Source organism: Eucalyptus grandis, chromosome 1, assembly GCF_016545825.1.
Source record: "Eucalyptus grandis isolate ANBG69807.140 chromosome 1, ASM1654582v1, whole genome shotgun sequence".
NCBI lineage: Eukaryota > Viridiplantae > Streptophyta > Magnoliopsida > Myrtales > Myrtaceae > Eucalyptus > Eucalyptus grandis.
Window position 1 is genome coordinate 8,214,221 of NC_052612.1, and position 71,241 is coordinate 8,285,461.

A 71,241-nucleotide genomic window follows, 5' to 3' on the forward strand; every position below is an offset into this window, starting at 1 on the left:
TTCCCAAACAAGACAAAGGAATCGCAAATCGGAGTAAAAGACTTTTAAATTTGATTGTTTGTAAGATCTCTAAAGTCGATGTGACCATGTGGGGCCGTCCACATCCACTTTATTATACTTTTGAACGATATAGCGACCTGACAAATTGGGTTTGTTGTTTGCTAGTGTAGAGGAATGTCCCCACTGCCACGTTGCTCTCCCCGTACATAACAATGGCCCTAGACTATAACTTCAGCACAACTAGTCCCGATCATTTTCGCAAATTCCATTGGGACAGAGAATCATGGGACTGTACAACTACGGGGCCAAGATCAATTCCTCTATCCCCGCCACCAAGGCGTTCGAGGCCATCGTCAGCGCTGACGACCTCTTCCCCAAGGTCTTCCGGCCAGTCCTCAAGTGCTGAGGTCGTCGAGCATTTTACTTCCAGTGAAGGTTAGCAACACAACTCAGTTTACCGTAAATGTCGCAATGTCTTGAGCCAATGGGATTGCAACACGGTGGCGGGACAGTAAATTGGCAACTCCTCCAAATGTGATGTCATCGTTTGTGTCTTTTATGGGCAACCGAGACAGGACAGTGAAACATAAGGTCGAGGCCTCAGACAGGGAGAACTTCAGCCACTGCTACTTAGGGATGAGCATCAATCTAGGGTTAATCTGGACTGACCCTAAACTAGCCCAACCCTGCTGGTCCTAGTCCAATTCCTAGAAAGATTGAGTCAGTCCTTAGTCTTGAAATCCAGGATCAGTAATGTGCGAGTTGGTACTCGATCCTGAGGGTTTAGTGTCAGTTCAACCAAAACTATTTCTAACTGTATATTATATTTAATATATTATTTATAACACTTTTGCATATATTGTTACGAATTTTATTAATAGTAGAGGTATACAAAAGAACGGGAATCGCTCGAACCGCCGGAACCAAATCGGAGTGGAACCGGTTGTTCCCATAGGAGTCGGTTGATTCCTAGTTCTAATTTAGTGGAACCGTTGAGTACTAGTCCAATTCCCGATTCTAGGTGTAGAACCGCCCACTCGCCATCCGAACTAGAATATATATTTTTTTTAAAAAGAAATTTCATTTCAATTACTTAATTATTTTATAGTTTTTCGACCAAATATATATGTACATCTATGTATATTTATAATTATTGGACATTATTAACTAATTTTGTCTCTTTGATATGTAATAGGACTAATTCCCTAATCTCTTTTTTATTATTATAATAATCTATTTACTTGATTTCTCAATAAATAAATAAAAATAAACAAATGTAAAGGAAAGAGAGAACCGATTGAAAATGTCATAAGAACCAATGGCTCATTTTAAGAGTATAAGTAGGCTTCTTCTTAATCATTCTCATGTTTAAATTAAGTTGACGTTGAAAAAAGATTAATCAAACGATCAATGTTTTAACTTTTATAGGGATTAGGACTTTTAACATGGAGTCTAATTCTTCACATGTTTCCGATGTCGGGAAACCTTGAGAAGACCACACCACCTTCAAAAAAATTAAGTTTTTAGTTAACAAGTATTGTCTACTTGTTTTGCCTTATAATTGTCAATCATTAATCAAATTTAATGACTTGCAATTTAACTCAAATATAAGGCCGAACGAGCATTGTAATGATTGGGCACCGGTTCCATGGACCCATTTGGGAATTGGATTGGACCGGTGATCCAATTCCTGAGTGAATCCATCAAACCAATGAGCGGGTGTTAGTTCTAATTTTTCAAAACTAGTCCTTAGTGGGCGGATCCTAATTCTAAAGTAGGATCCGCCTACCCAGATCATGCTCATCCTTAATTAATAGATGATTACAAGAACTTCTCATTTTGTTCCATATCATGAGCGGTCTTAATTGTTTTTATGATTTTTTGCTTTTAGCAAATGTGAAATTTCTATTGTTACCTTGGTATTTATAGTTTAGTTGCATAAAGTAGTATTGTCAATGGATATGTAATTTGAAATAGTGGGTTTGTCTTTTCAGATTACAAAAATCGAAACAAAAAATTATTAGTTGATTTTGGAACTAGACCGAACCTATTAGGCTAGTCCAGTCCTCAGTCTTAGGCTTAATAGGGTCAATCATCGATCTAAAAAATTGAGAAACAATATGTACATATTATCACCCAGAGTTAGGGGTGACTGGACTCAACTCGGACCATGCTTACCCCTATTGCTACTCGATTGCCAAGGGCGACGCGCTAGGCATCACCTTCGAGAAGATGAGCTACAAGGTGAAGATCACCGTGTTGCTTGAGGGAGGTTCGGTGTGCAAGAGCATGAGCATGAGCATGTACTTCACCAAGAACGACGCGGACATGACGGAGGAGAAGATCACGGAAGCTCTTTAGCACAAGGACTGAAAGATCGATATTTCCCACTCGGTACCGCTGAGCTGGACTCCACGCTCCGGCCTCGGAGATTTTCTCGTGGGTTCACGCCTCTTCTGGTTTTTGGGGGTTGGGGTTGGGGGGTGTCAAGAAGGTTCTGCGCCGTACGTTTCGGGGCGGGGGCGTAGGGACCGTCGGATCTTCTTCCCCGGGAGTTGCGAGATCGCAACGGCTGCAACGTGGGAGCCGGAATGCATCGCCGTCCGCGGCGGGGCCCACCCGGCACGTGAAGGGGCGCCGGCGAAGCTACAATCTCCATTCAAAGGCTTTCCACTTAATGTATCACGAAAACGACTTTAACCTCTTTTTTTTTCTTTCTTTTTTGTGTTGCTTCGACTTGTCTGGTCAGACCAGTGGATGTGTTCTGTCTCCTTTTTTCTGAACCGATACACGTGAGTTGCATTTTATAATGACAAGTGATATTCACTATGGATTTTTTAATTGGATACGTTGTGGTCCCCATCTTTCTTTTCTTTTCTTTTCTTTTTTTTGGTATATGTTGTGTTATTCACGACCAAGCCACTGATTCACCAAAGTAGTGAATCTCCTTTTGTAATCTCCATCGAGTAAAGACCTAGAGGACATTTGATCGACTCGACTGTTCTTTTAGCATCTTACATGCATCGGATGCCCATGGATGATTGATCAACGGTAGCTCTGGGCGACACTCTCTTTGGCATTTTTTGATATTTTCATGAAAAGTCATCGTCAATATATATCAATAGTGAAGTCTAAATTATTACAGAATTATCTGTGCTTGAGAATGTCTTGACTGACTGATATATTTTTTAATCCTACTATAGGTAAAGAGGAGGAACAAAAAAGTGGTGGAAGACCGAGCAAATTTTTTAAGATACACAACAACAACAACAAGAGCAAAACAGAATAAGCTAGCAAGTAGAGATTTGGCCGGTTAGCAAGTTTGGATCTTTATTTGAAAAAAATTGGTCAATACGGATTTAATAGGTCAATTTGGGTATGATCATATTCGGTTCGACTCAAAGCCCACTTAATCCACTCATTTGATGAGTTTATATTTGTAATAGAGTTAGTTCTCAAATGATGCAAGTTAATACGGCTGATATATAGAAGGAAAATTACACAAATAGTCCATAAATTTAGTCCAATACGCAATATCGTCAGTGGACTTTATAAATTCAATGTAGAACCTAAATTATTGGTAAATGTTTAATTTAGTCCTTAAATTATACGAAAATGGTCAATGTCATACTTTCGTTAATTCAAATTAACGAGAACCGCTAACGTGGAACCAATTCGGTAAGTTTGAAAAGTTACACACGGATCACCTAAGTAAGATATTCATCTCTAATTATAATATAATATCTCTATCATCAAATAACAAAAGACTATATTAGATATTTACTAATAGTTCAAGGACTATATCGCAAAAATTAAAAGTTCAAGAACTTATTATCATTTTCTTACGTTCACATGCGGTGTTCTCGTCTTGGCTTCTAGATCTTGAGGTCACGATTGCTGTGGGCACTGGTTATCACGAAGCTGTTGACCGTTTCCCTATGGAACTAGTCAAATCTTTACGCTGAGAAAAAAAAAAAACAACTCCCCGGCGAATTTTCAAAGCTTAAACGCATTTAGTGGCTAAGTACCACTGATGCGACTCTTATTCTCCATCCCATCCCTTATGTCTCATGTGATATGCAAATCTTGGAACTAAAGAATCTTACTTATTGCTTCTAAATATTTTTTTAAAAAAAATTGAGATTAACACAATTTGAATTTTATTTAAGGAGAAAACACTTAAAACTCTTCTAACATAAAAATGATGATGGAAGGATTTGTTTTTATTATTTTCATTACTATTTAAATTGGTAAGAAAATCAATAGAGCGTGTTTTTGCTTACTGATGTGAAAATGACCTGGTCTACGGGTGAAGCTTCTTTGAGTTCAATAATTTTGACTTAAAGAAAATACTGAAGTCGAGGAGGTTTGAGTTTAATCAACTTATTGAATTTTTTTTACTTGTTTTGAAAGCATACATTTGAGAACTAGAAACACATAGACAATATTACAATTTAGTTTCAATCTAAGATCACATCAAAATTTCAGTTTTAGTTAAGTATGAGCTTAGATCGAAATTCACATTTTCTTAACTTGGAATTGACAAAATTAAACGATTGATTTAAAATTGTGCCCGAATAGTAGATTATCTTCATTCGATTGGACAAGACTCAACCCTACTTTAAATACTTTATGAATGATTGATTTCAAATTAAGGTTACGCGCGGCCCCTGCTCGGTGGAGCACGCGCGCTCCTCGCATTGGTGGGGGCCGAAAAGGACAAAATCCCGAAGCGTATCTGATCGATCGTTTCACATTGGGTCGTGGCGAGCAGCCCCACGCCCCACTCCCCACGCACGCCATCCACCGGATCCTCGCCACGTGGATCCGATCCGACGGCCTCCACCGATTCTGCATCCGTCCGGAACCCTTTGGCTGCCCATTCTCCGAGTCGGCGTTGTCTAACTGTGATCACGCCTTCTCACTTCTCAGTTCTTCACAGCCGATTCTATTCGAATAGAGAGAATCATGGGAAAGTACAGCTGCAGCGCGGCGATCAATTCCTCCACCCCCGCGGGCATGCTGTTCGACGCCTTTGTCAGTGCCAGTGGCATCATCTCCGGAGTCTTCCCGCCGGTCCTTAAGAGCACCGAGGTTGTCGAGCATTTCACCTGCGGCGAGGGTAAGTAAGACGACTTGGTTTACCATCAATATAGCAACGTCTTGAGCCAATGGTTATGCAGGCAACCGGGACAAGACCGTGAAGCAAAAGGTCGAGGCCCGGGACAATAAGAAGTTCATCTACTGCTACTCGATCATGGAGGGGGACGCGCTGGGCACCATCCTTGAAGAGATCAGCTTGGATGTAAAGATCACTGCATCGCCCAAGGGAGGCTCGGTGTGCAAGATCACAAGCAAGCACTCCGCCAACAACGGCGTGGCCATCACCGAAGAGAAGATCTTGGCCGTGAAGGAGAAGGCAATCGCGGCATTCCAGGTCATTGAGGATTATCGGGTTAATTCAAAAAAAAAGCACAAACTTTAGGTTGATGGACAAATCTGGCCCGAACTTTTTTTTGTCTCATAAAAAGCACAACTTTAAGTCAAGTGACCTGAGCTTTCTCCCATGCTCCGGACCGGTTTCTTGGCGTTGGCATCCGTCCAGGATCTTTTCGGTAGGATCTGGAACCACTTCAGGACCAAAAGAAGCGTAGTGCCCTGGGCTTCGCTTATTTGGAACAACGTCATCACTCCCAGGTTCAAATTCAATCTCTGGTTGATTGCTAGAAATCGTTTGCCTACCCTGCCTACCCAGGAACTTCTCATTTCCTATGGTGAAATTGATTATACCACATGTGCCTTTTGCAATGATGTTCCTGACTCTATAGATCACTTGTTTTTTGATTGCCAAATATCGGCTTCCATTGCTTATTTTTGGGCTTCGATGCAACCTTCCTTGGCGCCCAAGGCCGTGGAAGGAGAATCTCCAATGGGCTACCTCCTTCCTAAAGGGCAATGATTTCTTTCACAACTTAGCTCGTTACTCTTTTGCTGCCATGTGCTACTTAATTTGGAAGAAGAGGAATGTTATCATATTCCGCGACAAAGTGGTGGTTCTTGCTGCAATGAAAAATCATGGTCAATGACAAAGCTCTCACCTTCTCTGATGTCCCGAATACCCCTAGAAATAGAAGGCTTGAGAGAAACGGGGCTTCACCCTTCTATTTTCATTGATTGTGAGGAGAATGCGTAGATCGGATGAAGACCAAGCCGTGCGATCTTTCTCCTTCCCTCCTTGGGTGTCGGCCCTCGGCCTTCTCCTTAGGCGGCTGAGGTTTTGTTTAGCGTTTTCTTCTCGCTTGTGACTTGTTGGTCTTTGCTTCTTGCTTGTGCTTGTCTCTTTTTCTTCTTTGTAATCTTTTTTGTTTCGGCTCCCTAACACTCTCTGTGCGTAGCGCCCTAAGAGTGTATGCTTTGGAGCCGGTCCTGTATTCTTGTCCTAAGCTATAATACCTTTTACCTTTACCAAAAAAAAAAGCTTTAGGTCAAGTGACAAATCTGGCCCGAACTTTTTTTTGTCACATAAAAACATAAACTTTAGGTCGAAACTTTAGGTCGAGTGACAATTTTTGGCCCATTTTTTTTTGTTTCAAAAAATCACCAACTTTCACTTAAATCCTAAATCGGCCCCCTTAACTTAAATTCATTGATTGTTTTTATCAATAAATCCATGTGCACTTACTGGCTAACACCGTTAATTGTCTTTTTGTTTGAGCTACGACTTGAAGAATAACGTAAAACTATGTCATCTCACAAGTAAAAAAATCTACGATTGAATTTCTCTAAATTATACTTTATCATTTTGTCGCATGAATTTGTAGATCACCGCCTTTGTTAAGAGAAACCACAAATGAGATCCATCAATCTCATAGCTAGAACATTTTCTCCTGAAATAAGGTTAACTTCAAATAGAAAGTTAATGGTAGGGATTAGATTTTGGATATGAGCAAAAGTTTGTAATTTTTTATGAGAAAAAAAAAATTGGGGCCGAATTGTAACTTAACCTAAAGTTGGTGCTTTTTACGAGACAAAAAAAATTTCATGGAGATTTGTCCATCGACCTAAAAGTTTATCTTTTTAATGAGAGAAAAAAAAAGTTTTACAGATTTGTCCATCAACCTAAAGTTGATGCTTTTTTATGGAATTAGCCCGATGATTATCTGGTAGCAAACCCTCGTGGCTAGCAGAGTCACTTTGTGGTTTTATTATCAGGAATTTATATGGGGTATTTTTATTTTATTGGCTCTGGATATTATAAGCTGGGAACGGCAATCTGGGTTAAAACAAGCCCTCGGGTAATGATGCCCAGTACACGAGTCTTTACCACTAGCCCGGTATATGTCACTATGGACTAAAGTTTCATTAGATGTCGAATTTCGATTGTGTCGGCCGGCCTTTGTCTCTCGATTTCGTCTGTTTGTCTTCTTTCCCTATCTCTGAATGTGGCCTTGTTTTGCGTTCCCCGCTTCTCCCCCCAGATCTCTATCTCAGCTTCTTGGCTAATCCTTTGGCCCCTTTTTGAACTTTTACTTTGTTGGGGTTTTGTTACTCGGGTCATGGAATCTTCCTGTGATCTTCAAGTGGACGTCAATGGCGAGGAGACTTTCATGGTGAACAAGGTGATTCTTCTGCAACCGAGCTGTGTCTTTTGGTTCCGTAATTTTAGTTTTGCAGTTCCAAAGTTTCGTTCTTTGATGGGTTTGTAGTTTTCGATGGGCTTTGCTTTTGGCAGCTTTTGTAATTTCCTTCTTCATCCCGAAAATTTTTCTCAACCAAGACTCATCCTTTCAATGGAAATTGCAATTTTCGACGGAACCGTCCGCCATTAAAATCTGCAAGTTGCAGCTATGTTGGCAGAATTTGGGTCATTTGAACAAAACCTCTCTTTCTTGCATCTATTCTTTACTAATTCAATCAATCAAACCACCAGGAGGAGGAGGAATTTTTGTTAAAAGGTCTCGAGTTTGAACTCACGAACAAAATCTGTCCGTAGATGAAGTGAAAGAAACCCGATTGATAAGAGAAAAGCTCAACAGCTGAATTTTATTATTTATATTTATTTAGGGCTTAAGGTTTTATAGGGATTTATAGATGATTGAATGAAATTCCAAAATGAATAGACCTCCATCTTGATTTTCAGAGCAGCCTCTGTGGAGCAGACGTATGAGACATTTCAGACTATTCGCATCTTTTCTTTTCATAGGACTTCGGCTTCACGGAACTAATAAAGCCTAATTACCGAACTACACCTCGCATCTTTCTGCTGAAATTATTTAGTACAACATCGACAAGAATCAGGACTTCTCTACTCATCGATGGAACTTCCATACCCACGAGTAGCACCCAAATCACCCAATTTGAAAAATTGTGCATTAGTCGCATCGAGTAAAACCGATGATAAAAACTCTTCCCTTCCCGAGGCCTTTGCCGATCTTTAAAGATGCTACTTTCATGAACAAATCGAAATGCCACAGGACAGAATCCCAGTGGATCGCGACAGTATGCATCTAAGGGCTTGAGATTATCTACCATATGACAATACCATGTAAGAAATCAGTGAAGCTCAAGCCAGAATTTGCTGAGGAAATGCTCCTGGATAGAAGTCAAGTCAGTATATGAAAGGGAAATTGAATATTGTTTGGTATCGCTCTAGGAATGTGCCGCTTTGATTCATATTATATTATCATGTAGATGTTTTTATTTTTGCATCAGGTCCATGATGATTGGAATAGAAAAAGAAAATACTATTTCTGAACAAGTTCCATGACTTGACTTTATTCGTTACATCTTGTCCTCTCTAAAGCCCTGACCAGGACCAGTGGGCAAAAGAATCCCATCTCAAGAGCTGTTTAAATTCATGTTTTCCCCAGAATGCACTAAAAATTTCTCAGAGTGGCTTTACCAGCAGACCATGGGAAATTAAAATGTGCCCAGATGCACGACTCGGAATGCCCAGTAATTTTGCAGCAAGTATTGTAGGTGCACCATGATGATTCTTCAATAAAGAGTCCTCAATAGATAAAAGGGACTTTTGCAGCAATCGAATTGCGTAGTTCCTCAATGTTCTGTCCAAACCAGAAATAACAAACGGCGGTCTCTGTAAGAGCCAAAACATACAGGCCTTCGAGATCTTCTTCTCCGTTATCAATGCATCTGCTGTCAAGATAGACTGCAGGATGCTCCATGGACAGCGTACAGCTTGCTGAGTGCGTTTTGCTACCATCAACTTACCAAACAACAATATATCTTTCGCCACCAGCACAGGAAGAACATACTTCCCATCATTACTGAAGATCATAGAGCCAACAGCTCCCTCCAATTCAGAGAATTCAATGGACTTTAAATTAAGAGGAGCATAGGGGATGCATAAAACAGAAAATACAAGACTGATCAGAAAACTAAGACTCACAGGATGGCCAGAAAACTTCTGTATCTTTTTGTGATCTGGGCAACCATATATCATTACTTGTGCAGTTGCAGAAGCTAGCACACTTCCATCTGCATAACACCAAGATAGAAGTCAATATTAAAAGCTACAACCCAGCACACTCTCCAAATCATACAATCATGGAAGACTCGCCTAGTATTTTACACTTTCCTATATAACTTCAGATTAATTATTCATTTCGTTCTCAATAGATTCACCCTGGTTTCTATTTTTCTCCTTTAATTTCAAATGCTCAGACTAATTTCCGTCTACATGCATTTAGAGAAAAGCCATGTCAACTCTTAAGCTATGCATGCATCATGCCTTTAGCTACTGTTACTTCCTTCAACCTCTCGTCCATCAAGTGACTGTAGGCTCGTGGAGTCTCAGAAAATGCCTTTGTCTACAATGTTACACCTGCTCACCATGTTCAGAACATATTCTTGCCACACACCACTTCTTTCATATAATCTTTTAAAGATAATTGGACAGGTGACTACCTTGTCATTCATGTAAAATCCATTATAACCAATAACTAAACCAATATATATCAACATAATCTCCTACTCACATTAGAAATATATTTTCCTTCTCACGTCCAGCAGCAAAATCCTAATGTTCCAAATTCTCATTTCACTAGCATATATCAAGTAAGCACACATCAGAAATAAAAGCTTGTGCCTAGTCATTTAATCAATTCTAGCCCAAAATTTGTATTGCATCAGCACGATCCACGAACTTAATTAAGTACTTCAAATGCGGCCTCACCTCACTCAGTATAGGTTACCAATGTTTCATTGATTAATGCCCTGATTCATAGATAGTTTAACCAAGTTTGGGAGATATCAAGTACAACTCTGAAATGGAAAACCTGAGCCACACGGCCTCACCAAGTTTCTTAAATCAGTTGGCTTAATCTTGACATTAAATAGCTCCCAAGTTTCTACCCTATTTAAAAAACAAACCACCCAGTCTAGCTTGATGTAAAGCTCATGCATCTATAGCCATGTGATTGCTTCAAAACTTTGGTATGGTCATAACACATAGCTTTTCTCGAAAAACAGTAATGCAGACTTAGGGAAACAAGGTTTGAAGCGCTTGCTTAAGTACATGCGACGTGCGACATGCGACAATCTTACATAATTTAAATGCTTGACCAGAATCGATAGAATAACCAAAGTAAATGTTCCTACTTTCATTTACCCTTACACTGCAGAACCTGCATAAAGCACCAAACAGCTGTAAAGAAAGAGGTCTAGAGAAGGACAAATTAAACATAACAGATGAAACGGTGATGGCAAATATAGTCTTTGTTGGAGTTCTAAACCATTTTAAAGAATTTCCTGCCATGGGATCAATTTCACACATCATCCCATCAGCACCACCAGTGTCAGCACGTGACCCATTTTCAGAAAAGGAGATGGCAGTGACACTTGCACATGAGAAGTAGAATATAGGAAACTTGCTAGAGTGTTAGTGCCAACAGAACTTAATGATCATCCCCTCTACCACTTCAAAACACAATAGAAAAAGAGTGCAGCTAAACCTCAGGAAGAAAAATGAACCATTCATCATCACTCCCAAAAGTTGCAATCATGATAATCCTAAATTCCTCATTTCTGTTCATGATAAGACATCCTCTTCATGTTTTCTCACTCTGTGAGAGACTCCAGAAATGTCTCAATCTTGATATAAGAAACTCAAATTCCTTAAAAACTACTAAGCCCATAGCATTCGACAAGTTATTGAATAAATTTGCCAAAAAAAGGAAGTTTTCGACTACTTGAAAATCACAAGAAAAAGCTTTTCGGTTGTAAATCCTGGAGCAAGCAATGCCAATCCTTTTTCAAACATTCTCATTCTATACCCCAAATAATGGGTAGATATATCCACCACATTAGTGACCAAAATGACAATCCCAATTCAGCATAAAACTGAGCACTCCATTGGCAAGATAATATCTAATCTAAAATACAGTTTTTGGATTTATGCTACTCTACTAATAATGTCGAAAGAATGCAGTCGGCAAAGAAGCAACAGACAGCAATAAATTAAGATTAGAAAACTTTTAGAAACAACTTTACTAGAAAACCACGACATAAGGTTCATTCACGGCCAACAACAAGCAAGAGATTCCAAGATACTTGGCAGGTAACTCACCTAGGGTGACAGTCACTAATTCTCCATCTCAATTCACCAGGTGCTCATTGAGTGCTAGGACATCACCCCGCCTCCTCTTAAAACTATCAAAGAGTCCTCATGCTTTCTTTTCCTCTGCAATCACCACAGTCGCAGGCCGAATTAGTTACTTCAAATTATAGCGAAAGCCCACCACCCACAACAGATATCAAGAGGCAAAACTGTCCCTCAACTTCCATTAGAAATCACAAACTAACCCTTTTCCCCAAATCCAACCACTTCATGCAGGTGTAATCCACCAAAAGGTTACCCCTGTCCGGCTTAATAAACATGTCCGTCAGATCATTTGCCGCAATGTCCACAAACTCCGTCTGAATCTGCCCTTTCAAAGTGTCCCAAATCTAAAAAACAAAAAATCCAAAGCAACAAAACAAAAAAAAGGTCCCATTTAATTAACCGAAGCTACTGTTGCTTACTGAGACACAATGGGCGAGTAATAAGGCAAAGCGGCATTCATCAGAACAGAGAATAATCACTAAATTCGCGCCCAGTTCCAGAATCAGACACCGTAAAAGCCAATACTTTCTTATCAAATCTGAAGAAAACTTACCACAAAACGAAAGAATCGGGAAGCACGCGAGTTAACCTTAATCCGGCCACCGCCGGAGCTGATGGCGAAGAATTCTGACGAGGGGCTGAATGCCGTCAAGAGGTCTCTGATGTTCAGCGAGCTCATGCTGTCAAACAGAGTGGAGATCGAAGGATGGTTCAGGACATGGATGACTCAAAGCAACAAAAGCACATTACTTCAACAACAGGTGCTTTTGGCAAAAGTAGTTAAAATTCCTTCATAGATCCTATGATCCAAGGATCCACAAACTCATAGATGACATATCAGGAAAGAAAACCGGAAAAGGGGCTAGATATAAAGTTAGCATTTTGATCCAGAGTTCCTTGCATCCTCCAATGTCATAATCCTACCAACAAAAGAGGTATGATTAAAAAGGTTATCATTTCCAATTAATTCTTTTGGCATTTGTCCATGAATTTCGACACTATGTGTTACTAAAACTTTCCAACTTCACATTAAACAAATCCTTTTTCCAAAGTGGTGCTCACAATTATGTTGACCTCAGCAGTAAAATCATTTGAACTTTATGCTTCCATTTATCATGTTCATCACTAACAATAGCAGGACCACACATCTCTCTATCCATCCCTGCAATTTATGGATGCCAGAAACATTTGGTTCCTTTCAAAATAGGCATAATTTGATCCATTATGCATACACAAATGAAATTGCTAAGGAACCATTGAGTTAAAAGAAAATATTGTAATCTTCTTGATCAAGAGAATGTCATGGAACTTCATCTTCAACTGCTACTAAGGGGAGGTAGCCAGTAGACTATTTTATTAATCAACATGCATGCTACTTTTCAACCAAAGCACCAGAAGTAAACATAGGAAACTTGCTAGAGTGTTAATGCCAACAGAACATTAATGATCATCGCCTCTACCACTTCAAAACACAATGGAAAAAGGGTGCAGCTAAACATCATGAAGAAAAATGAACCATTCACCATCACTCCTAAATTCCTCATTTCTGTTCATGATAAGACATCCTCTTCATGGTTTCTCACTCTGTGAGAGACTTCAGAAATGTCTCAATCTAAAGAAACTCAAATTCCTTAAAAACCATTAAGGCCATACCATTCCAGAAGTTATCGATTTTCCCTAAAAAGGGAAGTTTTCGACTACTTAAAAGTCACAAAAAAAGACTTTTCGGCTGTAAATCCTGGAGCAGGCAATGCCAATCCTTTTTCAAACGTTCTCATTCTATACCCCCGACAATGGGCAGATATATCCAATATTCACCGCATTAGTGACAGCATAAAACTGAGCACTCCATTGGCAAGATGATATCTAATTTAATGTACAGTTGTTGGATTTACGCTACTCTACCAACAATGTCAAAAGAATGTTAGTCAGCAGAGAAGCAGCAAACCGCAAAAAATTAAGATTAGAAAATCTTTTAGAAACAACTATCCTAGAAAACCATGACATGACGGTCTTTCACAGCCAACAACAAGCAAGAGATTCCATAATACTTGGCAGGTAACTCACCCCGGGTGACAGTCGCTAATTCTCCATCTCAATTCACCAGGTGCTCATCGAGTGCTAGGACATCACCCCCGCCTCCTCTTAAAACTATAAAAGAGCCCTCAAAGTCACAGGCCAGATTAGTTACCTCAAATTATAGCAAAAGCGCACCACCCACAACAGATATCAAGAGGCAAAATTGTCCCTCAACTTCCATAAGAAATCACAAGCCAACCTTTTTCCCGCAAATCCAAACACTTCATGCAGGTGTAATCAACCGAAAGGTGACCCCTGTCCGGCTTCATAAACGCGTCGGTTGGATCATTTGCCGCAATGTACACAAACTCCGTCTGAATCTGCCCTTTCAAAGTGTCCCAAATCTAAAAAACAAAGAATTTTTTTCACAAGAGGTCCCATTTAATTAAGCGAAGCAACCGCTGCTTACTGAGACGCATTGGGCGAGTAATAAGGCAAAGCAGCATACGTCGGAACAGAGAATAATCGCTAATTCGCGTCCGATTCCAGAATCAGACACCGTAAAAGCCAATACTTTCTTATCGAATCCGAAAAAAACTTGCCACAAAACGAAAGAATCGGGAAGCACGCGGGGTTAACCTTAATCCGGCCATCGCCGGAGCTGATTGCGAAGAACTCCGACGAGGGGCTGAACGCCGACAAGAGGTCTCTGATGTTCGGCGAGCCCATGCCGTCGAAAAGCGTGGAGATCGAAACCGACCGGACCCGTTGCCAGCCCTAATATGGACCTATCTGTGACCTGAATTGACAAACTTCATCAGAAGAACGCCAGGATTCAACAGCCACAGCCTCAACCATCGAATAACCCATGCTTAGTTCTCACCATCTTCCTCTTTACCGTATAATATATGGGTCGAAAACGGGTCATACGTTTTGACCCATTTTCGACCCATTTTTAAAACCCCCTTCGACCTTCACCTTCGTCAGTGACTCAGTGACCCATTTTCGACCCACCTCCGCCGCACGCCTCGGAGCCGCCTCCGCCACTCGCCGCCGCGGCTCGCCTCCGAGTCGCCTCCGCCGCCCGCCTCTGAGGCTCGCCTCCGCCGCTCCCTCGAAGGTCGACGAGCTTCGTCACCCACCGCTCGTCTCGGGGATGTTGGAATTAAGCGGCATTGGGTTCGCGTCGATGTTGGTATCCTGAATCGTTGCTCATCAAGAAGATGTAGCGACCGATCATCGAGACGAAACGAGGCGTTTTCAGCTGTATGCGTAGCTGGTTTTTTTTATCATCATGACTCAGCATGATTTTATCATCATGGCTCAGCAAGCGTGCATTAATTTTTTTTTTGGCTATTCTAACGCAGGCAGTAATTGCGGATGGTAATCCGGTAGTTCCCAACTTCCCATAGGCAGATGTTATTTGGTTTCTGAAAGTCTGTTTCCAGTTGCGGTGCCCCTTGAGGCGTCTCCTGTGGTTGCCCTTTGGGTCTTGTGGGATGATTTTGTATTGCTGTTGCCATTGTTGATATTGATATCACTGATTGGCAAGCTATTTCAAAATTCAAAGGTTAGTCATCGGTACCATAAAGCCACAATCTATGTTAGTTTTGTTACAGAGTCAATTCTTGCAGATGAACTTGTCCATGAACAAATAGAGCTTTGACTAATATCTACTGTCATTTAAAGGTGGAATTTCCTAAATTAGCAGTGATAATTTCAGAGTAGTTCTGGTTATTTTTTAAGATCAACATTCTAAATATCATTGCTATAGTCAGGAGACTTGTGATTGGACAGTGGCGAAGTTCGTTGTTTATCTCTTGAAATAATAAATCGGTAGTGGTTGTTGCTTGTGGAAGAATTTCTCCAAGTAGTTATCCATAATCTTCTTTGGCTTATCTGAAATGGAGCCATTATTAGACATATGCTACTAATTTGTAAAGAAGAAACATCATCTCATATGTATTCTACCAAATCAGTATATGTTTTTGACAGTCGACAGATTTTTTGGCATATTTGCCACCTGAGAAAGAGGTTGTGTTACGAGTCTGTTCCTTTGTTCTCAACCTTGCAGTTGTGGGAAGTAATAACATGTTAACCTTTCTAGGAGAAGTTCTCTTTTGCTTTTTTATTTTGTGGGTTCTGGGTTTGGTTGTTCCTAAAAGATCTGAAAGGCACTATCTTCTTGTGATATTGTAATACCCCGTCTCCCATTTTGGAATATGCATTTCACAAGGCTAGGGCTTTTGCAAACCTGATGTCATATGATTGAGATAGCTTCTGTTTTTCTAAAACAAAGTTGAATTGTGCATCTTGAGTCCACAAGTACAAGAACAGTTCTCTACATTGTTGCAATGCTTGTCGTGATTCTGCATTGAAGACTTGAAATCATATGCTATTGGTTTATTTCTTTTTGTTGATTGATTAATGTGGAGGCTAACCTTTTTTTTCTGCATGTTTTCTCTTTTGTACTCTACTCTTAAAGGAGAATGAAAGTTGGAGATGTTTTCTTTAAGTGTTAAATAGAAATAGAACATGTCATCTTTTAGTAAATAACATAGTGCATGGACAGTTACCAAGTTCCTGTGTGCTACTTTGTGCTTCATCTTATTGACTAGAGTTCACGGTATCTTTAGATCTAGACCTTTCCCTTTCTGAAGTATGGGATGTGACTTCGTGGCAGAAATAGCTCGAAACGAACCAGGAACTCTCGTTTTTAGGGCGATTCTTCTTGTATACTAGTCAGTTACTTGGAGTAGGAGTTGTATACATTGCATGTCATTACAGTTTCCCGTTCTTTATAAGGAACTTCAATGAGGATTGTGTGATTTCCAGCAATTAAGACACTTCAAAATGTGGCTGTTGCCTCTTTCATGTTTACGTTGTCATATGCATTTGTTGTTTTCTTTCAATTTCAGGTATACCCCCTTTGGCTTTGCCCACACAGGCTCTATAAGCTCCCCATGAAGACCCGAGCTGACTGAAAGGAAGTTCTGGAGGATGTTCGATGCTGGCCTCTACGAGCACTGTAGGAGGAAGTACAAAGCTGTGGGAACCTTCATGAGTGTGTACTACCAGTCCAAGAAGGGAAGGAAGACTGAGAAGGAGGTGCAGGAAGAGGAGCAAGCACACCTCAAAAAAGCTTATGCCGAGGTCGATCAGCTTGCAGATTAACGAGGATGGAGTGTTTTTAGATTTGCAGGGATTTCTTACTTCCGTGTCGGTCATCTTCCGATTTCCTTCCACCCTTGTTCGTGAGACTAGTGGGCGTTTTCTTCTTTTGTAACTTTATTTCCTGAGGATTGTTTAGTTTGAATTCTATTTTGGATGATCGAATGAGTTGACCCTTGCTAGATGGCTATCTATAACCTTCTGTTTGCTCTTTTTCAATTTATAATTTGACCTCAATAGTATTCTCACTTTAAATACTTTAAATAAGAGAAGAAGCATGTACATATTCTAATTCTTCATAAATATTTCAATTTATAGGTTTCTTTAACAATTTTTATTATATTTACTATTTTTAAATTTTATTTTAAAGGTTTTTTAACAATTTTTATTTTATTTACTATTTTTTAATTTAATTTGAGGTTTTTATCCTATTAGCATATAGCTTAAAGTGAGTGCGGTTTTTTTTTTTAGAATATTAGTAGGTTTTAGCAACATGGGTCGAGTCAGGTCGGGTATGGATCACTATATTTACATTACAAGAATATAGGTCAAAACAGCTTAAATGGGTCGAATATGGGCCGATCCATTTTTTGACTTGACCCATACCCGATCCGACCCACCCATTTGCCACCTCTATTGTATATTGAATGACGTTACAGATGAAGATGAAAGCTTCCCAACAGAAAAAGAGTAGAAAATTGAAGATGAATGGCAAGACATGCATAATTTGAAAGAAGAGAGGACTGTCTTGCATGCACTTCCACATGACCTAATCAACAATCACTTTTCATATAGTCACGTATGATTTCATCTCACATGAAGTCCTTCCAAATAAGTAAAAAAAAAAAAAAAACTTACAATGAAGTTACAAACACACACCCCTGTGGAATTCCCAAACTGACCCTCCGTACTTTGTCAAAGCCCATTTCTGTAATTTCGACCCATCCAAATCGGCACCCCTCTTTGTCCCCCTTTTCAATTTTATAAAATAAAGATAACGCAAGTGTGGGGGTTTTCAATTTTATAAAATAATGCAAGTGTGGGGGGGGGGGGTGGGCAAAAACGAGAGAGGAGAGGGTGGGCGTGGTGGCGTTGCGATGCCGTGCGGGGGTACAACAATACATAATAATCTCCCCTAAATTGACCAAGATAACCATACTTGCATGCGTATGCATACTAAATTCTTGCACACGATGACCGTGGACTCGCCATTTTTCTAACATATATCGATATGCGTTCTTTAATGATATCATTATGATCCCGGATAGGAGCAACCAATGTTTAATCTGGGTTGGTGATTGTTGTGAGAATATGTTACACCGTGAGATGATGAAATCTTGTTATATATAGTATTATATGGTTCAATTGGTTTCTCTTTTTTCATAAAAGAGAGTTGTTTAGACCTGTCAAACGTATGAGTTAGGTTGGGCTTTAATTGGGTTGAAAATTGTTAGATCAAAATTAACTCATTTGATCTATTTTAATTTATTTTCATATAATACAAATTTAGTGACCTACCCATATCATAATGTTAACACTCTACCATATCTAGTCTATCTCCTTCCTCTTCTACTGATCCATGGGCACACCGGGAAAATTGGCCTTTGTTGGTCGTCTTTGTTCACTACAAGATATTGGCCTTTTTTTTTCTTTTATGTAGATTGACTAATAAAATTTCACGCTTACTGGGAAAATTGATTCGCAAATCATACCAAAAGACTTGAAGTTTTATTTTAGCAAGATTGCGAACTTGAAAATTTTAGATAGTATTCATTTCGGAACCACCAACATCAACATGATTAAATTTTTTTGGTTGCTTTTATCTTTCCACCATCTTTGTTTTGTGTTGGCTTTTGCTTCTCTACTCTTTCCACTCGAGTCGCCTAGCCCTCGGAAGTTACCGATCCATGGGCACACCGATACTAAGTGTTCCGTCTCTACACAATGTTTGGAAGTGATATTTTCCAAACGTTTTCCAACGAGAAATTGCCTGACGTTTGCCCTATCAAAGTGTTCGCTATTTACGTTTCGTGGAAATGTCTGCGATACAACAGACCCTGCCGCTGCTGCCGGATGGTTGGTCAACTCTAGAGATAACGTGGTAGGGGGCTAAAAGTGTTTCCCACACGAAAGCGAATTTTTTTTATCGAGTTGATGTCGGCCGTGTAATAAATACTATCTAGAATCTTCAAGTTAGGAATTTTATAAACAATCAAAGTTAAATGGTCAATGGTCGTTTGGTCTAATTTGCAAACTCTTTAATCTTTCCTTCTTGGAGGATCGTTTCTTTTTCTTTCTTTATCTTCATCTGCTTTGCAAAACCATTTCGATTGCAACTTTTTCGATGAAGAAAAATAATTACATGATAGATCTAGAATAATAGTCTATTCCGAATCATTTAAAATCAAATACAAACTATTATTTTCACAGTAACCCAAATACCATTATACTAGTAAAATTCCTTAGTGAATATTAAATGTGAAATGTCATTATCAACTCGAGAAAATAAAAATGACCAATTCTCCACAGCAAAAACCACGCTTGGACTCCTTGTCATCAACAAAAACGAATAAGACAAATGAGGATAGAGATAAAATTTGGCAAAATTTTAGAATAGAAAATATTAAACATAAGATGGGTTGTCACGCCTATCGAAATTATGCAGGTATGCATCTTCATCCTCGTTCCACGTTATGAAATATAATCAACTATATTCTCAATTAAAAAATAAACTGATTTCTCAAGTCTATGTAATTCATTTCTAAATGGCTCAATTAACTCGAAAAGAAATCCAATTTTACATCGGAGTGGAAAAGGACCCACAAATGACGCAATAAGGTCACGTTTGCTATCGGCATCCTTGCCCCCATTTGGCTCTCTCGCCTCTCTCCCTCCCTCGCGAAGCCACGTTTGCATTACAATCGCTGCGCCCACTTGGCGCTCTCTCCCCCTACCGGCTCTCCCTCCCTCCCTCCCTCCCTCTGTATGTACCGTAACTCGAAAATGACGGTCAGCTACTTAGAATTTTTTTGGAAGGGAATGTAAGGTACGATGAAGTTACCACGAGGCCAAGCTGTTGGTCCTTCTAAGGGTGGGTCACTACTATGTTGGAGGTTTGAGAGAGAACTTTGGGAACACGGTCAGCATCATGGACTTTAAGAGAAAAACTTTTGTGTACCCAAATTATCTTGAATGACTATTCATCTATAATACAAACCAAAATATGTGCATTTTTGAGCGGAATAGCTCTTCTTCACCTTTTGTTGTCTGAAGGACGTGGGAAAGTCTCGATTTTTATGATCTCAGTGATGGACCCATCATTCTTAAATTTTTGTATAATTAATGGCGCTGAGAAATTGCGATTCAAATTGAATATTTTGTAACTTGTGTTGCGAATAATTAAGGTAGTGAAGAGGTCAGGTGGATGGTAATATTGAGAGAGAGAGAGGGGTGTGCGGGGTGAGGTCATTGGAGCTGATGCTCGCTCTGCGGAATTAGTTGCGAATAATTAAGGTAGTGAAGAGGCCAGGTGGATGGTAATATAGAGAGAGAGAGAGAGAGAGAGAGAGAGAGAGAGAGAGAGAGAGTGGCATGTGCGGGGTGAGGTCATTGGAGCTCATGCACGTTATGCAGAATCACAGGCCTGCAGTTGGAAAACGACGTGAGGGATCCGCAGGCTAAAGTGGGGCATAGGTTTGATCACATCATAAATAGAATACCATATCTCTTATCCGTTCAAGCGAGGAAAAGCAAGGGAGGGAAGACCGACACAAAGAATAAAAAGGTTTTTGTTTTGATAGAACATGGACCGGCAAAGATCTTTGGACTAGGGATGACGAAAGCCATGTTTACATATAAAAAGCCGCCAAGGCAGAGGAGGAGGAGGCAGTAGCAGTGGCCTTCCCGTCCATCCCGCCCTCCTGGCCTCCCTCTATATGTATTGCTTCGCACTGAAACCCTAGATTCCAGACTTCGGCACCGAAGCCCTACATCCCTTTCCAGTTGCTCAGCAAACTCTATTCGGATAGAGAATCATGGGAGTGTTCAGCTGCAGCACCGAGATCACGTCCTCCATCCCCGCGGCCAAGGCGTTCGAGGCCATCGTCAACGCCAAAAATCTCATCCCTAGGGTCCTCCTGCCTGTCGTCAAGAGTGCCGAGTTCATCGAGGATATCAATTCCACCGAAGGTTAGTAACACAACTTGCGCAATGTCTTGAGTCAATAGGATTGCAACGCCGTGGGGCACAGTAAACTAGCGACTCATCCGAATGTGATGTCATTGCTCGTGTCTTTTGTAGGCAACCGGTACAGGACAGTGAAGCAAAAGGTCGAGATCCTGGACAATGAGAACTTCACCTACTACCATGCGATCATCGAGGGCGACGCGTTGGGCACTACCTTGGAGCATATCAGCTTTGAGGTGAAGATCACCGCGTTGCCTGACGGAGGCTCGGTGTGCAGGAACATGAGCACGTACTCAAGAATGACGCGGACATCACCGAGGAGAAAAAAAGGGCCGTGAAGGAGAAGGCGATCGCGTTGTTCCCGGCCATCGAGGCTTATCTGGTGGCAAACGCTCACGGTTAGCGGAGTCACTGTGGTTTTATTTCAGGAAGTTGGTGCTGTGGTTTTGTTTTTTTTTTCCATTCTTTTTCTTTTGGGGTCTGATGGTGCACTGTTTTATGGGGTTTTATTATCGGAAATTTGGTGCTGTGGTTTTGGGGTTTTTGTTTTATCCTCAAATGAGAGCAGGTTAGGGCTGCTATTTGTCGGGGGTAAAACAAGCCCTCGTGTGATGCTCAGCAGATGAAGCTTTATGGAAAATTTCATCGATGTCGTATTTCTATTGTGTCGGCCCGGCCTTCTTCCACTTCGGCTGCTTTACGATTCGCTATCGAAATGCAATCAACCACGCAACGATGATTGACGAGGTATGGAGCAGTGTGGTGTGGCTCCATTTGAGTTTCATGAGATACATACAGCTTTACTAATTCAACCAATTAAACCACCAGGAGGAGCAGGAGGAATTGTTGTTAAAAAATATCTGGAATTTAAGCCCACGAACAAAATCTGCCCTTAGATGAATTGAAAGGAAACCTGATTTACAAGAGAAAAGTTCGAAAGAGGTTTATAGGGATTTAGAGATGTAAGAATGAAAAATCCACAATGCATAGGCCTCCATCTTGATTTTCAGAGCATCCTTTGTTGAGTAGACGTATGAGACTTTACAGACTAATTTTCCTTTTCAGACGACCTAACAAAGTCTAATTATTAAAAATACCCCTCACATCTTTTTGATAAAATTATATAGTACGACATCGACAAGAATCAGCACTTACTCTACTTATTGATGGAAGCTCCATACAAACGAGTAGCACCCGGATCACTCAATTTGACAAATCGTGCATTAACCGCATCGCCTAGAACCCATGATAACTATTTCTGAAGCCTTCGTCAATCTCTAAAGATGCTAATTTCGTGAACAAATCCAAACGGCATGGGACAGAATCTCAGTGGATTGCGATAGTATGCAGCTAAGGGCTCGAGATTTTTTACTATATGATAAGACTATGTAAGAAATCAGTGAAGCCCAAGCAAGAATTTGTTTGACGAATTGCTCCTAGATAGAAGTCCAGTCAATATATGAAAGGGAATGTAATAACTTTTGGTGTTGCCACTTTGATTTATATTATCTTCTCATACAGATGTTTTTATTTTATGCACCAGGACCATGATGATTGGAATAGAAAAAGAAAATACTATTTCTGAACAAGGTCCATGACTTGCCTTTATTCCTTACATCCTGTCCTCTCCAAGCCCTAACCAGGGATTGACCAGTGGGCAAAAGAATCCCATCTCAAGAGCTGTTTAAATTCATGTTTTCCCCAAAATGCACTAAAAATTTCTGAAAGAGTGGCTTTACCAGCAAACAATGGGAAATAAAAATGTTCCCAGATGCACGACTTGGAATGCCTAGTAATTTTGCAGCAAGTATTGTAGGTGCACTATGATGATTCTTCAATAAAGAGTCCTCAATAGACAAAAGAGACTTTTGCAAGAATTGAATCGCGTAGCTCCTCAATGTTCTGTCCACACCAGAAATAACAAATGCCTGTCTCTGTAAGAGCCAAAACATAGAGGCCCTTGAGATCTTCTCCTCCGCTATCAATGCATCTGCTGTCAAGATAGACTACGGGATGCTCCATGGACAGCGTACAGCTTGCTGAGTGCGTTTTGGTACCATCAACTTACCAAACAGCAATGTATCTTCCACCAGCAGCTCAGGAAAGAACATACTTCCCATCATTACTAAAGATCATAGAGTGAACAGCTCCCTATAATTCAGAGAATTCAATGGACTATAATTTAAGAGGAGAATAGGGGATGCATAAAGCAGAAAATACAAGACTGATTGAAAAATTAAGACTCCCAGGATGGTCAGAAAACTTCTGCACCTTTTTGTGATCTGAGCAACTATATATCCTTATTTGTGCAGATGCAGAAGCTAGTACACTTCCATCTGCATAACACCAAAATAGAAGTCTCAGCAAATATTAACAGATACAACCCAGCTCACTATCAATTCCATACAAACATGGAAGTCTTGCCTAGCATTTTACAATTTCCCATAGAATTTCAGATCAATTATTCATTTCATTCTCATTAGACTCGCCCTGGTTTCCATCTTGCTTCTCTAATTTCAAACACTCAGAATGATTTCCGTCTACATGCATTTACAGAAAAGCCATGTCAACTCTTAAGCTATGCATGCATTATGCATCCAGCTATTGTTACTTCCTTCAACCTCTCGTCCATGCAAGTGACTGTAGACTTGTGGAGTCTCAGAAAATGTCTGTCTACACTATTTCACCTGCTTAAAATGTTCAGAACATATTCTTGCCACACACCACTTCATATAATCTTTTAAAGATAATTGGACAGGTGATTACCTTGTTATTCATGTAAAATCCCTTATAACCAATAACTAAACCAATATACATCAACATAATCTCCTACTCACATTAGAAATATTTTTTCCTTCTCACGTCCAGCAGCAAAAATCCTAATGTTCCAAATTCTCATTTCACTATCACACATCAGAAATAAAAGCTCGTGCCAAGTCATTTAATCAATTCTAGCCCAAAATTTGTATTGCATCAGCATGATCCACAATCTTAATTAAGTAGTTCAAACGCAGCCTCACCTCACTCAGTATAGGTTACCGATGTTTCATTGATTAATGACCTGATTCATACATAGGTTAACCAAGTTTGAGAGATATGAAGTAAAGTTTTGAAATGGAAAACCTAAGCCATACGGATTGACCAAGTTTCTTAAATCAGTTGGCTTAATCTTGACATTAAATAGCTCCCAAGTTTCTACGCTATTTAAAACAGAAACCACTCGGACTAGCTCGATGTAAAGCTCATGCATCTAGTAGCCATGTGATTGCTCGAAAGCTTTGGTATGGTCATAACACATAGCTTTTCTGGAAAAACAGTAATGCAGACTTAAGGAAACAAGGTTTGAAGAGCATGCTTAAGTACATGTAACATTCTTACATAATTTAAATGTTTGATTAGAATTGACAGAATAACCAAAGTAAATGTTCCTACTTTCATTTACCCTTTCACTGCAGAACCATCATAAAGCACCAAACAGCTGTAAAGAAAGAAGTCTAGAGAAGGACAAATAAAACATACCAGATAAAACGGCAATGGCAGATGTAGTCTTTGTTGAAGTTCTAAACCTTTTTAAAGAGTTTCCCGTCATGGAATCAATTTCACAAATCATCCCATCAGCAGCACCAGTGCAAGCTAGGTTTAAAATTAGGTAGTAAATATTTTTCAATATAACGACTTGATTTTATGGTAGGTGTCCAAAAAAGATTGAAGACCAAAAAGACAAAAAGCTACAAGATTTTATGGCGTGTCTTTTTATTTGACTTTATTTGTGAGCACTTATGGGGTGCATTTCTTTTTTTTTTCATTTAACATTTGTTGGGCTATCTACCCGTCCAACAACCGTAAAGGGTTGTTGACTTTTACACCAAAGGAAGAGGCACTTACATTTCGATTGGTTCTTCGGCATTCGCATGTCAATTAGTCTCCTCCTGTCGTTATTTATGCCTTGTTCCAAATTTCCAAAGTTATTGTTATTCTTTCAATTCCAACATCAGTATCTATATCCCGAAAAGAGTTAGGAATAAATAATTCACTATAATAAAAAAAAACCGGAGTTACAATAATATATATGCTCAAGTGTTTTCTATACTTAAATTGAATCCAAATCCATTGTGTTTATGCATAATCAAACTTGGTGTAAAGCTTAGAGCACAAATTACCGTGTATGGCTAAAATCAAGCAATGCACAACTCCGAATGCGTGCCCCCTTATTTCAGTCATCTTGTGGCTTTCTCTAGAGAGCTTGATTTCTCTTGTGCGGCTCCTACTCTCGTCCAAGCAGAATCCTCAAAAAGAGATGGTAAGAGGTTTAATAGCATTTGCCCGGCATGTAAAGAATGGGAGACCTTCCTCTTGGACTTCTATTATGGTTCTTCTCTAATACTTAAGAAGAGACCATCCGCGATTAATAAATCTTGAATAGATATCCCTAATAATTACGAGGATAGTAGCTACTTGAAAAGGTATCCAATCAATAATTTCAATCCACAATCATCAAATTCGGATTGAATTTCGTATGCACAGCTCTAAATCAGGATATCATTTAACCTATTTTATACCACTCATCATGTTAAATTATGTGTCAGGTTTGAGCCGTTTACAGAAGCGATCATTCATATAAGTATCCAAGTTTGACTGCATAAGGAAATTGAAAAAGAAAAAAGAAAAAATCAGAGCAGCAGAAACAAAAGGCGGTCTTCTCTCTTGCAGTAGCCGCACGTATATAAAAAGGAAAAGATAAAGTTTTTGTTGATCACAATGAGTACCAAAGCCGATAAATTCAAGCGGTAGTGGTTGTTGAATTTGGGGCAGTGGCTATGTGGAAGTGGTCATTGTTTTACTTATCCATTCAATTTTTTTATGTGGATTGACAGTAAAACTACACATGAACGTTGCGTTGGAAAGGTTTCCAACGAAGTAAAGAAAAAAGGTAAAGGATTCGCAAATCAAACCAAAAGATTATCAACTATGCAAGATTGCAAACTTGAAAATTTTAGATAGTATTCATACCGGAACCATCAACATGATAAAAAAAAATTATTGCTCTTATCTTTCCACCACCTTTATTTCGTGTCGACTCTTGCTTCTCTACTCTTTCCCACTCAGATCGCTCAATTCACAGAAGTTACTGATTTATGGGCACACCAATACATGGTGTTCAGTCTCTACACAACGAGACCTATCAAGTGCATTGCCCTATCAATTTGATAACAAGAAATTGCCCGGCTAGGGGTGTCAACGGTTCGGTTCGGTTCGATTTGGTTCGGTTTGTAAGATTTTTCTAACGGTTCGGTTTTCAACTTTTGGTTTTTGGTTTTTGGTTTTCTCTCTGTATCTCTCTCTCTGTATATCTCTCTTTGTATCTCTCTCTCTATCTTAGGATCAAACCATTCGAAGAAGGGAAGAGAAGACGCAAACCCGGATGACGACTCGGCTGGAGACGTCTCCCTCCCTCACCCCACACGAGCTGGAGGCAGAATCATGGTTGAACGAGACAGGTAGAATTCACTACTCCACAAGCCCTAGACGAACAGACCCGAACCCAATTCTGAACTGACGATTCATTGCACGAATCGCATGATAAACCTGAGGGACTCGTGCATCGAAACACCAAATCAACACTAGCATGCGGTTCGGCTAACAGGGACCGCAACCTACGGGGCACGACTCACTTGAATTCAATAGCAATTTGGGACTGCCCCCACGGCAGTCGCGCACATCGGGCGGAGTTCACGAGGTCGATCAGGTTGGCCAGCTCCTTTGGGTTGTCGGCTATGGCCTTCTTCATCTCTGCAACAACATTTTCCCCCTTCCTCTGCGACAGCGTTTCTTCAGAGCAGAGCCTGTTTCGGTCGATGGTGGGGAGGAGGGCGTCGAAGGGAGCAAGACATGCTCGGGCATGTCCCTCAATCGGTCGCCGTCCTTGTCTCCATCGCCGTCCTTGCTGCTGTCGCCGTCCCTGTTGCCATCGCAGTCACAGTCGCCATTGTCGTCGCTGTCGCACCGAGAGGAGACGGGAGAGAATTAGAAATAGGGTTTGCCCTTGCCGTTTTGGTTAATGGTTCTATTTTATCGGTTCTTCGGTTCGGTTAACCGATAAAACCGAACCAATAAAAAAGATTTCGGTTTTTAATGAGAACCGAACCGAACCGAAAAAACCGAATTTTTCAGTTTGGTTCGGTTCGGTTTTCGGTTCGGTTCTTGACACGCCTGCCCGACACTATTGCCCTATCAAAGTTTTTGATCTTCACGTTTCGGTTTTGCTTCAAGAGAAGGTGAATGCGCTTTCTACTGTTGTTGGGAAGCTCTTTCGCTTTCGTGAGGGGGATCCACACGCTTTCACAGACGGTGGTGTCCCACCCCCCAAGGTAAAGACAAAAAGTGGAGGGAAGACACTTTACAACGAGGTTATTTTATAGGGAATTAAGCCTTTTCTTTACACATGCACCGGGAAAGTCGCGTTTGAAAAGAACTCCCGAATAGAAAATAGTAAAGGTTAAAGGATTCGAAATCAAACCAAAAAGATTTAAGTTTCATTGTCTGCAAGGATGCTAACTTGAAAATTTTGCATTGGCCAACAAGAAATTGCCCGACACTCTAGCCCTACCAGAGTGTTTGGTCTTTACGTTTAGGTTTCTGGATGGCGACCAATTTTGCAAGGGATTCGGACTACGGGGTTGCAACGGAGATTTGATGCCCCCTTCATTGCTATTATGAGGATTAGGCAAAAGGTGTCCCCGCCACCCATCATGACAAATTTAGTTTCCCCCTTCATTGCTATTATGAGGATCTAAACCAAAGGTGTCCCCACCACCCATCATGACAAATTTAGGTTTAGTCTTTGCTGCTACAGGAACGTCTCTCCCTCTCCGTCTCCCCGCATATATAAGAAAAGCCCTAGGTCCCAACAACAGCACAGCCCGTCCTCCTAATCGTTTTAGCAAATTCTATTCAGATAGAGTGCAGGGCTAAGATAAATTCCTCTATGCCCGCGACCAAGGCATTCGAGGCCATCGTTAGTGCCGACGACCTCATGCCCAAGGTCTTCTTGCCGGTCCTCAAGAATATTGAGTGTTGGAAAATATAACTTCGAATCAATAGAGTAATCAAGTCGAACTTTGAAAAATGATATCACTTTCTTTAAGAATTCATTTGCTCCATACTCTTACTAATGATCACCAACAAATATCCTTCACGATACAATAGAGTTTCATAATAAGAATACTAAATAGTAATTCTAGCATTTTCTAAGGTCTCTCTAAGAAACAATTGAAAAGATGGTTATAGTTTTGGGAAGAAAATTCAAAAATGATTTCATACTTATTTATTAAAAACTATATATATATATATATATATATATATATATATATATATTGGTCATTAAGAACATATATAACTTTTTGCGAAAAATTGCAAAGTGAACAAAAGCATCCTTTCGGAAAAAGTTGCAAAATGAATAAATATAACCCTTCAAGAAAGGTTGCAAACTAAACAAGTATAATTTATAAAGTTTGTCTTGAAAAGACAAATATAAAAATTCGGAATAATAAAATAATAAAATAATAATTTTTTAAATATATAAATTCCGAATTTTCATAATTTTCAAAAAAACTTAATAAATAAAAACAACCTTTGAAATAATAATAGTTAATAAGATAACCATATGAAATTTTAAAAAATAAAATAAAGGGGTTAGTGCTAATTAAACTGCAACGGTATGCAACTAAGGGCTTGAGATTATCTACTATATGATAGGACCACGTAAGAAATCAGCCAACCCCAAGCAAGAATTTAATGAGGAAATGCTCCTGGATAGAAGTCAAGTCAATATACGAAAGGGAAATGGAATATTGTTTGGTATTGCCCTACGAACGTGCCGCTTTGATTCATATTATATTATCATACGGATGTTTTTATTTTATGCACCAGCTCCATGATGATTGGAATAGCAAAAGGAAATACTATTTCTAAACACAGTTACCAAACTATTTCTGAACAAGGTCCATGACTTACCTTTATTCCTTACATCTTGCCCTCTCTTAGCCCTAACCAGGGACTGACCAGTGGGCAAAAGAATCTCATCTCAGGAGCTGTTTAAATTCATGTTTTCTCCAGAATGCGCTAAAATTGTCTGAAAGAGTGGCTTTACCAGCAGACCATGGGAAATAAAAAAAATGTGCCCAAATACACGACTTGGAGTGCGCTGAAATTTTGCAGCAAGTATTGTAGGTGCACCATGATGATTCTTCAATAAAGAGTCCTCAATAGATAGAAGAGACTCTTGCAAGAATCGAATCGCGTAGTTCTTCAATGTTCTGTCTGCACCAGAAATAACAAACCCAGGTCTGTGTAAGACCCAAAACATACACCCCTTTGAGATCTCCTCCGCTACCAATGCATCTGCCGTCGAGATAGACTGCAGGGTGCTCCATGGACAGTGTACAGCTTGCTGAGTGCGTTTTGTTACCATCAGCTCACCAAACGGCAATGTATCTTTCAACTCGGTGTAAACTGTAAAGCTCAGCGCACAGATTACCGCGTACGGCCAAAGTCAAGCACTCATCATTCGGCCGAATAGGAGGAGGAAATTCTCGGAACGCAGGCCCCACTTTATTTCTGTCCTTCTAGGGCTTTCTCTAGAGAGTTTGATTTCTCTTATGCGGCTCCTGCCTATCAAACATGCACATCAGGTGCTCTCTCTCTCTCTCTCTCTCTCTCACACACACAATTATGCGAAGCCTTTAAAGAGGAAATTGCCAAAAAAAAAAAAAAAAAGCCCTAAGCTTATAGCACTTGTGTCAATTTAGTCCGGTGTATGATTCAAGAAATTTACATTGTAAATAAATAAATCAAAACATATTAAATGTATTAATTTAAGTAAAACTATTTATGACCGGATTCAAACCACCCATTTGACTGGCCTAATTACACCAAAGTCCAAAATGGAGGAGTCCCATGGACAAAACCAACGGCGGGGGAAAATTGCTTCACTATGCAGCTTAAAGGAATGACCACTATGCAAGCAAATATTTGAGATATATGAGACGCCACTTGATGCTTTCCAACGAGACCTAACTTTCACATGGTCAGATATGTGATAATAGATTCGCACTTTTCTCCACCAACAACTAGAGATTTCTTGAAAGACCAAAAAACTTGTCTATGTATATATATCATGAGAATATTCCCATCAAGAAAATTTCCAATTCAAATAAGAAAGTCTTCTAATCAGGTCAAGTCTTGTATATCAATTCAGACTTGAGACATTAATTTAAGAGGTGGATTTCTCTTGAACATTGGCCGGTGAGTGTGTTATGTCTTTTTGACTACAGGGGGTCGGGGGTACTGGTCATGGAATTTGGGGCAGTGCTTTTTTGAGATTGGCCTTTTTTTTTTTTTTTTTTTTTTTTTTATGTTGGTTGATCAATGAAATTTCATGTTTACCGGGAAAATTGACTTGCAAATCATAACATGAGTATTCATTATGGAACTAAACATCAACATGATTATGCAAAAGAACCAAGAAAAGTTGCCTTTGAAGGGATTCCCAACAAAGTAAATGATAAGGGTAAAGGATTCGCAAATCACCAAATTTGAAAATTCTAGGCAGTATTCATTACAAAGTCATCGACATGATTACATTTTTTCGTTGCTTCTATCTTTCCACCACCTTTGTTTTATGCCGGCTCTTATTTCTCTGCTCTTTCCCACTTGGGTTACCCCACCCTCGGAAGTTACTGATTCATGGGCACACCGATAAAAGTGTTCGGTCTCTACATAATATTTCGAGGTGATATTTTCTTTCGCATACAGTTGCACTAGAAAAGTAACCGGAGTTCCTCCCCTCAATAGGAAATAGTTTTGCAGTTTATTTGCTTTTTGCGTCGAGTTGCTCAAGTTGTTTCCTTTATCACATTTGCTTTACTTTTTATCAATTTATTATTATAATTATTGACCTCATCGTAAAGGTATCAGACTATATTTGAACTCGCAATGATCAATCCCAGAGCATTAAATTAGGTCTTCTATTTAATTTGATAACAAGAAATTGCTCGACACTTTTGCCCTATGTCAAAAGTGTTGGTCGTTACTTTTCGGTTTGAGGATAGCGGCGAAGTTAGAAAGTGTTTTTAGACTACAAGGGCTGCAAATGAAGGGTTGGTGGGGACACCAATTTGATGATGATTGATGGACCCACCTCCTGGTATAGAAAGCTAAAAGGACCTTCCCAAACATGAAAGGCGTAAGAAAATATTGACTGGAACTGAAATTTCAGCGTGTCAACCTACTAGTTGCCTCACCGGATAACTCGTGCCGTCTAGGCCCCAACGCGTCAGAACCTGACACACACTCTCCTTCCCTCTGTCACCTCTCACTCTTTCCTTGACACGCTAGAATCAGAGCTCCAATCAGTAGTTTCTCCAATCGAACGAGCCTTTCGATGTTTGGGAAGCTCTTTTCAGCTTTCTATACCAGGAGGTGGGTCCATCAATCAGCATCGAATTGGTGTCCCCACCACCCACTATGGCAAATTTAGGACTACTACAGGGAGAAAATCGTCTCTCCAACTCTCTCTCTCCATGCATATATAAGAAGAGCCCTAAGCCCTAGATCCCACTTCAATAGAACCCGTCCTTTTGATCATTTTAGAAAATTCTATTTGGATAGAGAATCATGGGAGTGTTAAGTTGCAGCACCATGATCACGTCCACCATCCCCACGGCCAAGGCGTTTGAGGCCATTGTCAACGCCAACAACCTCATCCCTGGGGCCCTCCTGCCGGTCCTCAAGAGTGCTGAGGTCGTCGAGGATATCACTTCCGGCGAAAGTTAGTAACACAACTTGGTTTACCGTTAACATGGCAATCAATAGCATTGCAACACAATGGCGACACAATAAACTGGCGACTCCTCGAATGTGAGGCCACTGTTTGTGTCTTTTATATAGGCAACCGGGAGAAGACAGTGAAGCACAAGATCGAGGCCCTGGACAATGAGAACTTCACCTACTGCTACTCGATCACCATGGCCGACGCGCTGGGCATCACCTTGGAGAAGATCACCTACGAGGTGAAGGTCACCGCGTCGCCCGAGGGAGGCTCGGTGTGCAAGAACACGAGCAGGTACTTCACCCAGAACGATGCAGACATCACCGAGGAGAAGATCATGTTTGTGAAGGAGAAGGCGATTGAGTTGTTCCAGGCCATCGAGGCTTATCTGGTGGCAAACCCTCATGACTAGCGAGTCACTGGGTGGTTTTACTTCAGGGAGTTGGCGCCAAGTTGTGGTTTTGTTTCGGGAAGCCGCTGCATTGGTTTAGTGTGGTTCTATTTCAGGAAATTGTAGGTTTGTTTCAGGAAGTTGCTTCAGTGGTTTTGTGTGGTTTTATTTCAGAAAGTTGCTGCAGTGGTTTTGTGTGGTTTTATTTTATTTTACTTTGAGGAGTGGTTTTGGATATTGTGAGCAGGGAAGCAGCAGGGCCCCGTGTAATGAGGCGCTGTTGCTAGTGCAATCTACGGCACTATATACTAAAGTTTCATTCGATTTAACTTTCTATTGTGTCGGCCTTCTTCTACTTCTTTTACTTCACAACTCACTTTCGAGATGCCATAGTGTGGCTCCATTTGAGTTTTCATGATATACATATAGCTTTACTAATTCAATCAATCAAACCACCGGGAGGAGCAGGAGGAATTGTTGTTCATATTACCTCAAATTTGAGCCCACGAATAAAATCCGCCCCTAGATGAATTGAAAAGAAACTAGATTGATAAGAGAAAAGCTCGAAAGCTAAACTTTATTATATACATTTATTTAGGGCTTAAGGTTTGTAGGGATTTCGGGATGTAAGAATGAAAATCCACAATGCATAGACCTCCATCTTGATTTTCAGAACAGCCTTTGTTGAGTAAACGTATTAGACCTTACAAACTATTCGCATCTTTTCTTTTCATAGGACTCCGGCTGCAGGGAACTAATGAAGCCTAATTACCGAACTACCCCTCACATCTTTTTGCTAAAATTATATATAGCATAGCATCGACAAGAATCAGGACTTGTTTACTTATTGACGGAAGCTCCATACCCACAAGTAGCACCCAAAATCACCTAATTTGAAAAATCGTGCATTGACCGCATCGAGTGAAGCCGATGATAATAACTCTTTGGAGGCTTCTGCCGATCTTTAAAGATGCTACTTTGGTGAATGATTCGAAACAACACAAGATGGAATCTCGGTGGATCGTGATGGTATGCATCTAAGGGCTTGAGATTTTATACTATACGATGAAGATTGTAAGAAATCGGTAAAGCTCAAGCAAGAATTTGCTGAGGAAATGCTCCTGGATAGAAGTCAAGTCAATATATGAAAGGGAAATGGAATAGCTTTTGGTATCTGTCTAGGAACGTGCCACTTTGATTTATATTATCTTATCAAATGGATGTTTTTATTTTATGCACCAAATCCATGATGATTGGAATAAAAATTAAAAAAAAAAATTATTTCTGAATAAAAATATTGTATAGTTACCAAACTATTTATGAACAGGGTCCATGATTTACCTTTATTCCTTACATCTTGTCCTTTCTAAGCCCTAACCAGGGATTGACCAGTGGGCAAAAGAATCCCATCTAAAGAGCTGTTTAAATTCATGCGTTACCCAAATGCACTAAAAATTTTCTGAAAGAGTGGCTTTACTAGCAGACTATGGGAAATACAAATGTGCCAAGATGCACGACTTGGAATGCCTAGTAATTTTACAGCAAGTATTGTAGGTGCACCGTGATGATTCTTCAATAAAGAGTCCTCAATAGATAAAAGAGACTTTTGTAACAATCAAATCGCGTAGTTCCTCAATGTTCTGTCTGCACCAGAAATAACAAACGCGGGTCTCTGTAAGACCCAAAACATACACCCCTTTGAGATCTTCTCCTCCGCTATCAATGCATCTGCTATCAAGATAGTGTCATGGGCCTAAAGAGAGTCGACCTAAGAGGTTCCCCAAAGTCGACCCCGACTTGCCTATGGACCTCCTGCTTTCACTCGGATTCCCACCGAGGCTTCTCCCCGAAGTTTCCAAGGGTGAGCAACACTGTCATTTTGCCTGATTTCAGAAGTTTCCTTTCATTAATGTCGGTAGACAGTAGTTGAATATTTATGTCGGTAGTTGAGGCGGTGCAATCTCGCCCGCCAGATGAAAAGTAGATTAATGGATGTAATCCGAGGCCCTCAACTATAAAAAGAGTGTCATCCTTCAGTTGTAATCAATTCATTCCATTTAAGAAATATCAAAGCTTTCATTTCCTTTCAGAGCTCCTCTCTCTAACTTTCTCTCTCAATGATTCGGATAAGTGAGTGGGTAAGCGTTCGATCAAGCAAGGCTTGGCTTGGGTGATCCAAAGTTGCCCGAGTCGCCGCACAGTCACAATCCCAATCGATCGGCCCATGACAATAGACTGCAGGGTGCTCCATGGACAGTGTACGGCTTGTTGAGTGCATTTTGTTACCATCAACTTAGCAAACAGAAATTTTGCTCCAAAAAAAAAAAAAAAAACAAAACTTAGCAAACAGAAATGAATCTTTCAACTTGGTGTAAAGCTCAGCGCACAGATTACCGTTTATGGCTAAAATCAAGCACTCATCATTCGGCCGAATAGGAATAGGAGGAAAAGATTCTCTGAACGCGGGCCCCACTTTATTTCTGTCTTTCTGAGGCTTTCTCTAGAGGGTTTGATTTCTCTTGTGCGGCTCCTGCCTATCAAACATGCACATCACGTGCTCTCTCTCTCTCTCTCTCTCAATTATGAGAATTAAAGAGGAAATTGCCAAAAATAAAGGCGCTAAGCTTATAGCACTTGTGTCAATTTATCTGGTGTATGATTCAAGAAATTTACATTGCATATAAATAAATCAAAACGGATTGAATGACTTTTTTTTTTTTTTTTTTTTTTTTTTGAGTCGGTAATTGAATGACTTAATTTAAGTAAAACTATTTATGATTGGATTCAAACCACCCATTTGACGGGCCTAATTACACCAAAGTCCAAAGTGGAGGAGTCCCACGAATAAAACCCATGGTGGGGGAAAATTGCTTCATCGTGCAGCCTAAAGGAATGAGCATTATGCTGGCAAATATTTTAGATATATGAGACGCCATTGGATGCTTTTCAATAAGTCCTAACTTTCACGCGGTCAAATAAATGATAATAGATTCGCACTTTTCTCGACCAACAAACAAATATTTCTCGAAAGACCAAAAAACTTGTCTATGTATATATATTATGAGAATATTCCCATCAAGAAAATTTCTAATTCCAATAAGAAAGTCCTCTAATTTGGTCAAGTCTTGTATATCAGTTCAGACTTGAGACATTAATTTAAGAGATGCATGGTACTTTTTACATCGCTCCTCATTCATCCCCGGTGTCCTTTCATTGTGTCGGGGCTGAGGGTCGTTCGTCTTTGTTGATTTGAAGGAGCCCGGGAATGGCGGTTTTTGCTTTTGTGGAATTTGGGGGCGGTGTCTACAGTTTTTTGTGCGACGTAGGTTGATTGAAAAGTGGGCCCCACTTATTTCTCCTTTTGCGCACTTTCTTGAAAGAGGCGAGCGTGTTTCGTCTTTTTAACTACAGGGGATCGGGGATACTGGTCATGGAATTTAGGGCAGAGCTTTTGTGAGATTGGCCCTTTTTTTTTTTTTAATATTGGTTGATTAATGAAATTTCACGTTTACCGGGAAAATTGACTTGCAAATCATAACATGGGTATTCATTACGGAACTGAACATCAACATGATTATGCAAAAGAACCGAGAAAAGTTGCCTCTGAAGGGGTTCCCAACAAAGTAAAGGATAAGGATAGAGGATTCGCAAATCACCAAATTGGAAATTCTAGGCAGTATTCATTACAAAACCATCAACATGATTAAATATTTTCGTTGCTTCTGTCCTTCCACCACCTTTGTTTTGTGTCGGTTCTTTACTTCTCTACTTTTTCCCATTTTTTCGTTGCTTCTGTCCTTCCACCACTTTTGTTTTGTGTCGGTTCTTTACTTCTCTACTTTTTCCCACTCGTATCACCCCACCCTCAGAAGTTACTGATCTATGGACACACCGATACAAAGTGTTCAGTCTCTACACAGTATTTCGAAGTGATATTTTCTTTTGCATACACGTGCACTAGAAAAGTAACCGTAGTTCTTCCCCTCAACGAGAAACAGTTTTGCGGTTTATTTGCTTTTTGAGTCGAGTATTTTCCAAATGCATTTCCCTATCAAGTTGCTCAGGTTGTTTCCTTTTTCACATTTGCTTTACTTTTTTTCAATTTATTATAATTATTGACTTCACCGTAAAGGTATCAGATTTTATATTAAACTCGCAAGGATCAATCCCAAAGCATTAAAATAGGTCTTCTATCTAATTTAATAACAAGAAATTGCACTGTCATAAGTTTTGGTCGTTACGTGTCGGTTTGAGGATAGCGGCCAACTTGAAAGGAAGTTTAGACTACAAGGGCTGCAAATGGAGGGTTGGCGTGGACACCTTTTTTTGTGCTGATTGATGGACCCACCTCCTGGTACGGAAAGCTTGAAAGAGCTTCCCAAACATCGAAAGGCGCCGGAAAATTGACTGGAACTGAGATTCGAGCATATAAATAACTTCGAGTTCACACTCACTGGATAACACACTCCCCTACCCTCTATCGCCTCTCTCTCTTCCCCTGAGGAATCCCAAATCCAGCCAATATTTTCTCCAATCGAATGCGCCTTTCGATGTTTGGAAAGCTCCGCTTTAGCTTTCTATCAATCAGCATCAAAAAGGTGTCCCCACACCCCCACTATGGCAAATTTAGGTTTTAACTGATGTCGACCGCTACAGGAACGTCTCTCCATCTCTGTCTCCCTGCATATATAAGAAGAACCCAAGATCCCAACTTCAGTAGAACCCTTCCTTCTGATCATTTCAAAAAATTCTATTCGGATAGAGAATCATGGGAGTGTTCAGCTGCAGCACCATGATAGCATCCTCCATCCCGGCAGCCAAGGCGTTTGAGGCCATTGTCAATGCCAACAACCTCATCTCCGGGGTCCTCATGCCAGTCCTCAAGAGCGCTGAGTTCGTCGAGGAGTTCACTTCCATCGAAGGTTAGTAACACAAAGTGGTTGCCGTTAACCTCGCAATGTCTTGAGTCAATAAGATTGCAACACGGTGGTGGCACAGTAAACTGGCAACTCCTGCGAATGTGAGGTCACTGTTTGTTCCTTTTATATAGGCAACCGAGACAGGACAGTGAAGCACAAGGTCGAGGCCCTGGACAATGAGAACTTCACCTACTGCTACTCGATCACTGAGGGCGATGCGCTGGGCACCACCTTCGAGATGATCACCTACGAGGCGAAGATCACCATGTCACCCGAGGGAGGCTCGGTGTGCAAGAACACAATCAAGTACTTCGCCAAGAACGACGTGGACATCACCGAGGAGAAGATCATGGCAGTGAAGGAGAAGGCGTCCGCATTGTCCAGGGCCATCGAGGCTTATCTGGTGGCGAACCCTCATGTCTAGGGTGTCACCTTAATGGTTTTATTTCAGGAAGTTGGTACAGTGTTTTCTTTTTTTTTGGTCTGATGGTGCAGTGGTTTGTGTAGTTTTATTATCCGGAAGTTGGTGCAGTTGTTTTGGGGTTTTTATTTTACTCTTATTTGAGCGATGGTTGTGGATATTGTGAGCGGGGAAGGGCTATATGTCTTCGTGTTATTACCCAGCAAATAAGGCGCTATCGCCAGCCCGGTATGTCACTATGGACTAAAGTTTCATTGGATGTCGTATTTCCATTGTGTCGGCCCGGTCTTCTTCCATTCCTCTGCTTTACAACTCGCTTTCGAGATGCAATCAACGACCCAACGATGATTGACGAGGTATGGAGCAGTGTGGTTTGGCTCCATTTGAGTTTCATGAGATACATATAACTTTACTAATTCAATCAATCAAACCACCAGGAGGAGGAGGGGGAGGAATTATTGTTAAAAAATGTCTCGAGTTTGGGCCCACGAGCAAAATCTACACCTAAATGAATTGAAAGGGAACCCGATTGATAAGAGAAAAGCTCGAAAGTTGAATTTTATTATTTATATTTATTTAGGGCTTAAGGTTTTATAGGGATTTTATAGATGTATGAATGAAAATCCACAATGCATAGACCTCCATCTTGATTTTCAGAGCAGCCTTAGTTAAGGAGATGTATGAGACCTTCCAGACTATTCACATCTTTTATTTCCATAGGACTTCGGCTTCAGGGAACTAATAAAGCCTAATTACCGAACCACCCCTCACCAACATCGACAAGAATCAGGACTTACTTTACTCATTGATGGAAGTTCCAAGTAGCGCCCAAATCACCTAATTTGAAAAATTGTGCATTAATCGCATTGAGTAAAATTAGTGATAATAACTCTTCCTAGGGCCTCTGCCGATCTTTAAAGATGCTAATTTCACGAACAGATCAATACGACATGAGACGGAATCTCAGTGGATTGTGGCGCTGTGCATCTAAGGGCTTGAGATTTTCTACTGTACTATAAGACTGTAAGAAATCATTGAAGCTCAAGCAAGAATTTGCTGAGGAACTGCTCCTGGATAGAAGTCAAGTCGATATATGAAAGGGAAATGGAATAACTTTTGGTATCTGTCTAGGAAGTGCCGCTTTGATTCACATTATCTTATTATATAGAAGTTTTTATTTTATGCACCAGGTCCATGATGATTGGAATAAAATTAAAAAAAAAAATTATTTCTGAACAAAAATCTTGTATAGTTACCGAACTATTTATGAACAAGGTCCATGACTTACCTTTATTCCTTACATCTTGTCCTCTCTAAAGCCCAAACCAGGGATTGACCAGTGGGCAAAAGAATCCCATCTCAAGAGCCGTTTAAATTCATGTTTTCCCTAGAATGCGCTAAAATTTTCTGACAGAGTGGCTTTACCAGTAGACCATGGGAAATAAAAAAAATGTGCCCAAATACACGACTTGGAATGCGCTAAAATTTTGCACCAAGTATTGTAGGTGCACCATGATGATTCCTCCATAACGAGTCCTCAATAGATAAAGAGACTTTTGCAGATATTGAATCACGTAGTTCCTCAATGTTGTGTCCAAACCAGAAATAACAAATGCCAGTCTCTTTAAGAGCCAAAACATACAGGCCTTTGAGATCTTCTTCTCCATTATCGATAAATCTGCTGACAAGATAGACTGCAGGATGCTCCAAGGACAGTGTACAGCTTGCTGAGTGCGTTTTGCTACCATCAACTTACCAAAAAACAATATATCTTTCACCACCAACACAGGAAAGAACATACTTCCCATCATTACTGAAGATCATAGAGCGAACAGCTCCTTACAATTCAGAGAATTCGATGGACTATAAATTAAGAGGAGCATAGGGGATGTATAAAACAGAAAATACAAGACTAATTAGAAAACTAAGACTCACAGGATGGCCAGAAAACTTCTGTATCTTTCTGTGATCTGAGCAACTATATATCATTACTTGTGCAGATGCAGAAGCTAGTACACTTCCATCTGCATAACACCAAGATAGAAGTCTCAGCAAATATTAAAAGCTACAACCTAGCACACTCTCAATTTCATACAGTCATGGAAGACTTACATACTTACATAGTATTTTACACTTTCCTATATAACTTCAGATCCGTTAGTCACTTCATTCTCATTAGATTCACCCTGGTTTCTATTTTGCTCCTCTAATTTCAAACGCTCAGAATGATTTCCGTCTACATGCATTTGGAGAAAGCCCATGTCAACTCTTAAGCTATGCATGCATTATGCATCCAGCTACTGTTACTTCCTTCAACCTCTTGTCCATGCAAGTGACTGTAGACTTGTGGAGACTCAGAAAATGTCTTTGTCTACACTGTTTCACCTGCTTACCATGTTCAGAACATATTCTTGCCACACACTTCTTCTTTCATACAATCTTTTAAAGATAATTGGACAGATGACTACCTTGTTATTCATGTAAAATCCCTTATAACCGATAACCAAACCAATATACATCAACATAATCTCCTAGTCACATTAGAAATACTTTTTCCTTGCCACATCCAGCAGCAAAATCCTAATGCTCCAAATTCTCGTTTCACTAGCACATATCAAGTAAGCACGCATTAGAAATAAAGGCTTGTGCCTAGTCATTTAATCGATTCTAGCCCAAAATTTGTTTTGCATCAGCACGATCCATGAACTTAATTAAGTACGTCAAATGCAGCCTTACCTCACTCAGTATAGGTTACCAACATTTCATTATTTTGCCCTGATCCATAGACAGGTTAACCAAGTTTGGGAGATATGAAGTACAGCTTTGAAATGTAAAACCTGAGCCACACGGACTGACCAAGTTTCTTAAATCAGTTGGCTTGATCTTGACATTAAATAGCTCCCAAGTTTCAACCCTATTTAAAACACAAGCCACCCAGTCTAGCTCGATGTAAAGCTCATGCATCTAGTGGCCAAGTGATTGCTCGAAAGCTTAGATATGGTCATAACACATAGCTTTTCTGGAAAAAAACAGTAATGCAAAACTGTCCCTCAACTTCCATAAGAAATCACAACCCAACCTTTTTCCCCAAATCCAGCCACTTCATGCAGGTGTAATCAATCGAAAGGTGACCCTGTTCGGCCTCATAACCGCATCCGTCGGATCATTTGCCGCAATGTCCACAAACTCCGTCTGAATCTGCCCTTTCAAAGAGTCCCAAATCTAAAAAACAAAGAATCCAAAACAACAAAAGAAAAAAAAAAAAAAAGGTCCCGTTTAATTAAGCGAAGCTACTGTTGCTTACTGAGACGCAATGGGCGAGTAATAAGGCAAAGCGGCATTCATCGGAACAGAGAATGACCGTTAATTCGCGTCCGATTCCAGAATCAGACACCGTAAAAGCCAATACTTTCTTATCGAATCCGAAGAAAACTTGCCACAAACCGAAAGAACCGGGAAGCAGGCGAGGTTAACCTTAATCCGGCCATCGCCGGAGCTGATGGCGAAGAACTCCGACGAGGGGCCGAACGCCGTCAAGAGGTCTCTGATGTTCGGCGAGCCCATAATTGATCATAAGATGAAACCATTGATTACGAGCTTTATATAGCATTGATACTAGTTCATATGATCGAAGATGAAACCATAATTGATCATAAGGTGTTTCAAATTTTAGGATAGATGGAGAGTTAATTAGGAAATTTGGTTGATCAAGGACCCAATTGAAAACTCCCCCATCGGTCGGTCCATCGAGGCAGAGCAGGAGATGAACATTCGCGATCCCTGGAACTCGACAAAGATGAGGGCGATTGGTTTGACGTGAAGCACTCCAGCGGTCCCCAGGCACCAATAGGAGTCAAGTCACGCTTCATCCCTTTGCACAAAGTGTCTAAAATTATTTGCTTTTGGAGTGAGTTCACCTCCTTCGATTCAAGCCAAAATAGGCAAAAACAAGAAAAAGAAAAGAGACCCAAATAAAGGAATTGAAAAATTAAACAGGCCATGGCTTTCGGAGTCTCCCTAGCTCCTCCGCCGGAGCTGTCGCTCCGAGCTCTCGAGATGTTTCATCTGGATCCACATTTGAAGTTCATACCCAACTCGTCCTTCGGCCTGTGCATCATTTTATGGAGGACGAAAAGACGAAATCTCCATAAGGACTGTGTTTTTCTCAAACTATGCCTCTCGTTGGCATGACACAATCATTACATCGCTCACTTTCACGGTCAATTTGTTTTAAGAAAAACTGTTTTCGAGAGATTATATTGCGATTTTCTGGTATTTGAATGATGGAAAATTATCAATCTAAGGAAAACGTTTTCCACGCACTGAAAATAGCAAGTTTAATTGAGGGGAAAACAACTTCCCCTTCTGAAAAGAAGTAAATCACTTTACCTAATCCACCAGAGTGCATTTGTTTCATTGAAACTTCATGATTAAATAAAATTCCCTGGAAATCATTTTCAAGGAAAAAAAGCTAATTTTCATTTATTTGATGGTTCAAGGAAAGAGATAAGGAAAGTGATTTCCTTCTTATCCAAAAGATATGTCATTTTCAAGGAAAAAAGCTAATTTTCATTTGTTTGATGGTTCAAGGAAAGAGATAAGATATATGTCATTTTTCGTAAACTAATTATATTTTCCTTCATCTAAATACCAAAAAGCCGGCTGTATCGATCGCTTGTTATTTCCCATCCGATTCTAAATTTTTCATTGCTCATTTTGAGAAACCGACACCATCACTAGTCTTGCTACCCTTAGAGGAGTTCTAGGTTGAAGTTTTGCCTCAAAGAGCCACTAAATGCCGACTTAGGCACCGCCACGCACCTCCATACCGTGGATTTACCAAGCCCAATACCATGAGTAGTCATTTCAGAAACAAGTCTTCATGGCATTGTCTAACATTGATTTCAAGCTTTAGCTTACTTCTTTGAAGTCACTTTAGTTTGAGGAGATGTTAATGATATTATGATATTGACTTATTCTCCATATTGCTTAAGATTATGCATATATCTTATTTGATTGTGCATATCATTGATTGATTGTACCTAGTATTATATTTTATTTTGTTATTTTAAATAATCATATAATAAAGAACTATATGGGAATTCTACAATTTTATCTTTCGCATTGATTCTTTTCTAAAAGGATATTTGATGGAAGATTAAATCTTGCTACAGTATGTTGCTAAAACCTACTAATGACATCCCCAACACCATGTAGGGTAAGAAAATATTTGTTTTCATCATTGAACATTCATAAATTATCAAACAACTTTCTGCTCCTTATTCAACACTCAAAATATTTCCCGCTTAAAATTCAATGCTCGAAATTTTTAGAATCTATTTTACAATTATAGCAAATTAGCCACAAATATTATTCTGTGTGAAGTGCTAGCTTGCCACCCAACCCAAACACCTGAGCTCCATTAGGCACTCGGTGAGTCAGTTAATGAAGTCACTTATCCTTAAGAGGAAACAATTTAATGAGAAAAATTACTAAAAATTGGACTTGGATAGAGTTGAGTATAAGTCTGGTCGAGTATTGTGAAAAAATTGGTCAATACAGATTTAATAGGTCAATTTGGGTACAACCATACTCAGTTTGACTCAAAGCCCACCTAATCCACCCATAGGATGAGTTTATATTGATAATAGAAGTTAGTTCTCAGATGATGCGAGTTAATATGCTGATATATAGAAGGAAAATGATACAAATAGTTCATAAACTTTAGTTCAATACGAAATATCGTTAGTGGAATTTAATTTGTTCAATGTAGCACCTAAATTATTGGTAAATATTCAATTTAGTCCCTTATATAAAAATATTCAATGTTATACTTTCGTTAATTCAAGTTAATAGAATCTGCTAACGTGGAACCAATTTGGTAAGTTTGAAAAGTTACACACGGATTATCTAAGTAAGATATTCATCTCTAATTATAATATAATATCCCTATCATCAAATAACAAAATACTATACTAGATATTTACTAATAGTTCAAGGACTATATCGTAAAAATTAAAAGTTTATGGACAACACTATGCACTCATTTTCTTATGTTCACATGCGGTGTTCTCCTCTTGGCTTCTAGATCTTGAGGCCACGATTGCTATAGGCACTGGTTTTCACAAAGTTGTCGACCGTCTCCATATGAAACTAGTCAAATCTTTATGCTGAGAAAAACAACTCCTAAGCGAATTTTCAAAGCTTACTCACATTTAGTAGATGAGAATCACTGATGCAACTCTTATTCTCCATCCCATCTCTTCTGTCTCGTGTATTGTGCAAGTCTTGGAATTAATGAATCTTGTGCGAGTCTTGGAATTAATGAATCTTACTTATTGCTTCTAAATATTTTTCAAAAATTGAGATTAACACAATTTGTATTTTATTTAACGTGAAACACTTAAAGACTCTTCTAACATAAAAATGATGATGGAAGGATTTCTTTTTAATATTTTCATTACTATTTAAATTGGTAAAAAAATCAATAGAGCGCGTTTTTGCTTATAATTGTGAAAATGACCTAGGCTACGGGTGAAGCTTCTTTGAGTTTGAACATTCAATAGTTTTGACCTAAAGAAAATACTCAAGTCAAGGAGATTTGAGCTTAATCAACTTATTGAATATTTTTACTTGTTTTGAAAGCATACATTTGAGAACTAAAAACACATAGACGATATTATGATTTAATTTCAGTCTAAGATCACGTTAGAATTTGAGTTTTAGCTAAGTATGAACTTAAATCGAAATTCACATTTTCTTAACTTGGAATTGACAAGTTTGAATGGTTGACCTCAAATTGTGCCCGAATAGTAGATTATTTTTATTCGATTGGACAAGACTCAACCCTACTTTTAATACCTTCTTCTTATAAGTGAAAGATCACATAGATGTTGCCACGATTATTTCACATTTGTTACAAACTGTTTTATTTGAGCTTTAACAACTTGGTCTACTCAAATTTGAAAAGTTCCATATCATCACCATAGCCCTATCAACATGCTAAGAGAAAGTGACGGTCCACCATGCGCGGAGCAAGTGTGCTCCACCGAGCGGGGGGCGCACATAACCTTAACTCTCAAGCAAGAAAAGGACAAGATCTGGATGATGCTTTACCAACGATGGTGAGAAAAGGAGATGGCTACATGCTTACATGGTAACGTTTCTGTTTCTATCAATTTCTGTTTTTCTGTTCCTCGAAACAAAAAAAGAACAGAAATCATTTTGGTAACGCCAACTTATTTTTCTATTCCCTAGAATAGAAAAGTAGTCAGGGAATATATTTGGAATAGAAATAAGAAACAAAAAAAAAAGTAGCTTCTTAATCCTAGGAATAATTTCTAGAAATAAGTCCATTTTTCTTTTCTATTTTTCTTTTGTTCTTCTTCCTTGCTGCAGCAACCGCTAGCCCCCCGCCAACCGTCAATCACCGCCACCGCCACGACCACCGGCCGACAACGATCGCTGTCACCTAACCGTCGACGATCGTCATCATCGTCGCCGCAACCCTTGATCGCCGATGATCATCATTGCCGCCACCCATAGCCCATCTTGGCCACCCTTGTCGGCGAGATGACCGCCAACGACTACCACCATCGGCCGCTCGACCCCCCGCCCGACCGCCGCACGACCCTTGCTCAACTGCTACACGACCGTCGCACGACCGCCGCCTAGCCACCGCCGACCGCCGACCGCCGACCACTACCCCACGACCGCTGCCCATAGCCCTCCGACTGCCCTCTCTCTTCCAGGAGGACTCCGAAGACCCCTCTCTCTCTAAAAAAATCAGCCTACGAGCGAACGAGCAACCTCCCTCGTTCGGGTTTGATTCGCTGCTAGAATGGGGAAAACCCTAGAAATTTCTCTATCGCCTTCGCCTGCACAGGTGCGTTCCGGCGGAATTCATTGCCGTCTCCGGCGTTTCATCTCCATTGCTTTTTTTCTTTTTCTTTTTTCCCCGTTTTCGGTTTGGAAAACGGTTGCGTCCGTGATTCGTTGCTTCACTCAGATCCAACCCATTTCGCGTTTCCGCGGGCCGGATATGAGCGAAGCGACAAATTATGGAATTATAGGTAAAAAACGTGACTTGTAACTCCACAGTGATAGTGGGGGAGTCGACGACTGGAGAAGTGAAGAGTCGGCGACGGTTTGTGTGCAGTGAAGACTAAAGAGTGAAGAATGTTTGGGTTTGGGACTTTGGGTGAGAGGCCAATAATGTGTTTGGATCGAACAATGTTTTGACCCTAACTCGACCCAAAACATGTTTATTTTCTTGTTTCATAATAATTACCTGAACAATTTTAAGACCCGAAACACATACTCAACTTGTTTCTTGTTTGGTTCGTCTTCAGGTCGGTTCGAGTTGGGTCGGGGTTTTGGACACCCCTAGCGATGGGGACACCCTTTTGATGCTGATTGATGGACCCAGATCTTGGTATAGAAAGCTGAAAAGATCTTCCCAAACATCCAAAGGCTCATTCGATTGGAGAAACTCTTCTGGCATTTTATCTCTCTCTCGCTCAGCATCAGTTGCCTCTTTTGGCATTTTATCTCTCTCTCGCTAAGCTTCAATTGCACGTTTTCTTTCTTCGGCATTTTATTTCTGTCTTGCTAAGCTTCAATTGCACGTTTTCTTCTTCCGGCATTTTATGCCGTCAACGGACTTTCAATCTCAGGCTGATTTCGTTCTTTTCTTGTTTCGGGGTTGCCCCATCTTGATGTTTTGATTTCACTTCACTCTTCCGCGTCGTGATCACCCCCTTGTTGGCCGATTTTGCCTTGTTTTGGTTTGCGTGTCGCGGAAATTCAATGGTAGCTTTCCTGCGACTGGGGTAGGAAATTGCATTTTCGTTCCGACTTCTTCAATTGGGTCAGGACCAGATTGGGTTTTGAAGTGGACCTTAGGTCGTGCTGCCACGTGATCCGTGTGCGGGTCGGGTCGGGCAATTTTCAGCCAACGAGACCCATTTGGGATTCGCTTGCTAGAGCCCACTTGGTGTCCAGAATTGCGGATTTGATGATGAGAGCGTCCAGAGGTAGCGATTCTTGTCGCTCTAGCACGTTGAGCTTTGTCGTCTAGATGTATTCGCATGACGGTATGTTTATTGAAGGTTTGGAGGTGTTTAGGAAAATGAGAATGCGTGGATTGACACCTTCGGTCGGTGCGTGTAACCCATTAATGGATTCTTTGCAGCGAAAGGATGAAATCACATTGCTGCGGTGCTTTTACGGGGCCATGATTTGACCGGATGTTTCAAAAGATCGAGTTACATTGTCCTAGTTATTATATCTAGGTATATAGCAGATGATGTCAGGTTTGGAGGTGTTCAGGAAAATAGTTTTTTTCTATTTCTACTCCGGGGAATTTCTAAGTAAAATAACATGTTTGGTAATGATATAAAATTTCTATTCTTGAAATAGAAAAAGAATAAAAATGTGTTTGGTACGATTTATAAATTTTTATATTTATTCGTTTTTTTCTTCTTGCTTATTGATTGCCAACCGTCGCCAGTCGCCGCATGACTGCCGCTGATAGTCATGCATAGTCGGGCGGCATTTGGGCATCGGTTGTACAACGATTGTGCGGCAATTGTGCGGCGGTCGGGTGGCTATCGTGCAATGGTCGGGCGACAGTTGATGGTAGTTGTTGGCCGACGAGGTGGTCAGTGGGCTTTGCAACAATGACAGTCGCCGATAGTCAGGGACTGTGGCGACGACGGTTGGGTGACGGCGGTGATGACGATTGTCAGCGATTGGCCAATGACAGTCAAGTGATGATAGCGACAACGGTTGCTAGTGGTGAGGTAGCGGCTGCCAGCAGTTGGCTGACAATGACCACTAGCGGTTGGAGGTGGCCAACGGTTGGCAAGGGGGCCAGCAATGGCTACAGGAAGGAAGAACAAAAGAAAAATAGAAAATAAAAAAATAGACTTATTTCTAGAAATTGTTTTCGAGAACAATAAGCTACTTTTTTTTTCTTGTTTATGTTCCAAATCTTCAATTGCACGTTTTCTTTCTTCTGGCATTTTATCTCTGTCTCACTAAGCTTCAATTGCACGTTTTCTTCTTTTGGCATTTTATGCCGTCAACCGACTTTCAATCTCAGGCTGATTTCGTTCTTTTCTTGTTTCCGGGTTGCCCCATCTCGATGTTTTTCTCCTTATCCCATAGCACTTTATGTTGTGTATGAGTAAGTTTAAGCTGGAGAACAAAATCAAAGTCGATTTCACTTCGCTCTTTTGTGTCGTGATCATCGCCTTGTTGGTTGATTTTGCCTTGTTTTGGTTTGCGTGTCGCTAAAATTCGATGGCGGCTTTCTTGCAACTGGGATAGGAAATCGCGTTTTCATTCCGATTTCTTCAACCGGGTCAGGACCAGATTAGGTTTGGAAGTGGACCTCAAGTCATGCTGCCACGTGATCCATGTGCGGGTCAGGTCAGGCGATTTTCAGCCGGCGAGACTGATGTGGACATCAAGCCATATCGAGGAGGAGGTGCTAGGGACCCATTGTCTATTCCTACTGGTTCGATTACTCGAGTGCGGGCCAAGCAATTCAGGCAAGCTGTTGGCGTTATGATTCGTGATCTTCGACGTGGAGATGACCTTGGATCAAATTTTGAAGAATCTTGGAAATCTTGGCGCAATTTAATTATCTGGTCACCAAATAATTGACCAAGTCAATATATATATATATATATATATATATATATATATATATATTCTTGTTTAGGAATATTCTAGAATATGACGCATTAGATTTTTAGGGTTTGTGTGGTGGCTAGAAAGCCTATATAAAGGATTTGCCAAATTTCTTTAGGAACATATATATTTTATTTTTGAGGAAAAGAATTGAGAGGTTCTCTTTTACTAAGTGTGAAGGGCTTTGATCAATGAATATTTTGTGAAACAAACAAAGCTTATGAACAAATAAAATTATTCCGTAGATTATTCAGATTATGACATGCCCCTTGTTCCTAATATAAAAATGTCTATATGATGATAGAACAAACCGTTGGACAATAATATTGGGAAGAACCGGGCAACGATTTACTAATAACGAAACACAATTCAGCATCAATTTCTCCTCTAAAACTAAACCAACCGAAATCAACTCAACCCCAGCAACCGTCAAGAATATGTAATACTGAAATGACAATAAGACAAAGCCACAACGACACTAAGGTTTTAACATGGAAACCAATACGGAAAAAAACACATACCCTCCTCACTAACAGTAATAGGATACACAAAACATTATTTTCTAATCACACTTTAGAGACTCAATATCAATAATATAACCATATTTCCTCACTCCAAAGATAGATTAACATAAACGGAGCAAGAAAACCCTAATCGGTTGGAGAATCTGGAGGGGGTTCTTATCGAACGAAATCAATCAATTTGTAGTCCTTGGTTTTACGAAACAACATTCAAATTTGAGCAAATTCCGTCAGCATCTTGCGTTCGAATCGGGACCGAAAAGATTGTGCCCTTTCTTTCGGAACGCTAAGAAAGAAGAGCCTAGGACACAGACAACAATTACCAACTCACTAAGTTCCAAAAAGCATAGACGAGCAAAATGCCTTGCGAATTAACCTAAGAGCAACAGAAACATGCGGAAATCACATGGTATGTTACGCGAGAAATCGTTCGTGAACAGCTGTAGGCTTGTCGATCGTCGTTTCAATAAAGCGAGTGTAGAGCCAAAAAAAGGGGAAGGACGACACAATTGGCTATGACATTGAATGACAATTTATTGCTGGCTGACTATGTGAGTATATCACGTGGCCCATCCATCATGGCTCAAATTCATGAAAACAAACTAATAAGAAAAAAAAAAAAAAAAAGACCCAAAACGACTCCACCGGGACCACCACCATCCTCTCAGAAATCCAACCAAAAAAAAAATGGCAATCATCCCATGCAAAACAAGCATGGCATTTGCCACACGCTACTAAAAATTAACCACACACAGACTCACTAGTCTCAGGGTTAGCCTGGAGGCAAGCCTCGATGGCCCTGAACACAATGAATGCCTTCTCTCTCACGGCCTTTATCTTCTCGTCTGTGATGTTTATGTTGCCCCTGGCAAAGTATTTGCTGGCGTTTTTACACACAGAGCCTCCCTCCGGTGATGTGGTGATTTTCACCTTGTAGCTGTTTGATGGTTTTATTATTGTAATGGGCCTAAGTTGGCCCGTCCGCCCATGTTGGGCCTAAAAGCCCGGCCCAGAATATTAGAGCCCATGGATGGAGGGATATGATGAAGGGACACGTTTCCTTTTGGAGGGAACGTATTTAAGGGAGAAAAGAGAGGGAGGAACGTACCTTTTGGCATAACGTACATCCCTCCTCCCTCTTTCCCTCAAAAACGCTCCGAAAGAAAAACAATAAGCAAGTGGCCGACGCTCTCTTCCTTTCAAGGCAAAATTCGCGTCATCGGATTGAATGGGTCCAGTTTCTCTTCCTCATATCAGCGTTAGTGTTTAATCTGTGGCTAACAAGGTACGTTCAATTCTGTGATGTGCCTTAGGATCGGTAATGCATATGTTTTTCCCGGGCTCGTCTTCCGCACTAGTTTAGGGGTTCGATTTAGTGTCGAATCCAATTTTTGGGAATCCGACAAACTCAACATTGGTATCAGAGCCGTAGTTCTTGTTTCCCGATCCTTTTCCATGTTTTCCCCGACCCCTTTCATGTTTATGGATGATTTCTTATTAATTTTCGCGAAATTAATCGGCCGACACCGATCGAGGTGAAAAATCCCGACACCCGAGCACCGTTCATCCATTTTTTCAAGTTTCTGTAAGTCGAAATCGATTTTTGATGGCGTTGGATGGAAGGTCTCGTCGAGACAATCGCGACGAGTGGCGGAACGCCACCAAAGGCCGCCAAACACGCCCCCACACGCAGCTGGAACGAACCGGCGTCTTCGGCGCGTGCAAAGCACGTGCCAATTCGCAAGGGAAGGCGCATGCGTCGCCCGACGCGCGCACGTGCGCCTGCGCGATCGCTGGCGTGTGCGAGGCACGCGCCAGCTGATGTCATTGTGACGTTAGCTGCACGCGTGCCGCACGTGTCGGTCGGTCCGTTCGACCTGGCCTAATCGGCCCGACCGGTTCGTCCGGTCCGACCAGCCAGTCCGGCCCGTCCGACCGGCCCGTTCGGCCCGACGACCGTTGACTGAAACTCAAATTCTAACTTGATCTTAGACTGAAACTAAATCGTAATATTGTCTATGTGTCTCTAGTTCTCAAACTTATGCTTTCAAAACGAGGAAAAAAAATTCAATAAGTTGATTAAGCTCGAATCTCCTTGGCTTAAATATTTTCTTTAGGTCAAAATTACTGAATGTTCAAACTCAAAGAAGCTTCACCCGTAGCCCAGGTCATTTTCACATCGATAAGCAAAAGGCGCTCTATTGATTTTCTTACCAATTTAAATAGTAGTGAAAATATTAAAAACAAATCCTTCCATCATCATTTTTATGTTAGAAGAGCCTTTGAGTGTTTCTCGTTAAATGAAATTCAAATTGTGTTAATCTCAATTTTTTGAAAAATATTTAGAAGCAATAAGTAAGATTCATTAATTCCAAGACTTGCATATCACACGAGACAGAAGGGATGGGATGGAGAATAAGAGTCGGATCAGTGATCCTAATCCACGAAATGCGAGTAAGCTTTGAAAATTCGCTAAGGAGTTGTTTTTTTCCCAGCATAAAGATTTGACTAGTTTCATATGAAGACGGTCGACAGCTTCGTGAAAACCAGTGCCCATAGCAATCATGGCTTTAAAATCTGCAGGACTTTTGCTCGATCTCAACATATCCTTTTCGACCGACTTTATCTCTTGGCGACCGACATTAGATATTACCCTCAACTAATTGACAGAGTTACAGGTCATGTTTTTTTACCTATAATTCCATAAATCTGAGATCCGGAAGCTTTAGATGACCATCTTACCTCAGAGCCATTTGGGAATTTGACATCATCTGCTGTATTCCTAGATTTAATAACTAGGACAATGTAACTCGATCTTTCCAAACATCCGCTCGAATCATGGCCCCGTAAAAGCACTTTGCGCCAATGTGATTTCATCCTTTCGCTGCAAAGAATCCATTCATTAATGGGTTACACGCACCAGGAAGCGTCAATCCACGCATTCTCATTTTCCCGAACACCTCCAAACCTTCAATAAACAGACCGTCATGCGAATACCTCTCGACGACAAAGCTCAACATGCCGAGCAACAAGAATCGCTACCTCTCGGACACCAAGTGGGCTCTAGCAAGCGAATCCCAAATGGATCTCGCCGGCTGAAAATCGCTCGACCCGAACGACCGAGGTCTGCTTCAAAACCCAATCTGGTCCCGACGCGATTGAAGAAACTGGAACGAAAACGCGATTTCCTGCCCCAGTCGCAGGAAACCCGCCATTGAATTTCAGCGACACACAATCCAAAACAAGAAAAAATCGGCCAACAAGGCAATGTCACGACGCGGAAGAGCGAAGTGAAATAGAAACATCGAGATGGGGCAACCCCGAAACAAGAAAAGAACGAAATCAGCTTGAGATTGAAAGTCGGTTGACGGCATAAAATGCCGAAGAAGAAAACGTGCCATTGAAACTTAGCGAGAGAGATAAAATGCCAGAAGAGTTTCTCCAATCAAACAAGCCTTTGGATGTTTGGGAAGATCTTTTGAGCTCGCCCTATGACCGCCTTCTCTGAGCCGGGTTGGGATTTCTGCAGTCAAAACTCATTCCCATGAACTCCCTTTTGCCTTGCCCTGTTCTGGTTTAAGGAAGAACTGAACTTGGTGTCTCTAGTTCTTGAGCGCTTTGTTTTGATTGAGTTGGTGCTTGATGTCAAGCATTTCGTGGGGGATTTTTCGGTCTGGACCCGAGTTCGAGTTCTAAAAATGTTCGATATCGTCCGTGCTCGCCATATGTTAGTCAGATTTCATTCGCCCCAAGTCCGAATCTCCCAGAATTTTGGTTGTCCTTTGTCTTGTGCTTTTGACATGGTCCTGTGGATGTACTTTTGTATTTGTGGTTTGGCTGCGAGCGCCATAGTGGCGGACACAGACGGCGGTCCAGTGGTGGGAAGTCGCTTGCTATGGCGGTGCGGTGATGGTCGTACCGGTCAACAACGAGAAAAGTTTCTTCTTCACGGTCTGGTGTGGTGAGCCTGGGCCATGGGTGTGCGTGTGGGTTCTCTTTTCTCAGTTTCTACAGAGCAAGAGCAGGAAGGGGGCGTGGAGAAAAGAAGAGTAGGCACGGGCTAATTTAGGCTGATGAACTTGGACTTGTTTGGTCTAGTTAATACGGGCTGGGCTTAGTGTAGTTAGATTCAGATTGGGCTTATTTGTTAGTAAGTTGGCTTCGTTCCTAATTAAGGTTGGGCCTTTTACAAGGGCTCATTTTTGTCCATGGCCCGATCCGAAGGCTTGCTGCAGCCCGTGATGGGACGGGGACCCAGTGTCCGGCCCGGGTCCCTCTTTTCGGATAAAAATATTCTTATTAAAAAATTAAAAATTCCAAAAATTTTACTTTTTCTGTAAGTTATGAAATAGCTATACGTTTTTGAGTAGTTTTCTCATAAAAAAATTTGAAAATCTTTTGACAAAAACTATGCTCAAAATTGAATAAGCCATTAGGGCTTTATATAGGATTTGGTTTGCTCTTAGATATTAATACCCTTGATCGTTCAATTTTGGTATATTGAGTTTGGCTTCCCTTTAGTCTAGTTAGGATTAGCATTTATCTTTTCTTTGATGTTAAATTTTTGTTCTTTCATGCAACTTATTGAATCGCTTTTTCTTAGTTGCTAATTGTTATTATCCCTATGATAATTTTACATGTTAGTGGATAGATATAAAATCAATCAAGATTGCTAGACAAAAACATCTTCTTTAAAAAAGAAATGAACAATATTAGGTATCGAAAGGGCATTAATTGATTAATTAGTATAATTAAGTCCCCAACCTAGATTCTCTAGTTGCGTAAGGAGTGAAGTACACTCTCATCCCATGCCTCACTTGGTTTCTAGCCGATTCTAATAAATTAGTGGCGACTATTTATTGCGAAGATACTCCAATGTCAAGCGAGCTATGGGCTTGAAAGAGTCTGAGTCAGCCTTAGGTCCATTCTTTAGGTAATACCCATAAACCTACTCTCCCTCATCCGAGGGGTAGGTCATGACAATCTTTCACCACCACCACAGGAAAGAACATACTTCCCATCATTACTGAAGATCATGGAGCAAACAGCTCCCTACAACTCAGAGAATTCAATGGACTATAAATTAAGAGGAGCATAGGGGATGCATAAAACAGAAAATACAATAATAATTAGAAAACTAAGACTCACAGCCAGAAAACTTCTGTATCTTTCTGTGATTTGAGCAACTATATATCATTACATGTGTTGATCCAGAAGCTAGTACACTTCCATCTGCATAACACCAAAAAAAAAGTCTCAGCAAATATTAAAAGCTACAACCCAGCACACTCTCAATTTCATACAATCGTGAAAATACAAATATTTTACACTTTTCCTATATAACTTCAGATTAGTTATTCATTTCCTTCTCATTAGATTCACCCTGGTTTCTATTTTGCTCCTCTAATTTCAAACGTTCAGAATGATTTCTGTCTACATGCATTTGGAGAAAGCCCATGTCAACTCTGAAGCTATGCATTCATTATGCATCCAGCTACTGTTACCTCCTTCAACCTCTTGTCCATGCAAGTGACTGTAGACTTATGGAGACTCAGAAAATGTCTTTGTCTACACCGTTTCACCTGCTTACCATGTTCAGAACATATTCTTGCCACACACCACTACTTTCATATAATCTTTTAAAGATAATTGGACAGATGACTACCTTGTTGATGCAAGCCTAGGATAGGCTTTCTCAAACAGTAGGATCGAGAGAGTGACTCGCGCACAAGAAACGGGACGAACAGAAATTTCAGCACTGCGCAAGCTCAGGAGAACAGTCGTATCTTTGTCGATACAAGTCAGATTGACCTGATTCCAAAGCCAAATGAACAAAGACTTCTGGATCTACAATTTCTCTGTTTTGGGTTTTCTGAAATAAGCACTGTAGGATAGTCGAAATTGGGTTGGAAGTAACGAACAGAATAGGAAAAGATCGAAACTTCGTCGGTTGCTCTTCTAGGCCTCCAAGGAAGTTGAAAGGGACACCGATTCTTCTAGATCGATGACTGCAACTCTTCAATGATGCAGATTTCGAAAGCTCCAACTCTTCAAGGATGGAGTGAAAACTCTTCTAGGTTTTCAAGGAGATGAACTCTACAAGGTTCACGATACTTGCTTCAAGCAAAGTTTTTCATTTATCAAAAGTCGTCTGTCTTCTACAAGGGATTGGCTTATATCATCAAAGAAATAAAAACAGAACGTTGAAGCTAGGAGAAATAAAGACAAATCGTTGAAAATTAGGAGAAATAAAAATGGAGCATTGAAAATAGGAGATATAGTAAAGGGCATGGAAACTATAAACTAGTAAAAGCATCACGCGAGCTTCCAAGGTGTCTTTCAAGCTTCCGGGATGGACTCAAGATGTCGTTATGGCTTCTCGGTTTCGTCGAGCTTTAATGCAGGCCGATCTTCTTGGTCGAGAGAGCCGGTCTTCAATGTGGGCTGCATCACTTGTTATTCATGTAAAATCCCTCATAACCGAGAACCAAACCAATACACATCAACGTAGTCTCCTAGTCACATTAGAAATACTATTTCCTTGCCACGTCCAGCAGCAAAATCCTAATGCTCCAAATTCTCGTTTCACTAGCACATATCAAGTAAGCACACATTAGAAATAAAAGCTTGTGCCTAGTCATTTAATTGATTCTAGCCCAAAATTTGTATTGCATCAGCACGATCCATGAACTTAATTAAGTACGTCAAATGCAGCCTCACCTCACTCAGTATAAGTTACCAACGTTTCATTGATTTGCCCTGATTCATAGACAGGTTAACCAAGTTTGGGAGATATGAAGTACAGCTTTGAAATGTAAAACCTGAGCCACACGGACTGACCAAGTTTCTTAAATCAGTTGGCTTAAGCTTGACATTAAATAGCTCCCAAGTTTCAACCCTGTTTAAAACACAAGCCACCCAGTCTAGCTCGATGTAAAGCTCATGCCTCTAGTAGCCAAGTGATTGCTCGAAAGCTTAGGTATGATCATAACACATAGCTTTTCTGGAAAAACAGTAATGCAGACTCAGGGAAACAACGTTTGAAGCACTTGATTAAGTACATGCGACATTCTTACATAATTTAAATGTTTGACTAAAATTGATAGAATAACCAAAGTAATTTTATCAATTCTAGTCAAAGCTTTCGAGCAATGATCATCCCCTCTACCACTTCAAGACACAATGGAAAAAAAAGTGCAGCTAGACCTCATGAAGAAAAATGAACCATTCACCATCACTCCTAAATTCCACATTTCCATTCATGATAAGACATCCTCTTCATGTTTTCTCCGTGAGAGACTTCAGAAATGTCTCAATCTCAAGAAACTCAAATTCCTTAAAACCTATTAAGCCCATACCATTCCAGAAGTTATCGATTTGCCCAAAAACGAGAAGTTTTCGACTACTTGAAAGTTACAAAAAAAGACTTTCCGGCTGTAAATCCTGAAGCAGGCAATGCCAATCCTTTTTCAAACATTCTCATTCTACACCCCCGACAATGGGCAGATATATCCAATATTCACCACATTAGTGACCAAAATGACAAATCCCAATTCAGCATAAAACTGAGGACTCCACTGGCAAGATAATATCTAATATAATGTACAGTTGTTGGATTTACACTACTCTGCCAACAATGTCAAAAGAATGTTAGTCAGAAGAGAAGCAACAAACCGCAAAAAATTAAGATAGAAAATCTTTTAGAAACAACTATCCTCGAAAACCATGACATAAGGGTCTTTCACGGCCAACAACAAGCAAGAGATTCCATAATACTTGGCAGGTAACTCACCCAGGGTGACAGTCGCTAATTCTCCATCTCAATTCACCAGGTGCTCATCGAGTTATAGGACATCACCCCCGCCTCCTCTTAAACTATCAAAGAGCCCTCAAAGTCACAGGCCAGATTAGTTACCTCAAATTGTACCGAAAGCCCACCACAAGAGGCAAAATTTTCCCTCAACTTCCATAAGAAATGTCAAACCAACCATTTTCCGCAAATCAACCACTTCATGCAGGTGTAATCAACCGAAAGGTGACCCCTGTCCGGCTTCATAAACACGTCCGTCGGATCATTTGCCGCAATGTCCACAAACTCCATCTGAATCTGCCCTTTCAAAGTGTCCCAAATCTAAAAAACAAAGAATCCAAAAAAAAAAAGGTCCCGTTTAATTAAGCGAAGCTACTGTTTGCTTACTGAGACACAATGGGCGAGTAATAAGGCAAAGCGGCATTCATCGGAACAGAGAATGACCGTTAATTCGCGTCCGATTCCAGAATCAGACACCGTAAAAGCCAATACTTTCTTATCGAATCCGAAGAAAACTTGCCACGAAACGAAAGAACCGGGAAGCAGGCGAGGTTAACCTTAATCCGGCCATCGCCGGAGCTGATGGCGAAGAACTCCGACGAGGGGGCTGAACGCCGACAAGAGGTCTCTGATGTTCGGCGAGCCCATGCCGTCGAAAAGCGTGGAGATCGAAACCGACCCGACCCGACCCGACCCGTTGCCAGCCCTAAATTGTGGACCTATCTGTGACCTGGATTGACAAACTTCATCAGAAGAACACCAGGATTCAACAGCCACAGCCTCGACCAACGAATAACCCATGTTTAGTTCCCACCATCTTCCTCTTTACCGTATATTGAATGACGTTACAGATGAAGATGAAAGCTTCCCAGCAGAAAAGAGCAGAAAATTGAAAGATGAATGCAGCAAGACATGCATCATAAGAGCGAGCGTCCCATAAATTAAAGAGAATTGCATGATGTTCGAGATTATAAATGGGTCACAATATTTGATTTCATAATATTTAATTCACTCGTTTCCCTTGATTTTCGAGATGTCTAAGATTTTATACGTATTTGCAGATTTTTTAGTTGTGTTTTAATAGATTTCCCTTTTATTAATATCTTTTTCGTAATTGTATTATTCGATTTCAACTATTTAGTTATTTTCTAGATGACGACCTCTTTATAAATAAACGCCTAAGATATTGTAATTTACACTTCTTTATTCAAAATAAACATTATATTTTGAAATCCTTTCCAAGAAAAACATCCTTTGCGTCATAAATGTTATCTAGAATTTTGAAGTTAGGAATTTTATAAACAATCAAAGTTAAATAGTCGTTTGGTCTAATTTGCAAACCCTTTATCCTTTCCTTCTTGGAGGATCATTTCTTTTTCTTTCTTTTTCTTCATCCGCTTTGCAAAACCATTTCGAATGCAACTTTTTTGATGAAGAAAAATAATTGCATGATAGATCAAGAATAACAGTATGTTCTGAATCATTTAAAATCAAATATGAATTACTATTCTCATAATAGTCCAAATACTATTATACTAAAAGAATCCCTCGGTGAATATTGAATGTCAAATGTCATCATCAACCTATCAAATAAAAATGACTGGTTCTAGGAAAGACAACCCTCGATTCCACAGCAAAAACCACACTTGGCCTCCTTGTGATCAGCAAAGACGAATAAGATTAATTGCAATCTCTAGCACAAATGAGGACATAATGGCAAAATTTTAGAATAGAAAATATTAAACATAAGATGAGTTATCACGCCTATCAAGCCTCTACAGTATGCTCCATCTGTGTCCTTCGAAATATAATTAACGATATTCTCAATTACCACATAAACTGATTTTTCAAGTCCATGTAGTCCAATCTCAATTAACTCGATTCACATGGCGAAATTTTTCGAACAAAACGCACAAGGCTCATTTCGTTCGGGTCACATCCTCTCTCTCTACATCAGAGTGCGAAATGACTCCTCGGCTTGGTCACATTGAAGTGGGAAAGGACCCACAAATTACGCAATGAGACCACATTATGCCCCTGTCAAATTGATTTGGCATCGTTGACCCCATTTTGCTCTCTCTCCCTCCCTCCCTCCCCCTTCCCTCTATAAGTATCGCTTCGCACTGAAACCCTAGATTCCAGACTTCAGCACTGAAGCCCTAGATCCCTTTTCAATTCCTCAACAAATTCTATTTGGATAGAGAATCATGGGAGTGTTCAACTGCAGTGCCGAGGTCACGTCCTCCATCCCCACGGCCAAGGCGTTCGAGGCCATCGTCGACGACAAAACCTGGCGCTCATCGCCAGGGTCCTCCTACCTGTCCTCAAGAGCATCAATTCCAGCAAAGGTTAGTAACATAACTTGGTCACCATTAACATCGCAATCTCTCGAGTCAATAGGATTGCAACACAGTGGCGGCATTGTAAACTAGCGATTCCTCCGAATGTGATGTCATTACTCGTGTCTTTTATAGGCAATCGGGACAGGACAGTACTGCTACACGATCATTGAGGGCAACGTGCTAGGCACCACCTTAGAGAAGATAAACTTCAAGATGAAGATCACCACGTCGCTCGATGGAGGCTCGGTGTGCAAAAACACGTGCACGTACTTCGCCAAGAACGACGCGGACATCATGGAGTGAAAGAAAGGGCCGTGAAGAAGAAGGAGAAGAAGGAGGTGATGGCGTTTTTCCCAGCCATCCCAGTGGCAAACGCTCACGGCTAGCGAAGTCAATGTGTGATTTTATTTCAGGAAGTTGAAGTTGGTACAGTGGTTTTACTTGTGAAGAGAATCTCTAGTTTGATCATGCGTGGCTTTGTCAATTGTTAAAATTTTTGGGGAAAAATATTTTCATTAGTTGAACAAAGTAGTTCGATAGCGATACAGTGGAGGTCTAAGACCTCTCACGGTGGAGGATTTTCCCACACAAGATAGACCTCACACTCTCGGTGGAGGGTTTCCCCTCACACACTCTCAAATGATCAAGTACAAGCATATTTATAGGCAATTACAACCGGCTTAGTCACCGCCCTAGACAGCTAATTTCCTTCTTCTCCAAGTACACTTGCTGCCCACGTACTCTTACTCTTGATCCTTCTTTCTTCATGGTTAAGAGTCAACAATTGTAGGCTTTCCTTCACGTTCACCTTCCTTCTTGCTCTCTTGAAGACTCCAGCAGCCATTATAATAATATTTTAATATGTGCCCATCCTCTTGATCAGCTTGTGGAGCTTCTTCACGTGTTTCTCATGCACGTAGATTGCATGTAGATTTCTCTAGCTCGTTCTAGGTTTTTCTTTGATGCTTCTTCACAGAGACTTCTAGTTCAACTTGGACTCTTCATCTTTTCTTGCATGGACGTGCAATGTTGCCGACTCATTCCTTCTCTATTAAGTTAGTAGCTTCTAGATTTTATTGAAAATGGATCACCAATTTCCAACATCAATCTATCGAATGACAACTGTCGCAACCTGAAAAAAACAAAATCACTGCACCAACTTCTTGAAGTAAAACCACACCGTGACTCCACTAACCGTAAGCATTTGCCACAAAATAAGCCTCAATGGCCAGGAACAACGTCATCGCCTTCCCCTTCACAGCCCTTTCTTTCTCCTCCGTGATGTCCGCGTCGTTCTTGGTGAAGTACGTGCATGTGTTCTTGCACACCGAGCCTCCCTTGGGCGACACAGTGATTCACCTCGAAGTTGATCTTCTCCAAGGTGGTGCCCAGCGCGTTGCCCTCGAAGATTGTGTAGCAGTAGGTGAAGTTCTCTCTGTTGCTAGTTTACTGTGTCGCCACCGTATTGCAATCCTTAACTTGAGACATTGCAATGTTAACGTTGACCTAATTTTAGATGACACGCAATATGTTTTGTGCTTTCTTTTTTAATTCAAAGTTAGATTGCCTGATAATTAAGCATGCAATTTTAATTAAAGAAAAGGAAATCTAACATCTAAGGCAATGTTTTTGGTACTTTTATTTATTAGAGCTAACAATTCTATATAAAATTTCAAAACTAAGATATCAATCAAGATTCAAATAAAAGATTACGATATCCATTCAAATAATCCGTCGTCTCGCATCTTAGATTAATGGATATCTGAATCTTGATGAGGCACTTACTCAGATCAAACATAATAATAAAAAAATGATCCGTTGTCTCACGGATCAAATTAAAGATTATCGCAATCTCAGACAACGCAATTATTCAATAATAAGTTGAGATAATTAAAAAATGATCCGATATCTTTACGGATCAAATTAATAATTGAATCAACTTTATCAATAAGCTCTAATTGAATATGCTTAATATCACGTATCATATAACAATCAATCCAATCCAAATTAAGGAGTGAAATATTCCATTTGTTTTGGATATAGATCGTTACCTAATTCGAACACGCATAATCTGGATCGAAATCGAATCGGATCATGGCTTGTGGATGATGCTCGAGGGAATCATTAGGTGCTTGACTAGCCAAGGTGGTGGTGTTCATCGGAAAGCTTTGATTAGTTCGGAACTCGCTGAGGGTAAGGACTCTGAACTCTCTTTTATTATTTCTTCTTCGAGGGTGCTCTGCATGTGGCCAACATAAATGGATCCTGAGGAAGAAAGTCAAAACATAGTGGAATATAGATATCAGATAGAGATGAAGAATCGGTATCCTCTTCATCCATCTTTTTGCCCTTACTTCTCGAGTCCCTCGTATGTCGTGGGGTCGTGCTTCGGCCCAAGATTCCCTCAATGAACCTACAAAATAGAAACGTGGTTGGATCGGTGTCTCGAGGGAAAGCGATAGCTTCGTCGAAGATCTGCGGGGCTGCTGGTGTGGGCCGGTGTCGTCGCGGCTGGCTTTTCGTATGGGACGCCTCGGTCGGCAATAGGAGGTGTCACTGTTCTGGAAGCTTCACGAGCACTCTGTACAGAAGCTTCCCCTCACGATTTTTCCTCAATTCAGTGTATGGTCATGTCTTCAATTGTGCGTGGCCCCCTGCTCTGTGGTGTCCCAAGTGTGGACTTGTGCATGAATTCTCGCAGAGAGCAAAAACAAAATTGATAGTGGGATGTTGATGTAGAATAGGCGTGAAAGCCCACGATGACCGGGAAACTGAACCCGGGTAACAAGCGAAAACACGAAAATAATTTAAATAGCGAAATAGAATCGCACGTAATCAAACTAAAAAAATGCTTGACTTAGCTTTGCGATTGTCGTCAATGTCCATGAAGCATGATGAATGCGAGATGTCAAGAGGGTTGCACTATCATTGACGAAGAAGAATCAAGGATCGCGATGAAATGATGATGACCAGGTGATGACGATCATAGTGGTCATGGATATCATAGGAGAGCTTTTCCAGATGGTCCATATCATGTCTAAGGGTGTGTACCTCCTTTTATAGCGAAGAGTCTTCCACGTATCGTTGGAAAGTCTGGATCCGTGGAGCCAATTGATGATCCCTTGGGGAATTGCTGAGCTTTGGCTTTGATTTGTCACCAAAAATTGATCGTGAATCTCTCTCATTTACTTCTAAATTAGCGCTCACAATATTTTGGTTTCATTTTCTGCTTCTGCTCATATTGCCTTGAACGTGTCCACATTTGCTCATCTGGCCAGCTTGATAATTACCTTTAATTTCCTCTCTCTCTCTCTCTCTCTCTCTCTCTCTATTCGGCTTTTCTTGCGAGTATGGCCAGGTGGGCGTTTATAGCGCTGGACCAATCCCGTCATTCTCTCTCACTATTCTATGACCAGCTCATTAGTTTCCTTTTATAAATTCCAACAACCCACACTTTCCACAAATGCCTTCATTTCTTTCCTCCGTTTTGTCTCTCAATTGCGCGCTTTCTTTTTCCTTCAGCCGATAGCTCATCATTTATCCCACGAATTCCTCCATGCTGACCGAAATTCATTGGAGAGAAGATTTATGTGATTGATTCGTTTCCTCGTGGAAATTGCGACCCCTAAGCATCCAACCGATTTTTTCGAATTTCCTATCTTTCTTCGCGTGTGCAATTTATCAGTCCCCTTCCTCATATCATGGGCGAGATTCATGGTACCTCATGAGGCTGAATAAAGATTTTTGCTAATCCATATAACATCAACCGAAGGTATCCCCTTGACATCATCATGATGTTAACTAAAATGATAATTATTGGATGTGGACACCATCAAGTCAAACATATCCATCACTAGTCCAATGCAAATGTAATAAAAGAAAATGCTCCTAAAACTATATATTATGCAATTTAATTCTAATATTTTTGTTTGGGGGTTCGAATTAATCCCTAATTTTTAATGCAATAAATAAACAATCGGATTGTCAAAATTTAGGTATCAACAACATCATTTACCAAAATCAGACAGGCTCAAAAATTATCTGTCGCAAAATATAAAGGGCCTAAACCTGAGCGACAACAAGCTACAGCTGACCAACTTGCTGCAGTAATGATTGAATGGCCGTCTCTCTAGCTTTTGCAGTCTGCAAAGGAAACAATAATTATATAAATCATACCATCAACCAACCATAGCCCAAGAACAACAAATAACGTGAAGCTCTACGGACAGTCTTGAGAAGTAAAATATTTTAGATGAAGCGAAAAAGAAACCAACGCAATTCTTTCATATCATTGTTGATGCCACCTACACCTAGCGAAAAGATTGACAGGATTTTTCCTAGAACCAGAGATTGCAAAACTCTTCAGAACTCTAGCCATAATCACCCCTTTCCCTCATGCCACCTTCAAAATTCAATGAAATCGACATATGTAAAGGCGATTTAAGATATGTATGAACCAAGTTTGCATCAGCAGCAGCCATTTTTCTTTTTTAGATCTCTAACTTAGAAGCATGTGAATTCGGAAACAATTTTATCATATTAGAAATCACAAGAGATGTATATAACGACCCAGCTCTAATTACACTCATCAGTAGAACACCAGGAGTCAACAGCCACAGCCTCGAGCAACGAATAACCCTTGTTTAGTTCTCACCATCTTCCTCTTTACCGTATATCGAATGACGTTACAGATGAAGATGAAACTTCCCAGCAGAAAAGAGCAGAAAATTGAAGATGAATGCAGCAAGACATGCATAATTTGAAAGAAGAGAGGACTGTCTTGCGTGCACTTCCACATGACCTTTCATCTCCCATGAAGTCCTTCCAACTAAGTAAAAAAACAAAAACTCACAATGAAGTTACAAACACCACCCCCCACAAAAAAAAAAACGAAGATTATGAAAAGAAAGAAAGAATGCAAGAAGGAGAGAGAACCGCTAAGTACAAAAAGAAAACAATCTAACTGACCCCGTCTTCTACCAAATATTTCCTTACAGCATGAATGCAGAAATGAGGCTGTACAAACAACTTGCGAATAAACAACTGTGATCGACGACCATGCAATTCAATTTGAGGCTACAATACATGTAGGATTAATCCTTTATGGAATATTGGAGACGTGATTTTGTAATAGGATTAATCACGTAGGTCAGATCAAAATAATCCACGACAAACGTTGCTAAGGGATGCTTTTCAAGAAGGATGCGTCCTACTCTCGTGCCATTGGAGACCCTACGCAATTAATCCTGTGGAAGCGCTCATGCACGAGAGAGGGAGAGAGAAAAATCCACAACTCTGAAGACGGGCCCCAGAGCTTGAGTCTTGTGCAGCTCCCGCTCTCGTCCGCAAAGAACATACACGCTCACATGCTCTCTCTCTCTCTCTCTCTCTCTCTCTCTCTCTCTCTCTCTCAATTATGAGGAGTCTTTAAAGAGAAAATTACCCCCAAAAAAAAATGATCCTAAGCTTATGACACTTGTGTCAATTTATCCTCGATGAATGTGGAGTATGATTCAAGAAATTTGCATTGTAAATAAATAAATTCAAACAAATTAAATGCCTCAATTTGAACAAAATTATTTCTGACCAAATCCAAACCACCCGTTTGACAGGCCTAATTATACCAAAGCCTAAAGTAGAAGAGTTCCCCAGACAAAACCTGCATTGCAGCACGGGGAAATTCGCTTCACCGTTCAACCTGAAGAAATAAACACTATACTGTCAAATATTTGAGATATGTGAGATGCCACTGGATGCTTTCCAACAGGTCCTAACTTTCACACGGTCGAATATTTGATAATAGATTGACACTTTTCTCGACCAACAAACAGAGGCTTCTCAAAAGACCAAAAACCCCGTCTAAGTATATACATATTATGAGGATATTCCCATCAAGAAGATTTCTAATACAAATAAGAGGCTATCCCAGTTGACATTGCCATCGGAGGGACAGAAACCAGCTGGGTGTCGCCTCCACAGAAGGCCTAGTATTTCGTTTAGGAATTTGGGAGACCTTGATACTGTACTGGGTTTTGGAGAGCGAAATGGTGCCACCAAGGGAAGTACCGATTCCACCTCCATCGCTACTCATTTTCTAGAACTCGTGTGCCTCTCTCGATTCCACCTCCGTTACAACCATTACCAATGATGGCCAACAAGCACAGCAAGCTACAACATACAGTCGCATTGAATCACCTACTGGGCAAACCCTCGCCTTGCAAGTCTCTTTGATCCCTAGAAGCCACCAGACGTCACAACCAAAGAGCCATATATTCTAGCCCGATCGAGGCGAAGAACAGCCCCAAGTCTTGCCATACTGGCGTGAAGGGACACTTAAACGCCATAATTTCGAAAAAGTACAATTAAGTGCCGAGTTTCGGAGTAAAGTAGAATACTTAAGTGCCACTCCAAAACCGCAAAATGGTGACGTTGTAATTTTAAAAACTTTAAATTTAAAAAAAATTTAAATTATAAAAATTATAAAAACTTAAAATTAAAAAAATTAAAATACTTAAAATTTAAAATAATTAAAATTTAAAAACTAAAAATTTAAATATGGATTTTTTAAAATTTTTAAATTAATTTTTTTAATTTTAAGTTTTTAAAATTTTAAGTTTTTAAAATTTTAAGTTTTTAAAATTTTACTTTTTTTTAAATTTTAATTTTTTAAAATTTTATTTTTTTAAATTTTAATTTTTAAATTTTAAGTTTTTTAATTTAAATTTTTTTAAATTTTTAATTTTTTAAATTTTTTATTTTAAGGTTTTTTTATTTTTTAAGCTTTTTATTTTTTAGAATATTTTAAATAAAATTAAGTTTAAATTTAATTTAATTAATTTTTATATTAATTATTTACACATCAAACACAAAACGACGTTTTTTTTTGCATTTTTCGCCACGTCGCCGTGCAAAACAACGCCGTTTTACACCCAACTTGCCGGAAAATTGCCACGTCAGCCATTTGGCTGAATTTTGGCCGGAGTGGCATTTAAATATTCCACCTTACTCTAAAACTAGCACTTAAGTGTACCTTTCCGAAGTTATGGCACTTTTAAGTGTCCCTCCGTGCCAAGCTTATAGCACTTCGGGTGTCCAAAACTCCCCGATCGAGTATCGAGCTTGAAATTTTTCCAGGAATAAGCATTCCCCTATGCACACATCAAACACCAGAAACTCTCATCAGTCAGCTTCTCTGTCATAAGACTCTCCATGCAGATTCTCTACGAATCTTGCTGATAAATCAGAATCGCAAAACGGACATACTGGTGTAACAATTACCAGTCCGGTGATCAACCATTGTCGAGTAACGGACATGGCCAGTATCTCTTTTTACCTGAAACATCTCAACTCTATTTGCAAACTGCTAGATTTATTTCCAGAACATGAGCGCGACAGCAAAAGAAGTTCATAAGAAGCACTGGAAATGCTCCACCGAGACAGATCAATCCCTAGAAAAAGAAATCAACGGAGAAAGATTTTCATAGTTCATGCTCAACGAGCAATATTTGGGTCGAGAGCTTTCGACCCTCAGAAAGACCAGAAATGCTAGCTGTATTATTACAAAACTTACAGTCCAGGCGAAGTACTTGTCTGTCCAGAAATCATCAACTCTCTAGGTGATTACGTTTCCAATATAAATGGAAAGCAATCAGTTGATTCAGTTTCTTTCTAAGAGAAGAAATACCGCATCAATACAGAACGTTTATTAACCCCATCAAATCAGCTGTCTAACTGATGTACTGCGACATCCACTTGAACCCCTCGCCATAGCCCATCTTGCGGACGACGCTACATGCGAACACCTCAAGGGGCCTAACAGTCTGATCTGCAAGATTCACTTTCCCTTTGCCAGTCGTCAAGCCGGTGAGCCCGAGATGATACCGCAGCTCATCCTCCAAAGCTGCATGTGGGATATCCATCTTGTTCCCGAGACCAAGGAAAGGCAGCTTAGCAAGAGCTTCATGTGAAAGGAGGGCATCGAGCTCCATCTTTGATTCTGCAAACCTCTCCTTGTCGCAGGCGTCCACCACATATACCACTGCATCCACCTAGAGAAGAAAGTGCGGAAGATCAATCGTTCGATATAAATCTCATTTGCAAATGTGTGCCGAAGAGCTGTCCAAGTTGAATTTGTAAACTAGATGACAAAAGGAGTAGAAAGTCATCAACTCACACATCGCTTCCAACCTAAATGAAATGATGGGACAAGAGGAAGCTTGGCAACATGGATACAGGAGCGAATGCCATCGATATGAACAAAAGTCGTTTGCCTCTATATGCACCTGCTCGAGTTAGAAGAGCTATGGACGATCCATTAATCCTTACTACATAGAGAGCCTTGCCCTCTCGTCCTCAGCAGATAATGTAAACTGTCATCTTCACCCTTATGATCTATAACTAATTTAGTCGACAGAGATAAGTCCTTTTTCAGCTTTTTCATGTGTACCTAGTTACCATTTAAGTTTTGATTCATGATGGCAACATATTTGACCTCATCAACGCTTGCTTAAGGATTTATAAGTACTTCTTCACCCCTCTCGTCCTCAGTAGATAAGTCCTTATGGTCTATAAGTCCTTTTTCGTAAACTAGATGACAAAAAGCATCCGACTACTCTCAGAGGAAAGAAACAGAGCATGCATCATTTTTTGCATAACCTCTAGAAACTATTACAGAATCCACGAATGAATCAACAAAATTACAGGCAATTATGGGACATCCGAAAACAGGAGCTTTCAAAGAAAAGAAACAGGGCAAAACTTCACCATGGCGTAGTACTCCAGCCAGACTCTACGAGTGATCTGGCGACCACCCAAGTCGAAAGCTCTGAACTTTATCTTCCCTATATACAGCTCCTTTGAAGTCGGGCTGCCCATCACAGAAGCACGTCAGAACCGTTCAGCTTACTTTCAATAAGCATGTATCCTCCTACATACGCACTACATATATCTACACATTATTAACTAAGAAATACACGAGAAACCCATATCTCAATAAGTGAGCAGTCAACTCACCAGACGAAATGAAGAAAGGAGGTTTGGAGAAACGAAAGGAATCGATGACAAAAACAAGAAAAGATAGGCAAGAGAAACTCTTGATCACGATAAGAGAAATAAGCAACTTCGGAACTGTGTATTTGTTGAGTAGGTCACTCCCAATCGGAGAGGCTTTGAAGTAAAATATGTGTGGTAATGAGTGTGTAAAATTAAAAAGAAAAAAAAAAGAAAGAAAAAAATCAAAAGAGATCGGGAGATAAATCAACGTGATCTTCCACATCCAGAAAATCAAGGAAGATTAGGAAAGAAATCAAAGTGATATTCTCATATCTACAAAATCACGAGAGATTATAAGATAAATCAACGTGATTTTCATATCATAGAATTTCAATTGGGATTGCATTTTGCTCCTATAAATAGGAATCCTCCTCAACGGAGAAGTATATACAAAAGCAATAATATTAGAGTAGTGTAGCGGAAGAAACAGTTTTCTTCTTTCAAGAAGCAGAGTTATCCCATTTTGAAGACAGAGATCCACCTTTGGTGAAAGTTGTATCCCATTTTGAAGTGTACTACGGTCCCGTGGTTTTCCCTTCACTTTGTGTTTTCCACGTTAAAATTATGGTGTTATTTACTATTCATCTTTATATCTTTCATTCAATATTTTATTCTATTTAATTTTCATGGAAATAGCAGTGGGAAAAAATTATCTGGACATTCTCCACAAATATGTTCTTTTCTTTTCCCCAACAATATTTCCATCGAGGAGAGTCTCTACGAATTCGAACGGAGGTACCTCACCCTTCAACATGCGAAGCAGGGCTATGTTATCTAGACCCAAGATCTTCCTTCTGGTGCAGACCCAGAGACGCCAAAGCTCCATAGAACTTATCCACCGGAGACATCATTCCCTCTATTTTTCTTCTTTCTTTACGACCCTTGGAGGAAGAAACAAGAAGCAAGCAACAAGTGCAAGAAACTAAATTCCGTTTAAAGGAACAAACGTTGAGCCCTGTTCTTGTTGTCAAACACTCCCTCTCAATGCGCCACGTGCATGGCTGAAGTGCGTTTTGGCAATGTTCAATTTTATGATTATTTCGTTAGACGAAATGAAGAGAGAAGGCCTCGAGAAACGAAAGCAATAAATGACGAAAACAAGAACAGATTGAAAAGACAAGTTCTCAATCACGATAAAAGAAAATGCAACTTCACGACTGTGTATGTCCATCGAAGGCAGTTTCTACAAAGTCAAACGAGAGGAGTACCTCATCCTTCAGCCTATGAAGCAGGGTAGTCTTCTTGAATTATCTAGTCCCAAGAGCAAGATCTTCGCTTCCTTCTGCCGCAACCCGGCACCATAGCTTCACGGGACCAATCCACCAGAGACATTCCTTCTCTGTTTTTCTTCTTCTTTACAACTGGAAACAAGAAGAACATAAGAAAGCAGAGAGCTTCGGAGCAAGAATTGGAATCCTGAAACTCAGCCCGTGAAAAATGTTAAATTTGCGACCTCAACAATCGAACGAGTATGTTTCACAGGCTGAGTTCCAGGATTCTAGTTCTTTCTCCGAAGCTCTCTGCTTTCTTATGTCCTTCTCATTTTCAATTGTAAAGAAGAAGAAAAATAGAGGATAGATGTCTCTAGTGGATTGGTCCCATGAAGCTCTAGCGCATCTAGGGTTACGGCAGAAGGATTTGCCTCTGGGGCTACGGCAGAAGGAAGTGAAAATCTTGCTCTTGGGGCTGGATAATTCAGGGAAGACTACCCTGCTTCATATGCTAAAGGATGAGGTATTTTCGTGTGACTTTGTAGAGATTCATGGACATAGACAGTCATGAAGTTACTTTTCCTTTTATCGTGATCGAGGACTTGTCTTTTCAATCTGTTCTTGTTTTCATCATTTATTGCTTTCATTTCTCGAGGCCTTCTCTCTATATTTCGCCCAATGAATTTATTACTTGACTCTTAAGCTTGGACAATCCCGAACATGGGTTTATAGTATATTTCTGAGTCTACAGTGTATGTAAATAGCATGTTCATAGGATGATAACATGCCCGTTGAAAGTGAGCTGAACAATTTCGGTCTGATTCCCTGATTGGCAAAGATTGGTTCAGCACCAGCCCACCCAGTTCCTGACTTCAGAGGAATTGCGTGTAGGGAAGATAAAGCTCAGAGCTTTCGACTTCAGTGGTCGCCAGATCGCTCGCAGAGCCTGGCCGGACTACTACACTAAGGTAAAGCTCTGCTCTTTTTTCCTCTCCTCTGAAAGCTCCTGTTTTCGGATGCCCCGTAATTGCGTGCCCTTTGGTTGATTCATTCACGGATTCTGTAATAGTTTCTAAATGCTATGCAAAAATGATGCATGTGGGGTGGATCATCAGTAGTCGGATGCTTTTTGCCCCATGAGTTTGGAAACGGGAAAACTTTTTCTTCAACCGAAAAACTAATTGCGGCCAAGAGAGTTCTTTGCAGGGTTGAAAGGTGGTCATCTACGACCACGACTGATACCAAATGTTTTCGGTTTGACTGGTGCAAGAAACTTCTCTTTTGGTTCTGCAGTCGTGTGAATGTAATGTGCACATTTCTCTTTCCTTTCACACGGTTTGATTTTTGCAGTTGGACTGATTCTGTGATGGGGACAATCTAGTTAAGATGGATGCAGCAGATATAATGCTTGAACTTTTAAGGATGTTAAAAAGCGTTGATGGGGCCAAGCATGTTGCCATCATGAATCTATGCTTAAAATGTAACTGTGTGAGCATGAAAAAGCTGGAAAAGGGTCGACTACCTTAGTGTGAAGATGACAGTTTACATTATCTGCTAAGGACGAGAGGGGAAGGCTCTCTGTTTAGGAAGATGGATCGTCGATAGCAGTTCTATCTCTAGAAGGTACATATAGAGGCAAAAGGCTTTCATTCGTATCGATGGCACTCGCTTATGCATCCATGTCGCGGTGCTCCCTCCTGTCCCATCATTTCGTTTAGGTTGGAGGCGATGTGCGAGTTGATGACTTTCTACTCCTTTTGTCATCTAATTTACGAATTTAGCTCGGACAGCTCTTCGGCACACATCTTCCGATGAGATTTATATCGAATGATTGATCTTTCGCACTTTCTTCTCTAGGTGGATGCCATAGTGTATCTGGTGGATGCTGCGACAAGGAGAGGTTTGCGGAATCAAAGAGGGAGCTCAATGCCCTCCTTTCAGATGAAGCTCTTGCTAAGATGCCCTTCCTCATGCTCGGGAACAAGACGGATATCCCACATGTAGCTTCGGAGGACGAGCTGCGATATATCTCGGGCTCACCAGCTTGATGA

General features: G+C 40.3%; 6 protein-coding genes, 1 long non-coding RNA gene and 2 pseudogenes across 7 annotated transcripts in view; 6 read left to right on the forward strand and 3 right to left on the reverse strand.

Annotated features, from left to right (window-relative positions):
• Window positions 1-4,882: 4,882 nt before the first annotated feature.
• LOC120288672 (major allergen Pru ar 1-like) lies at window positions 4,883-7,329 on the forward strand. The gene is made up of 3 exons (XM_039302756.1): window positions 4,883-5,122; window positions 5,184-5,446; window positions 7,155-7,329. The coding sequence occupies exons 1-3, from the start codon at window positions 4,969-4,971 to the stop codon at window positions 7,182-7,184; spliced, it is 447 nt and encodes a 148-aa protein (XP_039158690.1). The 5' UTR covers window positions 4,883-4,968; the 3' UTR covers window positions 7,185-7,329.
• A 1,452-nt stretch (window positions 7,330-8,781) lies between these two features.
• Window positions 8,782-9,788, reverse strand: LOC104455272 (annotated as a pseudogene).
• Window positions 9,789-20,717: 10,929 nt separating this feature from the next.
• Window positions 20,718-21,586, forward strand: LOC104436841 (major allergen Pru av 1). The gene is made up of 2 exons (XM_010049704.3): window positions 20,718-21,001; window positions 21,113-21,586. The coding sequence occupies exons 1-2, from the start codon at window positions 20,848-20,850 to the stop codon at window positions 21,334-21,336; spliced, it is 378 nt and encodes a 125-aa protein (XP_010048006.2). The 5' UTR covers window positions 20,718-20,847; the 3' UTR covers window positions 21,337-21,586.
• Window positions 21,587-22,458: 872 nt separating this feature from the next.
• On the reverse strand, window positions 22,459-24,632 carry LOC120286293. Its single transcript, XR_005548437.1, has 3 exons — window positions 24,518-24,632; window positions 23,270-23,334; window positions 22,459-23,149 (listed from the first exon to the last, which is right to left on the reverse strand). It is a non-coding gene; the product is annotated as an uncharacterized LOC120286293 (long non-coding RNA).
• Window positions 24,633-31,672: 7,040 nt separating this feature from the next.
• On the forward strand, window positions 31,673-32,238 carry LOC104455261 (major strawberry allergen Fra a 1.06). The gene is made up of 2 exons (XM_010070082.2): window positions 31,673-31,826; window positions 31,946-32,238. The coding sequence occupies exons 1-2, from the start codon at window positions 31,673-31,675 to the stop codon at window positions 32,236-32,238; spliced, it is 447 nt and encodes a 148-aa protein (XP_010068384.2).
• Window positions 32,239-36,965: 4,727 nt separating this feature from the next.
• On the forward strand, window positions 36,966-37,741 carry LOC120290479 (major strawberry allergen Fra a 1.06-like). Its single transcript, XM_039306753.1, has 2 exons — window positions 36,966-37,139; window positions 37,268-37,741. Exons 1-2 carry the CDS (start codon window positions 36,986-36,988, stop codon window positions 37,558-37,560), a joined length of 447 nt encoding a protein of 148 aa, XP_039162687.1. The 5' UTR covers window positions 36,966-36,985; the 3' UTR covers window positions 37,561-37,741.
• A 21,052-nt stretch (window positions 37,742-58,793) lies between these two features.
• Window positions 58,794-59,231, forward strand: LOC120295249 (major allergen Pru av 1-like). Its single transcript, XM_039316242.1, has 2 exons — window positions 58,794-58,934; window positions 59,061-59,231. The coding sequence occupies exons 1-2, from the start codon at window positions 58,794-58,796 to the stop codon at window positions 59,229-59,231; spliced, it is 312 nt and encodes a 103-aa protein (XP_039172176.1).
• A 7,424-nt stretch (window positions 59,232-66,655) lies between these two features.
• Window positions 66,656-69,359, reverse strand: LOC120295254 (annotated as a pseudogene).
• Window positions 69,360-69,557: 198 nt separating this feature from the next.
• The window catches only part of LOC104430277 (GTP-binding protein SAR1A), a 1,808-nt gene continuing 124 nt past the window's right edge, over window positions 69,558-71,241 (forward strand). The window contains 5 exon segments of the mRNA XM_039318238.1: window positions 69,558-69,721; window positions 70,029-70,158; window positions 71,048-71,075; window positions 71,078-71,215; window positions 71,218-71,241. The exon segment at window positions 71,218-71,241 is cut by the window's right edge and continues 9 nt beyond it. Of these exon segments, the coding sequence (XP_039174172.1) occupies window positions 69,558-69,721; window positions 70,029-70,158; window positions 71,048-71,075; window positions 71,078-71,215; window positions 71,218-71,241 (484 nt within the window).

What these genes read in the sequence shown, in the direction of transcription:
- LOC120288672 (XM_039302756.1), top strand. Translation starts at nt 4,969, where the DNA reads ATGGGAAAGTACAGCTGCAGCGCGGCGATCAATTCCTCCACCCCCGCG. An exon ending in GCATTTCACCTGCGGCGAGG is followed by an intron (nt 5,123 to 5,183) that starts GTAAGTAAGACG and finishes ATGGTTATGCAG; the next exon opens with GCAACCGGGACAAGACCGTG. An exon ending in CGGCATTCCAGGTCATTGAG is followed by an intron (nt 5,447 to 7,154) that starts GATTATCGGGTT and finishes AATTAGCCCGAT; the next exon opens with GATTATCTGGTAGCAAACCC.
- LOC104436841 (XM_010049704.3), top strand. Translation starts at nt 20,848, where the DNA reads ATGGGAGTGTTCAGCTGCAGCACCGAGATCACGTCCTCCATCCCCGCG. An exon ending in GGATATCAATTCCACCGAAG is followed by an intron (nt 21,002 to 21,112) that starts GTTAGTAACACA and finishes TGTCTTTTGTAG; the next exon opens with GCAACCGGTACAGGACAGTG.
- LOC104455261 (XM_010070082.2), top strand. Translation starts at nt 31,673, where the DNA reads ATGGGAGTGTTAAGTTGCAGCACCATGATCACGTCCACCATCCCCACG. An exon ending in GGATATCACTTCCGGCGAAA is followed by an intron (nt 31,827 to 31,945) that starts GTTAGTAACACA and finishes TCTTTTATATAG; the next exon opens with GCAACCGGGAGAAGACAGTG.
- LOC120290479 (XM_039306753.1), top strand. Translation starts at nt 36,986, where the DNA reads ATGGGAGTGTTCAGCTGCAGCACCATGATAGCATCCTCCATCCCGGCA. An exon ending in GGAGTTCACTTCCATCGAAG is followed by an intron (nt 37,140 to 37,267) that starts GTTAGTAACACA and finishes CCTTTTATATAG; the next exon opens with GCAACCGAGACAGGACAGTG.
- LOC120295249 (XM_039316242.1), top strand. Translation starts at nt 58,794, where the DNA reads ATGGGAGTGTTCAACTGCAGTGCCGAGGTCACGTCCTCCATCCCCACG. An exon ending in GAGCATCAATTCCAGCAAAG is followed by an intron (nt 58,935 to 59,060) that starts GTTAGTAACATA and finishes TGTCTTTTATAG; the next exon opens with GCAATCGGGACAGGACAGTA.